Source organism: Notamacropus eugenii, chromosome 4 (genome assembly GCF_028372415.1).
Source record: "Notamacropus eugenii isolate mMacEug1 chromosome 4, mMacEug1.pri_v2, whole genome shotgun sequence".
Classification (NCBI taxonomy): domain Eukaryota; kingdom Metazoa; phylum Chordata; class Mammalia; order Diprotodontia; family Macropodidae; genus Notamacropus; species Notamacropus eugenii.
In genome coordinates this window covers 31,205,779-31,277,516 of record NC_092875.1, presented here as the reverse complement: position 1 = coordinate 31,277,516, position 71,738 = coordinate 31,205,779, and the positions used below count along the sequence as shown (strand labels likewise).

The 71,738-nt window shown below is 43.2% G+C and overlaps 1 protein-coding gene and 2 long non-coding RNA genes across 4 annotated transcripts; 1 reads left to right on the top strand and 2 right to left on the bottom strand.

The window, feature by feature from the left end:
- Window positions 1-31,314: 31,314 nt before the first annotated feature.
- On the top strand, window positions 31,315-38,996 carry LOC140499225 (uncharacterized). Of its 2 annotated transcripts, none has more exons than XR_011965313.1 (4): window positions 31,315-31,527; window positions 31,711-31,821; window positions 32,779-35,311; window positions 38,157-38,996. It is a non-coding gene; the product is annotated as an uncharacterized lncRNA (long non-coding RNA). The 2 variants fall into 2 exon arrangements; XR_011965314.1 differs by having other exon boundaries at window positions 31,316-31,527; window positions 32,779-35,291.
- A 1,490-nt stretch (window positions 38,997-40,486) lies between these two features.
- LOC140499224 (uncharacterized) lies at window positions 40,487-47,194 on the bottom strand. The gene is made up of 4 exons (XR_011965312.1): window positions 43,043-47,194; window positions 41,479-41,570; window positions 41,175-41,302; window positions 40,487-40,596 (listed from the first exon to the last, which is right to left on the bottom strand). It is a non-coding gene; the product is annotated as an uncharacterized lncRNA (long non-coding RNA).
- A 1,837-nt stretch (window positions 47,195-49,031) lies between these two features.
- On the bottom strand, window positions 49,032-62,587 carry TBX3 (T-box transcription factor 3). Its single transcript, XM_072600345.1, has 7 exons — window positions 60,931-62,587; window positions 59,019-59,286; window positions 57,674-57,820; window positions 55,896-55,972; window positions 54,563-54,723; window positions 52,398-53,080; window positions 49,032-51,118 (listed from the first exon to the last, which is right to left on the bottom strand). The coding sequence occupies exons 1-7, from the start codon at window positions 61,311-61,313 to the stop codon at window positions 50,630-50,632; spliced, it is 2,208 nt and encodes a 735-aa protein (XP_072456446.1). The 5' UTR covers window positions 61,314-62,587; the 3' UTR covers window positions 49,032-50,629.
- Window positions 62,588-71,738: the final 9,151 nt, after the last annotated feature.

Sequence of the window (71,738 nt, the reverse complement as noted above, 5' to 3'; positions counted from 1 at the left end):
GACTTTTGTTATTGGAGAATCTGGATTCAAATCCTGCCTCTCTCACTCTCTGTGACCTGGGACACAGTCATTCAACCTCTTGAGACCAAATTTCCTTGTCTATAAAATGATTGAGTTGGTGAAAATCAATTTGGAACTATGTCCCTAAAAGTCATTAAACTGGGTATAACCTATAAATCAATGATATTATTATTAGGTCTATACCATAAAGAAATTAAAAAAAAAAAAAAGAATTAGGACCCACCTGTACAAAAATGTTTTTGGTAGTTCTTTTGGGGATGCCATAGAACTGGAAATTAAGGGAGTGTCCATCAATTGGGGAATGACTGGACAAAATATGTTATGTGTATGTTATGGAATATTGTGCCACAAGCAACAATGAAAGGGGGTGGTTTCTGAGAAACCTAGGAAGATTTGTATGAATTGATACAAGGTGTAGAAAGCAGAACCAGATTAACAATTTCTATATTAACAACATGTAATGTAAAGATGGGCAACTTTCAAAGACTTAAGAATTCTGATTAATGCAATGATCTATCGTGATTCTAGACCATCTGAGTGGAAAAATTCAACTTCTAAGTAAGATAGATAGACATATAGATATATCTTGTTTAGATATGGTGAATGTGGGAATCTCTTTTGTTAGATTATACCAATTCCTCCCAAGGGTTTTGTTTGTTTTTCTTTTCTTTTCAGTTGGGGGGAAGGGAGAAAAAAAAGGTAAATGTTCACTCATTGAAAAAATAATAAAATAAAAATAAAACAAGAAGGTTAAAATGGATGACTTTGAAGTCACTACCACGTCTAAATCTAAGGATTTTTCATCTATTAAAGTGTGGGGCAAATAGCCCCAGAGAACTGCCCATAATTTGTACAGATTACAATGTCTCCAAAAAAGGGGGAAGGTTACAGTTTTAAAAAGGGAGAGTTCTATAACATCACTGAAAGTGGACTCTTTCTGGGTCCGCCCACCCAACACTCACTTCTAAGGTGAGAAGTTCTTGGAAATTGTTAACTGTTTCTTTTCTTAACTCTTTCTCCTATTTGATGCCTTTTTCATAGAAAGTAAAGCAGGCCATGCCCTAGGGGAATTTGCTAAGAGTAGAAATTGGCTTACATTTTGTCTTTCTAATTCAAGCACCTTACACAATGTCCCTACTTAACAGGTAATTAAAAATGTTTACTGAATTGAGCAAACTGGATCTCATAACTATCCTGAGGGGATAAGCAGAACCAGGGGGGCTAATGATTTTCTCAGTGAGAAATTTGCCCAAAGTCTCTCATCGGATTGGCCACCACGGGGAAAGATGCTCCTTGCTGCTGAGTAGGCATGTGTAATGTTTCTCTACTCTTTTCCCTAGAGACAAAACCAATCACTTCCATTCAAGTCAATAAGTATTTTTCAGTTATTGACCATCAAGCAAATGCATGGAATATAGTAAAGCCTTAGTAAATTCTTACTTTATGGATCGGTCCATCTATTGCTCTATCTGTCCATCTATGTCTATTCATCTGTCCAGTTCATCCATCTCTATCTCTGCTTCTTTATCTGCTGGCTATCTAATTAATCACCAAGTATTTCATAGGGTGAAAATAATAAGATGATTGATCTAGAACTGAAAGGGACCTCAGAGACCATCTAGTCCAACTCCTCTTTCCATAGATGAGTCTTCAGTTTCCTGAGATGAAGTTAAGTGGTTTGCCCAAGGTCAGACATTCAGTGATTTCTCCCCTCAAGGAGAGGCTATGGGTGGGGAGACACTGCTATCCCCAGGGCTCTTGGGTCTGAAGAGAGATGGTGGTCAAAGTGGCAGTGGCGATGGTTTGACATTCCAGGTCATGCTGCTTCCTCTTCCCCTCAGGAAGCCTTGACATTTTTGTGGAGGATGAATTGGAGAAGGGAGAGACTGAAGTTGAAGAAGGTTATTGTAATAGTCCATGCTCTTAAACCAGCGTAGTAGCTGTAAGAATGGAGAGGCACTTCATTAAGCACCTATTAAGTACACTGTGACATTAAGCACCTAATATGTGGCAGACACTGTGCTAAGTTACGGGGATAAAAAGAGGGGAAAGCCAGTCCCTACCATCAAGAAACTTACAAACTAATGTGGGAAACATTTTGCAAACAAATGTATATACAAAGCAATCTATAGGCAGGATAACTAGGAAATAATTAACAGAGGGAAGACACTGGAGTTCAGGACTGAGGGAGGCTTCCAGGAGGAAAGAAAAGAAGAGAAGAGAGGAGGAGAGAAAGGGAGGGGAGGACAGGAGAGGAGAGGGAAGAAACAATCAATCTCTCCTACCAGAGCTGAAATTGGACAGTAGGAGTTTCTGACCTAGTAGAGGCAAAGACTTTGGGCAAGTCCCTTATTCAGAACATCTTTAATCTAAATGAGAATCAATGTCTGCTTGTCCCAGTAGCTGGGAGATCCACTTTGCTCAGAAGGGAGTTAACTTTCTGTAATCATCCACTAAGTACAGGCATGGTGTTAGGTACTTGAGATATGAAGTCTAAAATGCAAACTGTGCTGGCCTTAGGGTCTGGTTTATTTTCTAAGACAGGTGGTTCAAAATGAGAGAAAGAGCTAGGAAAGGTAGCATTTAATAATCTCAAAGACCTTAAGAGGTGAGAAGTGGGCATTGGGAGTAAATTGAGGAAGGGCTTCTCATTGGAAAGTGTGAGTCCTATAGAATTTAAAGCTTCAGCACTCTCTTAAAATACAATTGCTCCTGTGGTTGGAAAGATGCCATAATCTTCCTAAATCACTGACGTTTCTCTGGTGCCTTTTGCCGCTCCCTTAACAGATGATCCAAGTCTCTCATTTTAGAGTTACAAGGATTTATTAAGCCCCTTACTATATTCCATGTGGGCAGCTAGGTGTCACAGTGCTAGACCTAGAATCCGGAAGACCTGAGTTTAAATCCAGCCTCAAATAGTTACTAGCTGTGTGACCCTGGGCAAGTCCTTTTAACTCTGTTTTCCTCAGTTTTCTCATCTATCAAATTATCTGGAGAAGGAAATGGCAAATCAGTATCTTTGTGAAGAAAACCCCCAATAGGGTCACAGCTGGAGAAGGAAATGGCAAACCACTCCAATATTTTCACCAAGAGAACCCTTCATGGGGTCACAAAGAGTGGGAGATGACTAAAGAGCAACAAAAATATTTCATGATTGATTGCCAGTAATGGATAAATGCTTATTGACCTAGATGAAGTGATTAAGGAAACCCTACCTGTGCCTACCCCAAAATAAAACAATAATCTCTCCCACCAGCCCAAGTGGTGGCCTATAAGAGCAAGGACTTTGGGCAAGTCCTTCACTCAGAAAATCATTTCCCCCTGAACCTGCTTGTCAGATCAGGATAGTTACAAGATCCAATTTGCTCAATTCAGGAAAAGTTTTTGAATTACTCACTAAGTAGGGGCTTTCCATTAGGTGCCAGAGAAAGATAGACTAAATATAAACCAGGGCGGAATTCCCCTGGGTCAGGACCTGGTATACTTACTAAGGAAGAGTTGTCAAATTGGGAGAAAGAGCTAAGAAAAAGATCAATTAATTATCTCAAAGATCTTCTCACAGTAGAAATTGAGTATTGTGTTGGGTGGACCCAGAAAGAGCCTGATTTCAATGGTGTGGGTATTGTAGAACTATCACTCTCTTAAGATGCAAACTGCCCCTGTGGTTGAAGACACCACAATCTGCTTAAACTACGGACAGTTCTCTGGTGGAATTTGCCCTTTCCTCAGTAGATGAAAAATTCTAGGATCCTAGACTTAGTTATGGATATAACTTAGTTATGGATAATGCATATGTCTGCTTTTAGACATTAGGAGATGAAAGACCAGTGAGAATAAAAGATTTGACCAAAGTCCTGGAGAGTGATAGTGACAAGATTTGAACCCAGGTCATGCAAGGAACTCAGAACAGGGAATTTCACACCTGGAATGGACTCCATTGATATTTATGAAAGTAGAATTGACAAGACTTAACAACTGATTAAATATAGAGTTTGAGGGAGAGTGAGGAAGTGAAGTTTTGAACGTTTAATAATTTAGTAAAATGTTGCTGCTGTTGAGTTCTTTCTGTAGTGACCCTATTTGGTGTTTTCTTGGCAAAGATACTGGAGTGGTTTGTCATTTTCTTCTCTAATTTGTACAGATGAGGAAACTGAGGCAAGAGGGTTACGTGACTTGCCCAGGGTCACACAACTAGTAAGTCTCTGAGGCTGGATTCGAACTCAGGAAGATGAGTCTTCTCGATTCCAAGTCCAATGCTCCATCCACTTTGTATTTTACTGGTGAGGAACACAAGACACAGAGGTGATGTGACGTGCTCCAGATCATATCCTTTGAGATCCAGTCCAGGAAATCTGCCTTTCTGACTCCCTATCTAGCTCTATGAGAGTTGCCTTTGAATATCCTAAAGACTGTCATGGGAACGGTTGGGATTGCTTTTGGTGCCAGAGGGAGAGCTCAAAAAACTCAGGGTGTAAGTTGATGAGAATTTTAGACTTAATATCAGGAAAAACTTCTCAAGAATTAAAGCTGCATTGGGAGGTAGTTTAGTTTCTCCTCCCTTGAAAAATTCAAGCAAAGGCTGGACAGTACTTTGGGGGGATCTGGTAGAAGAAGTGTTCAGCTAAAGATTGACTTGCAAAGTCCTTGAGGTCTATTCTAGGCTGACCTTCCTTATTCCAGGTTTCTCTCAGCTATGACCTGAGTTGAAATCCTGTCCTTATCACTCTCTAGGATTCAAATCTCTTCATCTCTTGGGTCTTTCATCTCCTAGGATCTAAAATGAGAGATTTGCATTAGATGACCTTAAAGTCACATCCATAACTAAATCGAGGACCCTAGACTTTTTCATCCACTAAGGGAGGGGCAAATAGCACCGGAGAACTGCCCATAATTTAGGCAGATTATGGGGTCTCCAACAATGGGAGCAGGTTGCATTTTAAGAGAGTGATAGGTCTACAATGGTCACACCCTGGAAAGTAGCTTTGTGACTACTCGTTCTTTGTGACTCTTTCCTCCCAAGAGCTACTTCTCACTTTTTGCACTAGTGAGGTCTTTGAGTTTATCAACTGTCGTCTTTTCTAGCTTTTTCTAGCCCTGTGACACCCCTTTTTTAGTAAGTAAATCAATCTCTGCCCCAGGGGAATTCCTGTGGGCTGAGACTGGTTTACATTTTAGTCTTTGTATTCCAAATACCTAACACCACGCTGCTACTTAGTAGATAATTACAAAATGCTAACTTTTTGAGACAAGTGGATCTCACCTCTGGGATAAGCAAATTTCAGTTTCCATTTGACTAAAGATTTTCTGAGATAAGAAAGGTCTTACCCAAAGTCTTTACCTCTACTGGGTCACAACTTTGAATGAAACTCCCGCTGATCAATTTCAGGGCTGATAGGAGAGGATATTTGACTTTTCCATTTTTCTATTGGAATCTCTACCCAATTCCTCTTAATTGCAGTGTCTTCTCTGTGTTAATTATGTCCTGTTTCTCCTGTATATAAATTTGTTTGACTGTTGTCCCCCTCGTAATGTTGTAAGCTTCTTGAGGGTAGTGACTATGTTTTTCCTCCTTTTGTATCCCCAGCATTTACCATTAGGTAGATGCTTAATGAATGCTGATTGATTTGGGGATAGGTACCACATAGTTTCCCTACTCTTTTTCTTTTTTTGAGACAATCAAGGTTAAGTGACTTGTCCAGGGTTACACAGCTATCGAGTTTCTGGAACCGTATTTGAACTCAGGTCCTCTTGTCTCCAGGGCTTCTGCACCCCCTAGATTCTCCCCTACTATTTAGAGACAAAACCAATCCAATTCAAGTCAACAACATCAACTATAGAAATAATTTGTATTTTAATATACTTAAAGGTTTGAAAAGGAGTGCGAATATATCATCTTATACAGACCACTAGGATGCAGGTTGGATCTGGAGTCAGGAAGGCTAGAGTTCAAATCCAGCTTCAGATATTTACTTGCTGTGTGATGCTTGAGAATGCATTTAACCTCAGTCTGTCTCAGTTTCCTCCACACTGAAATAGGGATAATAACAGCATCTACCTCCTAGAGTTGAGGAATTAATGAAATGCCTGTCATGTATTAAAAAGCTCATCTACTATGTACTGTATGTAGGTAGTGCCTATAATACAATGAAAGTACTCAAGAAATACTTTTTTTCCCTTCCTTTATTTCATCATCTCAACAATCCTATTAGGTATGTAATATTATTATCCCTATTTCACAGAAGAGGAAACAGGCTGAGAGAGGTTTAATGACTTGGCCAATCTGTCACATAGCTAGAAGTATTTGGGTCAGAATTTGAACTCATCCCTGACCCCAAATCCAATACTCTATGCACTTCCTGTATCTAGTTGTCTCACAAAGAATTTATTAAACATCTGCTTTCAATTCTATGATGGATCATATAATAAGCATTTCATAAGATCATAGTACTAGAGGTAGAACAAATGTCAGGGGCCATCTATCCAAACTGTTTCATTTTATAGATGAGTAAACTGAGAAGCAGAGAGCTTAGATAATTTACCTAAAGTAATACGGTAAATGACAGAAGCAGATCATGCTAACAGGGAAGGGGGGTTTGCAGCTGAGGAGATCAAGGCTTCATGTAGGAGATGGCTTTGGAGTAGAACTTTTAAAGAAAACTAGAGATTCTTAGGGGTAGAAGTGAGGAATGCCTTCCAAACCATGGTGAACAGTTATGCAAAAGCTAGTAGATGGGAGATTAAACATCGTAAGGAATTCCAACTAGGTCAGTTTGATCCCAGGAGTTCAAGAATGCAAGTAAGGAATAACAAGGTTTGAAATACATTCTAGAATCAGATTATGAAGTTCTTGAATACCAAAACAAGGCTTCTCTCTCTGAAGCTTTGTTCAGAAGACCAGGAAGGAAGTGATAGTCTCTTTTCTAATCTACTTCATTAGATATGTGAGCTAAGGAAGAGAGAGGAGGTCAGAATGGTCTTGGAGTTGGGAAAACTCATTTTCCTGAGTACAAATCCAGCCTCAGACACTAACTGTGTGACTTTGGGCAAGTCATTTAACCTTATTTGCTTCAGTTTCCTCATCTATAAAATGAGCAGGAGAAGGAAATAGCAAACTATTCCAGTATCTTTGTCAAGAAAACCCCAAATGGGATCATGAAGAGTTCAGACTGAACAACAAGAATGAAAACTATGCATTGGATGCTATGCTAAGTGCTGGTGGAATACAAAAATGAAATATTTCCTACTCTAGGAACTTACTCTACACTGGAGGGCAGCACAATTATACAAATGGTACATACAAAGTAATTTGAGGGATGAGAAAACAGAGTTTGGAAGTGAGAAGAGACTAGCCCAAGATAACATTAAAAAAAAAACAAAACATTATGATAGAATTTAGAGCTAGTAGGAATCTCAGAAGTCATATAATTCAAAGGTCTCATTTTACTGGTGAGGAAATTTAGACCTTCCTTATAGTCACATTGATAGAGAACAAAGGTAGATATAGGCCTCTCACTATCTACATCCAGTTGCAAGAGAGAAGTCTTTAAATGAAAGGCTTCTATGTTGAAGAAGAACTAGACTTCTCTTCCTCAATCCTTACAGGACAGAGCCAGAAGAGATGCAAGGTGGAATTTATGGATTTAGACTTGATAGGAAAACCTTTTTAAGAATGGGAACTGTCCAAAAATGGAAAAGACTTCTTCCTCTCCAATGATCACCAAACAAAGGTTGGATGATCGCTTTGCAGGGATCATTATTATAAAGAATATTCTTCTGCAGGGGCGAATTGGATTGGATGGGTTTTGAAGTTTTTTTCAAGTTGGGGGTTCCAAATTTTGTTAAGGTAACAGTAAAAGTAGTGCTGTAATGGGATCCTGGAAATGTGCATTCAGATTCTGTCTCTGTCCTTTACCCTGCAACAGTCACTTCTCTGAGAATCACTTACTTCCAACCCCTAAATGAGGGTTTGATCTACTTATCTTGAATGCCTCTCTTAACAATGGCATCCTCTGTTCCTATGTCCTCCCTAATTCTGACATTGTCTCCTTCATTCTCTTAGGTGTCAGAGTGGATAGACAGCTAGACCTAGAATCAGGAAGATCTGAGTTTAAGTCAGGCATTTGCTAGCTGTGTGACCCTGGACAAGTCACTTAACCTCAGTCTCCCTCAATTTCCTCTTGTAAAAATAGGGATAACAATAACACCTCCCCAGGTTACTGTGAGTAGTGCATGAGATAGTAATCGTAAGCATAATTTAAATTTTAAAAGGTCGTATAAAAGCTAGCTGCTGTTGGTTTTTTGTTGTTATTCTGACTTAGTACAGTGCCTGACCCATTATAGGGCCCATAACAATGTCAGCTATTGTCTTTGATGTTATTATTATCTAACAGTTTTGATGTTCTGTGGCTCCTCCCAGCTTTGTCCTTCTATATTTTAAAAGTCTCTTCTAGTTCTGACATTATGTTCTAAAGTTCCTTCCAATGTTGATGATCTACCCTCAAAGAGGCCTTCCAGCCCTGACATTCTAGAATTCCAAAGGTGATCCATACTGTTAAAGTCTATACAGAGCTTCCTAACCTCTGGCAAAAGCATCCAGCATGCTTTACTGCCTTTGCATACTCTCTTCCAACATTTCCCCTGAAATCAAGATGAGAAAACTGTCTAGATTCAAAGGAAGAGAAATCAAAACATTGAAATGCTTTCCAAACAGGATACCAACACTGCTTCTTGACCTCCCAGTGCCCTGCACATAGTGGTGTATATATATATACACACGTGTGTGTGTGTGTGTGTGTGTGTGTGTTTGTGTACTGACTTCAACCAGAGGTAATGGGTCAATGGCCTCAGCATTGATTGATGATGGTCTGTTGAGAACACTATGGAAGTATTCAGCCCATCTCTCTAGGATCAGGTCCTTATCACTAATCAATGTGGCTCCATCAGCACTGAGTAGCTGTGATGCACCATAGGTTTTTGGTCCATAAATGGCTTTCAAGGAGTCATAAAAGTGCTTTGGATTGTTACTATCAGCATAAAACTAAATTTCATCTGCCTTCTTACTGAGCCAGGAATCCTGCGTCTCTCTAAGCTTTGCTTGTGCTTTGCTTTTGATGGAATTAAATGCTGCCTTCTTAGAGATGGATGAACTATCCTGCTGGTATATCCTGTGGAGTTCTCTTTTTTCATTTAGCAGCTTCTGAATTTCCACATCATTTTCAGTAAACCAGTCTTGGTGTTTGCAACCCAGATAGTAGTGTACTTTCCAGGGATGTACACACTGACAATGAGGTTGATGCAGGCCTTTGCCAGAGTTAGCTCAGTGTTTGGGAGGATCTGAAGAAAAATTTGAGAGAGAAGAGGTATTACACTGACTACCAAACTGAAGGTCTACAGACGCATTGTGGTGACCTCACTGTTGTATGCCTGTGAAACATGAACAGTCTACCAGCACTATGCCAGGAAAATGAATTGCTTCCATTTGAACTGTCAGGAAGATTCTCATGATCACCTGGCAGGATAAGGTACCAGACACTGAAGTCATTGCTCGAGCTGAACTGCCAAGCATTCAAACTATGCTTCAGAAACCTCAACTCCAATGGGCTAGTCACATTTTTCGAATGCAAAATATATGCTTACCAAAAAGACTATATTATGGAGAACTCACATGGGGCAGGTGATCACATGGTGGTCAGAAGAAGCTATACAAGAACACTCTCAAGGTCTCTCCAAGAACTTTGGATTTGACTGTGCAACATGGGAGACACCGGCACAGGACCTCTCAGCATGGCGTGCCCACATCAGAAAAGGTGCTGTGCTCTATGAGCAAAGTAGAATTGAGACAGCACAAAGGAAATGTAAGATGCACAAATTTGGAGTATTCACTCCAAATATTTACACAGATTGTCTGTGCCCAATCTGTAGCAGAGCATTCTGAGCTCACATCGGTCTGATCAGCCACAGTTGGACACACTGAAACTTGAGTTTATCGTGGTGATGTCATTTTGGTACTCTTCAAGAACCAAGGACAACAATCAGAAAAATGTGTGTGTATGAGTGTATGTACATATGCATTGCACATATGTATGTGTATGTGCATGTATGCATGCGTATACAGTGTATATGTGTGTGCATATGTGTATGTGTATACATGTAGGTATGTGTATATACATATGTGTATATGTGTGCATGTATATACATATTTGCTGTTGGTTATTTCAGCTAGTGAGAGATTGAATAAAGCAAGAATTTCTGTTAATAACAGCCCACCTTAGTTTTTCTCTTTTGTTCTAATTCTTCTTCCACAACGTGATTAATGTGCAAATATGTTTAATATGATGGTATGTGTATAACCAGTCTTGGGGAGGGGGAAAGGAAGGGAGGCAGGGAGAAAAATTTAGAACTCAAAATCTTAGAAAAATGAATTTTGGAAACGGTCTTTACATGTAATTGGAAAAAAAAATACTATTAGGTGCAAAAAAACTTTTTAAAAAGAACAACCCACATTGATTTCTTGGCTTACTATCAAAAATTAAGATAAGCAAATGAGATCAGTGACAATCAAATATTTTAGATTTGGGTGGGGGAAGGGGAGAAAGTACTGTTGAGAGGTGATTTGATCTCTTTCCCTGCCTAGAGGCAAATTTGTAAGTAAATTATCCTAAGAAGATGAGCAATAGTTATTCTAATTTTGAAGTCTCCTAAGGCTGCCAAGCACCCCAGATTCCAGAGTTCTCACCTCAGTGGGAGAATAGATTCTTCTCTCTGATGGATACAGCCAGAGAAAAAGACAGCAAAGTTTTGGAAGAGAGAGCTAATCACTGTGTGATAAATCTTTATGTCAAAGAAAAAGTGAAAGAGATTTTAAAATACGCACGTCTTTCTTATGGTACCATAATGACATTCACATGTCATAATTGGATTACCAGCGCCCAGTTGATGGGCCTGCCTTTAGCTTCTAGTTCTTTGCCACCACATACACACACAAAATAAACCTACTATAAATAGCTTTTGTACATATGACTCCTTTCCCACTTTATTGTGGCTTCTTTTGGGGAGTATAGCCCTAGTAATGGTGTCATTGGGTGAAAGGGTATTCAGGGAATAGTAACTTTGGAGGCATAACTTCCCAGAATTATTTCCCAGAATTTATTTTGTTCAATTATGTATTTTTGTTACAAGGATTTTTTCCCCCTTTCTTTTATTCCCTCTATTGGGTTAGATGATTATTAATTGAAAACAAAGATAAAAATAAAAACGCACAAAAAGCAGTACTCAGTTTTATGAACTCTGCTTTGGCATCCACAGTGACAGAGGGTTCAGAGGAGCCAAGAATCCTATAGTTTTTAGAAGATCTATAAACTTGAATTTCGACTTTGTTGTTTATGGAGCTTTTCTTAGCAACTAAGTTCGATGTATAGTCCTACAGGAAATAAATTAGAAGCAAAAAAAAGTATTCGATGTAAAGAGGATTATCAAGTCTTTCTGGGAGAGATGAAGAAAAGAATACATGAAATTGGTTTCCTCATGACCCAAGGCCAATAAGAACTATATTTTCATGCAAATCTCCATCTTGCCTTGGAGCCCTTGTCTTATGTCAATAGACCATCATAGACAATTATAACTCTTACCCAAATCCTCAGTTGAAGAGGTAGCCTGGAATAGAGCCCTGAACTTGAAATCAGTAAAATCTGGGTTCAACTCTTACTGAATATACTTATTAGCTATGTGACCCTGGGCAAGTCGTTTACCCTTTTTCTTAATCTCAGTTTCTTCTTCTGTAAAATAAGGATTTTGAACTCAATGGCCTCTAAGGTCTCTGACAACAGTAACTCCAAGATTCTATCTTGCTGAGGGTGAAGATGCAGGACAACTGTGTGAAGAAACTGACAAGATTTTCCACATTATTTTAACATATTCCTAGAAACCTGACTGACTCAGCGGCTTCACTGTGAAGGTAGCCATAGAGGGAGGACAACATGTGTGGGATAACACAGTCTGAATCAAGAAATGAAGTAGGTCCAAGATTGTTAGAGGTAACTTTACATATGCTAGAAAATGTTCTGGACCTGGAGTCAGTTGAGACCCCTTTACTCACTCTGCAATCCATCCATATTGGCTTCCTCAGTATTCTACACACACACACACACACACACACACACACACACACACACACACACACACACACACACACACACCTTCTATTTCAAAGCTCTCCATGCATGTTCCATACTTGGAATGTACTCTTTACCTATACCTTCTTTGCTTCCTTCAAAACTCAGCTCAAGGGTCACCTTCACCATGACTTTCTTCCCTCCCTAGCTATGAATGCCATTCCTATATCCAAATTATTTTATAATGATTTGCACACATATACATATATATGTATATGTATATGTATATTGACATATACACACATTTTCTCCCCTAAAAGATTGTGAGTCCTTTGAAGGAAGGCAGTATTCCTTTTCCATCTTTTTATCCTCAGCACCTAGTATAGTGCCTGACACATGATGGACACTTGTTGATTGATTAGTTGAGATGTAGATTTGAATTCTGAACCCTAAACTTACTGTTGGTGACCATAAGCAAGTCACTTAATTTCAATGAATCTATAAAATGAGGGTAGTAGTGGTAGTAGCAGTGGTGGTAGTAGTAGCTTTTGTACATATAACTCCTTTAGTAGTAGTAGTAGTAGTAGTAGTAGTAGTAGTAGTAGTAGTAGTAGTAGTAGTGTGGTGATGGTGGTGATAGTAGTGGTAATTATAAGAATTATAATAAAGATGATAACATTTCTATAGTGTCTACTATTAAGGGAATTGAGGGGATTAAGGGAACAAGTGGTTAATTGTGGGAATTGAGTGAACCACACCCCTAACTCAATTCCCTTTCTATTCAATTATGTGTCTAGTTCAACTTCTCTCTTTTGAAAACACTTTATTCATTTGTGAGAATTAAGAGAAAGCCGTATTGTATTGTTTGAACCTAGACCTACACAGGTAAAAAGTTAGACCATCTCTTCCTGTTGCTTAGAGACCCTTAACCTAGAACTAAGGTTATGTTGACTGGAGACCTAGTCAAATTCAAGATTGATTGATACAAGGAGTTTTCTCACAATTATACATCTCAAGCATTCCATATGTCTTATCTGAAAACTGACCCTCTACTGATCAATCAGTTACTGTTTCCATGTTCTTTTGATTGTTGACAGACACTTAGGTGGAGTGGGAAACCTATTTTTTTTTTTTTATTTCAGGGGATTGCACCTGTTCACTCTGTCCCTACTAACTTGGAAAGTCTCTTTCTTCCAATTAGAAACCAGATGACCTAATGTTGTATTGTTTTCTTTTGATTAATTGGTCTTATTTGATTGTTATTAAAGTATAAAAGTCTATCTCCCCCTTTATTCAGGGTCCAGATGTAAGCTGATGAGGTCTGGTCCCAGTTTACTGGGCAATTACATGCATTGCTCAATAAATCAAAATGTTTGGAAAATCAAATTTTTGTTTTCTCAGTTATTTCATCTTTTACCCACCGCACTATGCAAAGCACTATGTTAAGGACTTTATAAATATTATTATACAAATATTGATACAACAACCCTGGGAGGGAGATGCTCTTATCTTTCCCATTTTATAGTTGAGGAAACTGAGGCAAAAAGTGAAGTGACTTGCTCAAAGTCACACAGCTAGTGTCTGAGGTATGATTTGTACTTGGTTCTTCCTGATTCCAGGCCCTGCACTTTATCCACTGCACTACCTAGTTACTTGAAGTACTGACTTTATAGGTTTTTGTGATACGTGAGATAGTAATCTAAAAACCTTTTCAAAACACTACATAAACATTCATTGTCACAGTTATCGTTTTTGTTATTTTTCCTTTATATCAAAAAATATCAATGGCATCACGTCATGATATGTTGTGTCCTGTGTGAACTGGATTTAAGTGAGGCAGAGCTGCACAAAGTCTTCAGTCTCACTCTCTTCCAGAGTCATTACAGTCTTATGGCAAGACAAAAGTCAGGTAGACTGGAGATGGTCTGGGGTTTAGTGAATGACCTTGACATCTTCAATGTCTGACCAAGCCCTAAGTGATCTAAATTCCTGCTTCAGCTACCTTAATGGTCATTAGAAAAATTGTTCTTATCCATCCATTCACATGATTGGGGTAGGCATCTCTATTCTGTGCTACCTAAGCTACTTTGGACAGGTCATTTTATATCTCTTTTCTCGTCTATAAAATAAAGAGTTTGGACTAGTGAACTAGTCTTTTTTTTTTAAGCTCTAACTCCTATGATACTATGACTACTCCTTAACAAATAGGTTGCAACTTGTTAAAAATGTAGGTATCATTTCGGAGTCAGTTGTCTGTGTGTCCTGAGCTTGTCTATTAGTTAAGATAATGGTCAAAATTAATAGTAAGTTATAAACAGGGTTAAAGATGAGAAGACATCACATGTGTTTATGACAGCTCTAATTCAAAACCATAAGCTATTAACTCTGAAAAAATGAGAACTAGTCAAACATAAAGCTATTGACTCTAATTGCATTGCTTAGACAGGTTGAAAAAATGCAAAATAATCACCACAATGAGGAGGTCAAAAGAGCCCAGAAGCCAACTCAACCTAGAAACACTTGTTCCCTCTGTCTAAAAGAGAGATGGAAAGGGTAAGGGTAAGACTGGTTTAGAGAATAAGTTCATTTGCAAGCTAATCAAAAGAGAAGAATGATGTAGTAGGACTGATTTAGAAAACTGTGGAAAATATTTAAAGGGAAGACAATCTTGCAGGTAGCTTAGTGTAAGATCCATATCACTCTGAATGTATTTGTAAGCTAAAGCCTGAAAGAGGACAGCAATTACATACAAAAACCTGTTGCTATTTCTATGACAACCAAGTCTCTTCAGTAACTGTAATAGGTTGGTATGAAAAGCTGAGTCTGGCCAAATACATAGAGAAAAAAGAGCCATGATAGAGATCACACAATTTTAAAAGCACCCTGGGATCAAGACATCTTAAAATTGGGAAGATTCTAATTTTTAAAGAATTGTTTTTTTCAGTGAGCCTTCGAACCTCTTTTACCATTTGACTCCTTCTACTTTTTAAGGCACTCTTTTCTTCATTGATTTTTTGGATCTCTCTTGCCATTTGGGTTAGTGTAATTTTAGAAGTGTTATTTTCTTCAACATTTTTTTGGGATTTCCTTTAGCAAGCTGTTGACTCATTTTTTCATGATTTTCTTGCATCACTCTCATTCCTCTTCCCAATTTTTCCTCTACTTCTCTTACTTGATTTTCAAAATCCTTTTTGAGCTTTTCCATGGCCTGAGACCAATTCATAGTTTTCTCAGAGGCTTTGGATGCAGGAGCTTTGGCTTTATTTTCTTCTTCTGGCTGTATGTTTTGATCTTCCTTGTCACCAATGATGTAAGAAAATATCTCTTCACTGAGAAAGTAAGAATTTACAGTCTGTTTCTTTTTCCCTGTTTGCTCATTTCCCTAGACAATTACTTGACTTTTTAGCTTTGTTAAGTGGAGGGCTCCAGAAGCAGCCACAGTAGCTGAAGCTGGGGTCAGGCTGAGGCTGGATCACATTCCCCTCTCAGCCAGGTGAGAGACCATTCCCATTGTCCTTTGAAGCTGTCTTTAGCGTTTGTGGGTTGAGAAGTATGGAATCCACAGCAGCTGCCAGTGATTCAGTCCCCTAAGGTCTGCTCCTGCTCAGTCCATGTTGGCATGGGACACACCAAAGTGGCCCAGGCCAAACTGTGCTCTGCTCCCAGTCTGTTCAATAGACCTTTCCCATTGACCTTCCAGATTGTCTTGAGTCAGAAATTTGTTTCAATCTATCATTTTGTGGCTTCTGCTGCTCTAGAATTTGTTTAGAGTAATTTCTTTCCAGGTTTTTTGAGGGGTTTGGGGGAAGAGCTATAGCAGGTCCCTGCTTCTACTCTATCATCTTGACTCCAACCCCTGGGAAGATTCTATAAATATAGAAATTATCACAGACCAATATTTTTTTGGTGGGGTGGAGTGATTGAGAAGACACTGGCATCTATTAACCTACTAGCTTATTTTCTCTTCTCTGTGCAATCTATATCAAGTTGGATGACTGATGAAAACATTAGAAAAGAGCAAGTAGACTTTTGATCTTCCATAACATACCACATCCTTGTACTCACACCACTGAGCAAGAGAGATTTGTGATTTAAAAAGCAAAACACATTTGATTCAGAGGAACTGAATGTCATTATCATAGGAACAAAATTACTTCAATAGAATTGGGAGGGTTTTCAGAATCCAAAAGCCTCATTTTTATATGAAGAAACTGGGTCTGGTGAAATTAAGTAATTCATACAGTGTCATACAGGTCATGAGTAGGAGAGCAAGAATTTTAAATAGGTACTGAGATTTCAAATCCAATACTTTTTCCCCTTATTGTTCAAAAAGGAAGGGGTAAAGGAAGTCTCTACACCCATATTAAAATCAAATAGAATTCTATGACAGATGAGGCAATATAGACAACTTCATTATGTCCAAAAATCTGCCAATTACCAATAGCAGTATTGGGTAAATCATGGAACAGGGAGAATGGAGCTCATCCAAGATCTTCGTCAATGTCATAGAGAATGTTCTAGAGTCCAAATAGAAGGACTCTGTTGATGCCTGTTCAAATACTCCTTTTTGAAAACAATTTGCTTGTAACAACTTTGTAGAGAAAAAAACAACTTTGAAAGACTCTGATCAATGTAATGATAAATGGTAAGTCAAAAAGGATGAAACTGAAACATACCGTTTACCTTGAGGCAGAGAAGTGATGAACTTAAAATACTGAAAGATACATAGATATTTGTTCATGACTAATGTGGGAAATTGTTTTGCCAAACTACATAGCTATGTATTGAAGGTTTATAATGAAGCCTACTATCCTACTCCAGAAAAAGAACTGAAATTGACTGAATACAGACTAAAGCATGCTATTTTTCACTTTCATCTTTTTCTTTCATTTGAGTCTTCTTGGACAAAGTGATTCATATGGAAATGTTTTACATAAATGTACATGTATAACCTATATTTGATTGTTTATTGTCTCAGGGAGGGAGACGTGACAGATGGAAGGAAAGATAGAATTTGGAACTCAAAATTTTAAATAAAAATGTTTTTAAAAATTGGAGAAAAAATTTTTTAAAATATATTCAGTGGTGGGAGGAGGAAGAGTAGGAGGACAGAGGAGTCCTTAAAAATACTCAAGAATATGAAAGAATGGCATTTTAATAAAGCTCATATTTGCAGATGACATTGCACTTTTCAGTTTAAACCTCAGAACAGTACACCTCCTCAACGCAATCCATAGTCATTGAAAAGACCTTAACCTTCCAAACTGGAAAAACAAAGTAGATCCAAAAAAATGAGTATTGTCAAGATTATGACATTCTGCTTCACAAATACCTTGTACACATTCTGTACAACAAAATTAAGTAGAAAAAGACAAATCATACAGGGGAGTTTTCATAGGTTTTACAATGATCCCAAGCTCTTTACTGGTTTAAAAATCTCTCTTCCTGATTCCATAATTCTGTTAGTAAAGTTATCTATCTTCAGTCATTGAATAATATAATTTCGTGGTGGGGGTAGGGAGGTAGGGGGGGGTGGAGGTGGAAATCACCATTACAATTAACCCAAGAGAAAAGTAAAGAGATTCATGGTGGACATAAGCAGGCTTCAGCAAGTTACCAATGATGACTTTAATAAAAGAAGTTGCATAAGTTCAGAAAAACAAAACGATAGACATCCATCAATCAACATTATTTGTTGTTGTTCAGTCATGTCCAGTTCCTCATAACCTCATTTGGGTCTTTCTTGGCAAAAACATTAGAGCAATTTGCCATTTCCTTCTTCGGTATCATATCTGAGGCAAACAGGGGTAAGTGATTTGCCCAGGGTTATATAACTAGTAAGTATCTTGAGGCTAGATTTGAACTCGGATCCTCTGTGCAGGATCTCAGCAAAGCATGGATGAAAACTGTCCAGATTTTTGTCTGGGAAGGCTTGGAAAAATCAGGAGCCTCCAAAGCAGTGAAGGGTGTGTGTGTGTGTGTGTGTGTGTGTGTGTGTGTGTGTGTGTGGGTGTGTGTGTGTGGGTGTGGGTGGGTGTGAAGGTACCCACACTCAAATGACCTCAGATCTATGGAAATGTCTTAATTCAATTCTTCTTATTTCAGTCTACCCATTTCTGAGAACTGAAGCAAACTGTCTATCTTAAACTATTCCAGTACTTACTTCCTAATCAACTTAAACCACTTCTATGGAAATAACAATTTAAAATTTAGAAGTCTAGATTTAAATTAGTTAAATTTAAACAAGGATTAGATTAGCATGGAATGAAGGGAGTTCATTCAGAAAGTGGTAGTATATAGGGTCCTGCCTCTTTGGAGTGTCAGATTATTGTCTTTGAATCCAGCAGAAGAACACTGACTTTGGTACCAGAGGACCTGGATTTAACCTCATTTAATTTCTCTGGGCCCCAGTTTACTTATTTGTAAAATGAGGCAGTTAGACTACACTCCAGTGTGTCTTCCAACTTTAAATCTTTGAGGTCTTGGATCCTTCTGGAAGTTAGTTGCTGATGAACCATTCCAGTGTTAGAGAGTAAGGGTACTGCTCCTATAGTCTAATCTAGAGTGTTAGTAAAGAGAAAAGAAACTCGAAACATATTGAGTAAACTGAAAATAGAATAGCTCTCTATACTATTAAACATATATAATTTCACACTTTAATACTGGTACCCCTTCATCAATTCAGACAGTGATAATAATAACTAATATTTATATAGCTTTTAGAATGTGTCAGACGTTGTGTTAAGCATTTTACAAATACTATGTCATTTGATCCGCATAATAACCTTGTGAAATATGTGCTGCTATTATGTCTGTTTTAGAGTTGTTGAAGAAATTGAGTCAAAAAGAAGGTGAAATGACTTGCCCAAGGTCACATAGCTAGTAAGTGTCTGAAGTCACTTCTATAAATGGATTTCATTACTGTAATAATGTCAGGGTTAGAGTCAGGAGATGAGGATGGAAACATAGGTGTTTCCACTTACTACTTGTGTGACTTTAGGCAAGTCACATGATTTCTGTAGGTCTCAGGTTCCCTGTGTGTAAAATGAGAGGGTTGGTCTAAATGGACTTTGAGATCTTTTAACCAAATTAGGTTTGACATCAAGTTTTAGCCGCAAGAACTGTCCCAAAGTGGGATGGGCTGCCTCAAGAGGTGGTGGGTTCTTTCTACTTGGAGGTCTTCAGGCAGAGACTGGGTGACAGCTTGTGGGTTCTAGTCTAGATTTTTTGGTTTACGTTTTGCAATTTTTAAATTTTGTACTTAAATACAAAATGAGAATAGAAAAAAAATGCCATGTACACAGCAGACCATAAGAGAGGATTCAATATAAAACAATAAGTTTCCATTTCAAGAAAACCTAAATAATTAATACTATATATGATTTTTAGAGTTTTCCATGTTTTCTTTGCTTCCTTGTTAGTTTTCTATTTTTTTCTCTGCTGTGCACTTTTTACTTTATTTTTTTTTCTCCCTCCCTTACCCCCCAATTTAAAAAAGGCTACAATTTAAGTGTGGATATATATACACAAATACAGACATCTATAAACATTTATATACACACATATATATTATACACACAATATAATATATATGTGTGTATATAATACACGTATACACACTCATATGTAAGACCATACTATACTATTTCCACTTGTGATCTGTTTCTCTGAAGGTGAATAATGTCTCCTTAAGTCTGTCTTTCCATGTTTTTCCAAATCAACTTGCTCATCATTCCCTATACATAGCAATATTCCTTTTTGGATTGAAAAATAGGGATTCTTTTGGTGAACAGTTTGCACAAAATGGTTGCTAAAGTCCCTTGAATTCTTAGATTCTATGATCATATGATTTCCAATAGGTTGGGAAGTATGGCATGAGGTTAGAGAAAACTTCCAAATGACTTTAGAGGTTACTATCCAAAAACAGAATTGGTTACTTTGGAAAGTCATGAGTTCCCTCACACTTGAGGTCTTCAAGCAAGGGCTACAGAATCATCTGTCAGAGATGCAGAAGGCTGGTCTAAATGGCTTCTATTATGTCTTCTAATTCTGAGATTGGGAGATTTTACAATGTATTTGTCATGTAGTATTGTGTATCATGGTGGTTCCATATTATGTATTTATGACTTGACCTCTTGCTATCCTGTTAACTCTCTGAGAGCAAGGTCTGTATCTGATCTAAACTTTCTACCTTTCCTACAGCTCTGAAAATGGTAGGTACTTAATAAATATTTGCATTATGTATGTATCTGTATTGATGTTGCTTCATGGCAAATATACTGGAGTGGTTTGCCATTTCCTTCTCCAGCTCATTTTACAGATGAGGAAACTGAGGCAAACAAGGTGAAGTGACTTGCCCAGAGGTCACACAGGTAGTGTCTGAGGCTGGATTTGAACTCAAGATACCCTGAATCTAGGGCCAGTGCTCTATCCATTGAGCCACCTAGCTGCCCTTCTCAAGGAGTATCATTCTCCTGCCCTATGAGAGGCCTGGGATTCTTTTCCTGGCCTATCTATGCTCCTTTTACCACCACTCCCCTATGCAAATCTGCTACATCAACATTTTTTTAAATATTCCATTTTTTATTGTTTTTTAATTCATTTTAAATGAAAATTTGTTAATTCATTTTTGTTTATTCATTTTTTAAAAAAATTAATTTTTTAAAAAATTAAAATTAAAATTAAAAAATTTTGAGTTCCAAAAAAATTAAAATTAAAAAATTTTGAGTTCCAAATTTTCTTCCTCTCCCTAGTCCTTCCCCTACCCATTGAGATGGCAAACAATGGGATATTCCAATGTACGTGTCTCACCAACCTTTTAAGAGGCACTACAGTACAATGGAAAGAGAATCAACCTTGGAGCCAAACCACCTGAGTCTACAAACTGGCTTTGCTGCTTATTTTCTGAGTGACCTGGTGTATGTCACTTCTACTTTTCTCTCTGGGTCTCAGTTTCTTCATCTGCAAAATAATGGGACTCAACTAGACTAAGGTCCCTTCTATATATTAATATGTGATCCTATATGTGTATGTATGTGTCAATGTACACATACCAGTACATGTGTTGCTGTGAATCCTATTCCCATCTAGTAGAAATATATGCCTCTTAAAAGCAGATATTATCTTTTTTAATTGAAAAAGGATTTATTGTTTCTGCATTCAAGACTAGATGAAAATAGCTAGTTAACACTGCATCACTCTTGTTCTATCAAAATTTTGTAGAAAATTAATTTTTAAGCAGATTTTTCTTTTTATATTTGTATCCATAGTGCCTGACCTAGTAACTATTTATATACACTTGTCAATCAACTGATGTATTTAGATCACTGTTCTCTCTCTTTTTTTGTTGATAAGCTTTTTTTTTAATAATCAATGTATTTACTTTTGGTTTTCATCATTCACTTCCATAACATTTTGGGTTTTAAATTTTCTCCCCCTCTCTCCTCCTCCTTCCCCAAGAAGGTGTGCCATCTGATATAGGCTCTACATATACATTCATGTAAAACATATTTTCACATTAGTCATGACTTAAATAAGAATTAGAAGTAAGGAGAGAAATCAGGAGAAAGAAAAAGCAAAACAAAAGAACGAAAGAAAAGGAGAGCAAATAGAATGCTTTCATCTGCATTCAGATTCCCAAGTTCTTCCACTGGACATGGATAGCATTTTCCATCATGAGTCTTTCAGAGTTGTCTTAGGTCCTTGCATTGCTGAGAAGCGCTAAATCTTAGATCACTGAGAAGCACTGTCTACTTTTCCTTAGCCCTGTTTGTCTCTGTGTAACCCTGGCTTGCATCCATGAGGCAGATTTATAAAATGGGAGCCCATAGTAATTCTATATTCCCTAGTGGCTCAGTTTTATGCTCTCAAATAGAGCAAACAAGTCCCTAACAATAGACTTGTGTTAGGAAAGATTCCTCCCTCCTGTGTGGTTCATTTTGTGTCCTCATGCTGCAAACAAAGGGATGTCCAAAGCCAAAAAGATGGGCTCAATCTTAGTGTTTGTAAGAAATAATTTTAAATCTGGCAAATATATTCTTTAACAAAATCCATTTGAGAAAACCACAAACGGAAGTAAGACAGGTAAGATCCCATCTGTTTTTTCTCAGCTGGTGTGTTTCTCTTAGAATTCCTGCTACCAGAGCAAAAACCTTCAATAAAATACTTTAGGTACAGGTCATCTCTCAGAGGAACTACCCATGTGACAGACATTAGCTGCTATCCTAGGCATACTGCTGGTGTGGGATGGCCACCATCTTTCTCTTATTTCTTCCTTGTTCTCTTAAAGTCTTCAAAACACCCACTGTCTTTGTATGTGAAAAAAAGAAGACCTCTGCATCCCCTTTCTCCCTCAGGGTGTATCTCTACTGAGTTTCTTCTTTTCCAAAATTGGGAAGAACTACATAAATCCTCAGGAGTTTTGTAGTCAACCAATCCCTTATCATGGGTTATTATATTCATAATGGTGTCCTTCCTCTGACTTGGAACATGTACAGTTGCCATTTTTTTCAACCAAGAGGCACTTTGGGGACCAATTTCATGAGTCATGCATGACTCATCATTGAGAGTACCTTGATTGGTTACTAAGCGGGAACATCTGGTGACTCAGAGGAGCCTTTTAAAAGAAGAGATTATTTCTGACTGATAGTACCAGGGAACATGACTAGGTGAGCTTATGCCTAGGTCTCTAGCATTCCCTGCCTCTTTTGTGTCTCCTTGACTGACTGACCTTGGGAGGCAATGAAAGCAGCATCTGCCAGAGCTGTTGCAGCATCAGAAGTAGGCTGGTAACAAGAGAACTATTTGCGACAGAGAAGGGATCTGCCGAAAAAAAGATCAGGCTTGAGTTTTGATGAATATTTCATGAAAAGAGCTGGAATGTGAAATACCTAATTAGAAATATTTTTTATATTCAGAGAAGGCTAGCTATAAAGTTCCCAGACATCTGCACCTGTGATTATATAAGTTATTATCGAATTCTGTTTTAATCATTCTGTTAGTGCTTGCATCCTGTGATTCTTCTAGGTTTAGCATTGCTCTCTGTTTAAAAAGTAATGTTTTCATGCTTGATTTATATCTTAAGTTCTTGATTATATTGTATGTTCTGTCTTTCTCTCTTCTCTCTCTCTGTGTCTGTCTCTGTCTGTCTGTCTGTCTGTCTCTCTAACACACACACACACACACACACACACACACCCTCTTTTAGGAAACCCTTTAGAAACTCATAATTATTGTTAAAATTTTCAACTTTACCCAAGACTTTGGAATAGAAGTCATGAATGAGCCAGTGAGTGTGAGAATGGGAAGCCTCATCGCTTAATTAGACCTCAAGCTCCCTCTGAATGAACCCAGCACAGGACACATGTTTGGGTAAAGGACAGGGGCATGGTTTATAGAGTTTTCCTCTATACTTTATATTATCTTTCCTATTATTGGGTGTTCAGCTCTTATGGTGAATAAAATTTGAGAATACCCATTGGTCCTCAAGCAGCCAATTAGTTAACAAGCATTTGCTTTTGTTGCTGCTTCTGTTGTCACTCTTGTGCAGGCAATCAGAATTAAGTGACATATCCAGAGTCACACAGCTAGTAAGTGTCTGAGGCAGAATTTGAACTCAGGTCCTCCTGACTCCAGGGTTGGTGCCAATAAGCATTTATTAAAAACTTACTATGTGCCCGTCACTGTGCTGGGTATTAGGAATACAATAAAGGCAACAATGATTCCTGCCCTCAAAAAGCTTATATTCTAATAAAAAAAACAGCATGTGAGTAATAAGGTACATACAAAATAGATACAGAATGGATTTAAGGTAATCCCAAAGAGAACGACACTAGTGGCTAGGGAGACCAGGAAAAACCCCTCCAGAAGGTGGTGCTTGATCTAAGTCTTGAAGGAAGCCAGGAAAGCTAAGAAGTAGAGGAGACAAGAAGAACTGGTATTGGAGAGAACAGCATGGAAGACATCCATTGAGGTAGAGAGGTAGAAGATGTATGGTGGAAAGAGTATCCTATCAATAGGATGACCCATTACATTATTGTAATAAAATGTCATGTTCAAGGGAAAGTATATAAACTGGAGAAGATAACATAGAGAAGGAAGTATAAGAAAGATGGAGACAGTAACTGGAACCTCTAATCTAAGCAATCTTAGATAATAAGTTAAACCTCAAAATCATGAAATGTTGCACTAGAAAGGGTTTTAGAACTCACCTAGGTCAGGCTCATTATTAAGTTAAAAAACCAGACCCCAAAGAGGGGAAGAGGATTTGCCTAAGATCAAAAAGCTAGTTATGTTAACCGATAATTCTGTAAATTTTCTAATTTAAAAATTTGCAAAGTGCTTTTTTAGATGTTATTCCTCTTAAGTCTCAGAGCTACCCTTATAAATATGTGTATGTATATGTATATGTAAACACGCATACATGATACATATCATTAAACTAATACATACTTTAATTTATTAATATATATTCGATGTTACGCATTTATTATTTATTATTTACATTACATATGCTGATATAATATGTAATTTTAAATTATTAAATTTATAGGTTAATTCAAATGAATTAATTGTGTGCATGTGTGTGTGTTTTTACAGACAGGGAAACTGGAGTTTGGAGGGGTTAAGTGACTTGCCCATGGCCACACACCTAGGCAGGGTCAGCAGAAGGATGTGAACCTGCACCTGCCAGGACAGGCACTCTTTCTGTTCTGCCAAAATGGAAAGCCAGCCTCCCTGCCTTTTCCCTGGCTGTTCCCCACAGCTGGAATGCTCTCCTCCTACTCCCCCAGTACCTGATTTGGGTCTCTTAGCTTCCCTGGCTTCCTTCAAGACACAATTGAAATCCTCCCTTCCTCGTTATGCAGGGGCCTTTCTCAGGCCCTTCTGTCTCCCCTGCCATTGCTTCTGCCTTCCCTTTAAAATTACCTTCTGTCTACTCTGCATATATCTTACATGTATGCAACTATTGGCATATGTCTCTTCCATTAGAAGATGAGTTCCCTAAGAAGAGGGACCTTGTTTTAGCCTTTCTTGTATCCCCAGCATTTAACATAATACCTGGCACATGGTACATCAATGCTTGTTGACAGACAGTTTCTTCACACCAATCAATGCCTTTTCCTGACTTCATTCTTTTAAAAAACCCTTTGCCCTCAGCCTAGGCCTCTTATCTTGACAACTATTCATTGGCTTCTTTCTTGCTATCCCCAGGCTCCAAATCTGGAGGACATGAGGAAAATGGCAGAATAGAAAGGAAACATTCCTAAAGAAAATTTACATCAACAAAAGATTAAGTGATGGGGATTTGTCCTCAGTGGAAGCCTTGTAGTACTGTTTTGAAGTCTGAGTGTGTTCAGTCCAGTCTCCACTTTCGAGTTTTCCTTAATTAATCTCCGAAGTCTATGGGGTCTAACTGAAGTGGGCGTCTAGGATGCCCTCTTCTCCCTGAAAAGGGGTCCACTTGAAGTTGGCCCCCTCTCTCTGAGGGGAGGACAATGGGGCTGAATGCTTTACTGATTTCCGATTTACCAACCTTCCTTTCTGAGTCCCAGAAAAAGAAAGAAAACACCTCCCCGCCTTCCTCCTTGGGGTAACTGTATTGTTTGCTTTTCCTCTGTGATGGCTTTTGGTGTAAGCAAGATGGGGGCTACATTCAGGCACTTTCTCCATCCCCTAATTAACTGACATTGGCTCCAGAAGGGACTGATTGTTCTCCTTGGAGTTTGACGACAGCAGGGCCCTGCAGGGTCTGAGGTGTCCTGGCAAGGGAAGGGAGGGCCATAGAGCCAGAGGAGAAAGAGAATCGGAGGCGAAGACAGGAAGCTGCCAGCCTTAAGATGAGAAGCTCATTAAATGTCCTTTGAGAGAGTCTCCAATGGGTCTCCGAAGACCCACAAAAAATGGTTCTCGATGTTCTGATAAAGGAAGAAAGCACATTTCATCCACTCTGAACTCATAAAGTTATGTCCTCATGGGAATGAGAAAAGGCTAACATGATCTTTAGAGATGAGTAGGAAAAGACAGAAATAAGGGGCAGATAGAAGAACTGATCTGGCCTTTTATGCATCAAGTGCAAAGAATCACAGTATTAAGAGAGGAAAACAGGACTGTGGTGTGGTGGCCAGACTTGGAGTCAGGAAAGCCAGGATTCAGACCTCACCTCAGGCCCTTGAAAGCCTTGTGACCTTGGAAAAGTCACAACTTCTCTGGGACTCAGTTTCCTTGTTTGTAAGATAAAAGAGTTAGACTTGATGACTTGCAAGATCCCTTTCTAGCTCTAAAACAATGATCCCAGTTCAAATTTCAGTTCTACTACAAAATATTTGTATGACCTTGAGGAAAGCACCTGAAGGCTTCACTTTTTCTAACTATAAAATGAAGGGATTGGATTAGCTGAATTTTTTCCTTTGACTTTGATTTTTTTTGCCTCTAACAGAGTCTTGGACTCATAACAAATATAGACACAGACATTATTTTCTATACGTTTACTGGAGCACTGCTCTATGGCAATGGTTTGGGGAATAACTGTTGAAGGTATTACCACAGTTGGGAAGGTGAGAAAGTAACCCTGGGAATCAAGAAGGCAGCAGCTGCTACCCAGAGACTGAGGAGGGCACCAGTCTGTCTCCCACTCTGAGGCTATCCGTCGTTGAGTCTGGTTCTTCATGATCATGTTGGGGTTTTCTTGGCAAAGATACTGGAGTGGTGTGTCATTCCTTCTCCATCTCACTTTATAGATGGGGAAATTGAGATAAAGTGAAGTGACTTGCTCAGGGTCACATAACTAGCAAGTGTCTGAGACCATATTTGAACTCAGGAAAATTAGTTTTCCTGACTCCAGACCAGGCATTCTATATACTGGATCACTTAGCTGCCTAGAAGTTGCCTGTAGTAAGTAAATAAAAGCCTTAAAAACATGGGCCTCTGGGCTGATGTTAGGGAGCTCCATTTTATTTTTGTGATAAAGCTGTGTCTTCCGAGAGGAAAGTTAGACAAGTTAGAGCTAGAGGAGGAGATGGCAAACCCCTCCAGTATCTTTGCTTAGGAAACCCCACTAAGAGTTGAATATGACTGAAACGTGACTGAACCACAACAGTAAAGTACAAGAAAGGCAATTACAACTTTATTCTGGGACAGCAGGCTTTGGAGAATCTACTTAGCTGGTTGGCTTCCTGTAGAGGTCTGTGTTTATGATTTCCTGCATTACTGGTGTCCCAGGGAAAAGTTAAATGCATGAGGCTCTGCTTTAAACTGCCTGAGGTCTTAAGCACAGAAAGATAGAGACAGAGATAGAGAGAGTCAGAGACAGATAGAGAGATAGAGACAGAGAAACAGAGAGATAAAAAGGAAGGAGAGAGAGAGAGACAGGGACAGGGACAGAGAGAGAAGAAAAACCAGATGTGAGTAATTTAGCCATGTTTCTATTATATTTCTAGGATTACAAAGAATCTTTCTCCTAATAATCCTCTGAAGAAGATATTACATGGGTAATTATACCCATTTTCCAGATGAGGGAATAGGGACTTAGGAAGGTAAAGGGCCTTGCCTAAATTCACACAGTTAGTAAATGTCTGACTCAGGATTGAAACCTTCCACTACCCTTGGAAGTCAAATCAAGACAGAGGGAGAAAATCCCTGAAAGCTCTCAGTGATCTGTCTATCCTGCTGTTCTGCACACAGAAAGCTCCAACTCTGGTTTATAGCTTCATATTTCTTTGCAGTTTGTCTCTCACTTTAGATTGTAAACCTCCTGAGGGCAGGACCTGTCTTTGGTTTCTTTTTGTATACCCAACTGTAACAGTAAGCACCCCAACATACACAGGGGGGAGTTTCCGATCACAAGTTCTTAAATCTACATTCATAAAAGGAAAGGTAACTTTTGAGGGATTAACAATCACTTTAATTAAGCATATATATCATTCCTTTAGTCAAGCACATATATAATTCACTTAGTTCAGGGGAGTCGGCACCCTGAACTTCAGCAGAAATACAGAGAAATGAAAAGTCAACAGACATGGCATCCTCTGCTTGAATTCAACAGACAGGTCCAACTGTCTGATCATTGTTACCAGAAAGGGAAGCACTGACATCTGGGTTTTCAAAGCTGGGGGAGCACTCCTTAAAGCAGCTTCCCAGAGTCCTCCTCTGGAACTCAAAATTTACAAAAACTAAGCCCCCAAAGTAAAACTTCACCCTCAGAGTATTTATACTCTTTTTGAATCAGAGGGCATAACCCAGTTCATTGATAGAAAAAACACAAGTTATTTAGGACCCTCTTATAGGGAGTTTTCCCCTAATCAAGTTTTCCACAATGAGCAGATTTATCAATGGGTGGGAAAGATTTTCTTTAATCACATTATTCAATCAGAGGCACTTTTAGTAAAACAAAAACATCAAAAGATCCTAGTTTGATTGCCATAGCACCAGCCCAGTGCTTGGCACATCTGTAGTTGTTGTCCTTTAGTCTCCCTGCATCATCACTACAGGCTCTCAAATAAAGACAATTTATTTGACAATTAAAGTGGCTTCCTCTTCAAATGGCTTCCTAGACTCCTGCCACCTCTGATAATGTTTGATTCTATGACTGTCATGGGCTGGGCCTCCAGGAGTGACAGTACTTTAGCTGAGTTGCCATAATCCAGGGAGTGGTTTTTAGCTCCACAGGTTCAGAAATTCTATACCATTATAGGATTTAGAATCAGAAAGGACACCAGTTAGTCTGGTCCAGTTCCTTATTTTCAGGAGTACTTGTTACCTGTGCCTTCAAAAAAAAAAAAAACATTTTACTGGGGAGAAAGTTGTATTTATCCTTAGTTTTCAAAGACCAGTGATGTCTTCACTTGAAAGTGAATTGGATTTAAGTGAGGCAGGGCTGTGCAAAGTCATCAACCTCACTCTCTCCTCTTCAATATGTATAAGGCTAGATGAATACAAAGGAGTTGCAAAATAAATGCAAATTAAGTGGAATGGGGTACTGGGAATACTGAGAAATTAGAAAAGACCTTTCCTAGGAGGCAGTGACTCTTTGTTGTTCAGTAGTTTCAAACTCTTCATGACCCCATTTGAGGTTTTCTTGACAAAGATACTGGAGTGGTTTGCCATTTCCTTCTCCAGTTTATTTGACAGATGGGGAAACTGAGGCAAACAGGATGAAGTGACTTGCCCAGAGCCACACGGCTAGTAAGGGTCTAAGACCATATTTGAACTCAGGAAGATGAGATGACAGTTAACCCATGGAAGGATCCTGTTTGGAAAGATTTGGCAGAGTTTATGGCAGCCTAACATAGCCTTCAAGAATTCAGCTCCATGATGTTCTCTGAAGACTTAGATGGAGAGGACTCTAGAGTAATTTCTGGTTGGATATCTCTGAATGGTGAACTGGAGTGTGAGAGCCTGCTGGAGAGAGACAATTGACTCCTGACTTTCCTTTCCCTCCATTCCAGGATTGTCACCACCCTGGTTGGGTTTGTCATCATGTCACTCATCTTCCTTTTAAGCTTTGTCGTTGCCTGTTCCATTTCTCAAATTCTCAAATTATTTTCCCTTGATCCCATTTATGAATGGACTGGCTCTTTTGTGATGCAAGGGAAGCACCTTAATCTCATCACTGAGCTGTCTCCAATTCATAAATATGAACTGGGAAGGTCTAAGGAGAAGGCCCCAGTGTAGACTCCTAGCTAATCTCATCCATTGAATGTTTTGTCTGCTTGAAAACCCATCAATTCCAAATGCCACAACTTCTGGACCTTGCCCTTAGATGTGGAGGTGGGGTAGAATTGGCTGGTGGCATGTAAGAATCTTCTTTTTTTTTTTTTAAATAATATATAATATTTTATTCCCCCCATTACATATTAAAACATTTTTTAACATACATGAGGATTTTTGTTTTAAATTCCAAATTCTATCTCTCCCCTCCCTGAGATGGCAAGCAATCAGATATAAAAAATCTTATTTCTTTATTTACCCTTTCTCTGTACATTATTCTAATTATCCACTAACCATGGGTAATGAAGAATTGGTTGTACAGGAGGTCAATCTTGGGGACTGAAAACAGTATCTGAAAGGAAATCTCTCCCCCTGCCCCCACCACCATGCTTTCCTTCTTCATTTTTCTCAAATGAGATATTGTTTGTAAGGACTTAGTACTGTGACTGGCTCATAGTAGGTGCTTGTTTTTCCATATCCAATCCATTACTAAAGCATGCCAGTTCTATCTTCACAGCCTACATCTTGTCCATCCTTTTCTCTCTATTCACAAGGTCAACACCCCTGTGTAGGACTTCATCCCCTGTTCTCAAAGGAGCAGTGGATAGAGCGCTGGTCCTAGAGTCTGAAATACCTGAGTTCCAGAACATTTCCTAGCTGTGTGACTCAGGGCAAATCATTTAATCTCGATTTGCCTCAGTTTCCTCAACTGTAAAATAGAGATCATAAGAGCATCTACCTCACAACTTATTGAGAAGATTAAATGAGATTTGTAAAGTGCTTAGCACAGAACCTAGCACATGTTGTTCAGTTGTATCCAATTCCTCATGGCTCCATTGACCATGTTATCCATGGAGATTTCTAGGTAAAAATACTGGAGTGGTTTTCCATTTCCTTCTTCAGTGGATTAAGGCAAAACAGAGGTTAAGTGACTTGCCCAGGGTCATACATCTAGTAAGTGTCAGAGTCCCATTTGAACTCAGGTCTTCCTGACTCCAAGACCAACAATCTATCCAGTGAGCCATCCAGAGCAGAGACTATGAACATTTTTCATCTTTGTATCCTCAGCACCTCAACTAGGGACTTGAATGTAGTAGACTTTTAATAAATATTTGTCAAATCCAATAGAACAGAATGGGATTCTATGATAAATAAGCATGTGTTTTAAAATTTTGTAAAGAGCTTGAGCTATTTACATAGGTTAACTCATTTGATCTCCATAACCACCCTAAGGTAGGTACTATTATTATCCCCCTTTTACAGTTGAGGAAATTGAGACACAGAAAGTGTTCAGTGATTTGGTCAGGGTCACATGACTAGTATGTGTCTGCAGTTGTATTGGAGCTCGGGTCTTCCTGACTCCAACCCCTGCCCATTACCTGCTCATTGTCACCGAGCTTGCCCATACTGGGCTTAGCCTAGTGCCTGGCACATACTAAGTATTTTATAAATATTCACTCAGGGAAAACAATAAAGCTTTGTACCTATCTCTTGTTTTCTCTGTCCTTTGTTCTAGAAGAAGACGTCAGGGAGATGATGACACGACTTGTAGCTGACTTTGATTTAAGTGAGGGAGGGCTGTGCAAAGTCGCCAGTGTCACTTTCATCTCAGGAGTCATCTGGGTCCAGGGGCAAGATATGGATCGAAATGACTGGAGATGGCCCCCACCCATCTCTTCACAGCAAAAAGGTAGAGTGAATATGCAAAATGAGGTTTGGTTTGGTTATGTATATTTGTTATAAATGTTCTGTCTTTTCTTTTTCTTTTCAGTGAGTGTGGAGGAGACAAATTAAATGCTTAATAATTGAAAATAAATTTACTTGAAAAAAAATTTTAAATGTTTATTCATTCATGTCTTCATTTATTTACTAGGCAGCTGGCAAGACCTCTGAAACCCTCTTAGCATGTCAATGGTGTTGGCTTGCCCGGAGCTTCAAATTCTGAGCCTCCCTGGACACCTGGAAGGCTCAACTCCACTAACAGGTATGGGGCCAGTCTCCGTTCGGTTTCTTTTCCTGGGGCAAATGGACATGATATTCACAAGAGAATTATAAGCCCTTCCTCTGGTGCTCAGGTTACACCAGCCCTTGGCCAATTCACTTCTCTTATAATAAAATGAACCTGAACCTGAACCTGGTATTTAAAAGTAAGTCAAAGGAAATTAACCCCCTACTCAACTTCCCCATCTCCAATTCTGTACTAATATTCAGTGAAGCAGCGTAAGGAAAAACACAGGGAGCTGAAAGAGATCTTAGAAGCTGGTCATCTAGTCCAACCTGTAGTGTGCTGGTAAATGTTTAACAGCTGGGTCTCAAAAAATGTTTGCAGGACACACTGTTGAGTTTAATCTGCACTAACATTTTTCTCTATCGCTTTTTAAAATCTGCTGTTGTTCAGTCATGTCTGACTCTTCGTGGCCCTATATGGGGTTTTCTTGGCAAAGATACTGGAGTGGTTTGCCATTTCCTTCTCCAGTGGATTAAGGCCAACAGAGGTTAAGTGATTTGCCCAGGGACACACAGCTAGCTAGTATCTGAGTTCACATTTGAACTCAGGTCTTCCTGACCCCAGGCCTAGAACTCTATCCACTGAGTCACCTTGCAGAGAAATTGAGAAATCAACAGAACAATTTATAGTTTTTGTAGTATTTGTCAATTTTTAACCTAAAATACCTAAAAAAAGGAAAAAATGTCATCAACTCTCTCAAGCAAGTGTGAGCAACCTCTATTGGATCTCAGAGACCAACTCCTCATTTTACAAATAAAGAAACTGAGACTTCAAGGTGGAAAATCACTTGCCCAGTCATTGAAAGAGTTGGGATTTAAACCCAAGCCCTCTGTCCCAGAATTCAGCCTTATTTCCGTGGCACCAGAAAGTGAGACAAACAGTTAATTTTCAGTCTTTCTGAACTGAAGAATGCTCTTACTCCCTCTTACATAGGATCATAGATTTAAAGCTGAGAAGGGCCCTTAAAGACCATGAAGCCCAAGGCCAACAAGTCTCATTTTACAAGGACGGAAATAGGGGCCAGGAAGTGAAGACACCACATGGTCAAGGTCACAGCTGGATATAAACAATTGAGCCAGGTTCAAGGTCAGGTATTCAGTTTCCAAGTCAGGCATTGTTTCCCATGGTACCCATTGTGGCTGGTAAGTGTTCTGCATGTGTTTTGCCTGTGTTTTTACCAATGCTCAACATTCTTATCTGGGTAAGGCCATGAACTTGGTGCATGACCTGAGATGAATAGCTCTGACACCTATTTCCTCAGCTGTGAACAATGGTTGACTCTGATGGACTGGGCAGAAAGAAAGAAAACCATGCACTTGGGAAGGGGTCATCATCAGAGGCCCCCATTTACATTTCCTCCATGCATGTTTCTTTTGAACTAGACCACCACTACATATAAAACTGTAATGACCATATTTCCTATTGTCTGCCTCTCTGATGTATCTTTTCCTGCTTGGTCATGGACAAGCTCATGATGTCGTAGGTGGGACATCACCTGGCCAGGAGGCCTGTGGATGACTCTACCATATATGTGTGTAGGGTTCATTTTTGCACCACTGAACTTCCAGAACCTTTGCCAGGTGCCATTGGCAGTCATCTTGACCTGCGTCTTGACACTTGACTCCTATGTCTCAAGAGAGAGTGAAACTGATGACTTGGCATGATTCTGCCTCTCTTAATTCAATTCACTTGCAAGTGGAGACTGGTCCTCTTAGAGAAAGAAGGATGTACCAGAAAAGCTTTTCCCTCTATTATGGACCTTAGGATGTCCTACCCAGCAGTGTAGCTATAGTACATGTTGTATGTCCTCTGCTAGAGTATGAATTTCATCAGGGTGGGATCTGTCTTATTCTTCACTGTATAACTATAGAGGGTCAGAACTGAGCAGATATTTGGGAGGAACCTTAGAACCTAGAATGTCATAGCTGAGAGGGACCTTAGAACATGGAATGGCAGGCATGAGAGAGACCTTAGAACATGGAATTAAAGAAGAGAAAGACCTTGGAATATGGAATGTCAGAGCTGAGAGGAACCTTAGAATATGGAATCAGAGATCAGAGGGACCTTAGAACATGGAATCTAAGAAAAGAAAGACCTTAGTACAGAGAATGGCAGAGTTGAGAAGGATCTTAGAACAAAGAATGTTAGAGCTGAAGGGGAGGGAGGCTTAGAATAGAAAATGGAAAAGATGAAAGAGACCTTATAACAGAAAATGTAAAATTTAGTAAGGACTTTAAAACAGGGAATGTCAAAGACGGAAGAGACCTTTGAACTGAGAATTTGAGTGTTGGGAAGGGGGTGCAATTAGAATGGAACATGTCAGAACTGGGAAGAAAATTAATTACCATTTGAGCAAAGTCTAAAATGAAGGCTTGGGGGGAGAGGGAAACTACTGTGGATATTTACAATATAGTCTCAAAATCAGTTGACAAAACAGAATCCACACACATAGCTCATGCACACAACACACACACGAGTACATTCACACAAGTGTGTGCACAGTAGTACACTCACATACACGAATACACACATGTACACTCATATGCACATGAACACATACCAGTATACTCACAAGTACACACACACACACACACACACACACACACACACACACACACACACACATTCTCTCCAAAGCCAACATTCAGCTCAGCTCAGCCTGACTCTCCAGTGCCTGCTGAATTGAATTTATATTTTCTTTTTGTACATGTTCCCAAACCCTCCTCCAGTCTAGGCCCGGTTGCCATTGGCCATCACCATCAGCAGGTGGGCTTTTTCTCTCCTATTCATTTCTGGGACATTTCAAACCCACATGCTGCCTGCCAAGTCTGTCTAGACAGGAGGCTAACTCTCCATTAGCAAAGAAAAGGTGGGAAGGAAGGTAATTCTCTTAATAATTCAGACAATTAAAAATAATTTTAATCCAAGTCTCACTTTCCCCACTGAGCAGTCTGGATAATTGCCTCAGCATTCAAAGTTAGCTGGACTATGGAAATGTGAACTAATGATTCATTAAGGCCAGGGAAAGAGAAGGGTCTGGGGGTCATCTAGCCTTATTGTAAGGAAAAGGGAGACACTAAACTCCAAATTAAGCCATTATGCCATAAAACTCACTGAATGGGCCCCAGGCCAATCACTTGCCCTCTGTGAGTGACCCTCAGAAATCATTCCTATTATAGAACACCTCAGCTTGTTGATGTGTGTGTGTGTGTGTGTGTGTGTGTGTGTTCATCCTTCATTGTCAAAAAAGACCATGCCATCAGAGAAATGATGACATGACTTGCCCTTGACTTTGTTTTGAGTGATGGACCGCTGTGCAGGTCACCAGCCTCACTTTCTCCTCCAGAGCCATCTGAATCCAGTGACCAGATATTCATCAGGATGAGTGGAGATGACCCAGGATGAGGCAAATGGGGTTAAATGACTTGCCCAAGGTGACACAACTAGTGAGTGTCAAGTGTCTGAGGTGAGATTTGAACTCAGGGCCTCCTGACTTTGGGGCTGGTGCTTGCTTTTTTCCAATGTACCACCTAGCTGGCTGCCCTGAACTTATCTTTAAATAATGAATTCTTTTTTATCAGTTAATCTGTCACTCCCCTCCCCCCATAAGCTTCTATGGCTCCCACTAGTTTCTAGTATTATTCCTCTCTTTGGTATTTAAAATCCTTTACAATCTGGATCCAGATTTTCTTCTTAGATGGATCACTCATCACGCCCCTTCTCACATTCCATATTCCAGCCAATAGGCCTATTTAATGCTACCTGAACAGGACCTTTTATGTCCCTGCTCCTTACCTTTGCTCAGGCTGTGCCTCCTGCCTGGAATGCACTTCCTTCCTCACTTCTGCCTTGCAGAATTCCTAGTTTCCTTCAAAGGCCAGGTCAGGTACCCTCCCACTCCGACCCAGCTGGATTATTCTGCTTTCACTTCATAGCTGTGAATGTTTCCTTTCCCCCACTGTTGTGAATCTAGAGATTAAAACTTTTTTTTTTTCCTACAATTGGTCATCTTTACTGACTGACCCTAAATTGAAACCCCACACTTGGCATAAGCCCAAAAGTTCCAAATCCCATCTGCTTACTAAGAGCACCTGAAAACTCTTGAGATCCTTTTTCTCCGCGTCGGGTTCCTCACTCACTGGGACTCCAGCCATTGGCACAATAGTAGGTGCTTAATGTATGTTTATTCACTGACTTGTTAATAATAAAGGGAACGGGCTGAAACAGAGTTGGTTTTTGAGCCAGCCCTGGGAGGACTCTCCCTTCACTTCAAACCCAGAATAAATTGTAGCTCAGACCACAGCTTTCCCTTTTGCAAAATGGGCGGTAGGATTTTGTGCTGTAAGGAGCTTAGAAATGATCAAACACAATTTCTTTTATTTTGTCTTATTTTTCCACTCCCTCATTTTACAGAGGAATCTGACATTAAGTGAGTTGCTCAAGGTCACACAGGTGATAGAGGCTTGAATAAAATCCTTAAAACTCTCCTAGATGGGGCTGGGGGGAGGAGGGGGGATCAGGTGGCTCGGGGACCATAGGGGGAATGAGGAGATGGCCAAGCTCAGAACAAAATCCACCTTTAGGACAGCAAAGTCAAAGCCTTGTGTTTATATGCAGGCAGAGTCTGATCAAAGGAGATGAATCTACAAAACCTAGATCTCTACCCTGAGGAGCAGTGATCAGTGGCTAGCAGCACTGGGGGGAGCTATGCCCAAAGGGCTACAAATAACCCCTGGCATTTAGAAGGGAAGATGAGGTCATCCACTTTCAAATCTACCTTCTTCCTGGTCCTCCATAGACTATGATGGACTTTTGGTTCAAACAGGTGGGAAATTATGAAATTACAATTTTCAGGAGTCCCCCCCTCCTCCCCTGCTTTCCACATATACACATCTCCAAGTCATTCACTTGAATAATAATAATGATAGCCTGAATTGATTTAGCAATTTAGCTTTGCGAAGTCCTTAACATGTATTATCTCATGTGGATCTTCGCAACCTGGGAGAGAGGTGCTCTAATTATTCCCATTGTACAGATGAGGAAACTGAGGCTGAAAGAGGTGAGATAACAGTTTAAGGGAGGGTCTCGGGCAGCATTCTAAACCAGGTCTTTCGGATTCCACCGATCACATTCAATTATCTTAATCTCCTGGCCTTTATTTCCTCCCACTGAATTTGGAGCCCAGCCCTGGTGGTATGATTTTGCCTTATCTAGACCTAACCCTCCCCCTCTTCCCCATACTTGCCAGCTACCTACAAGTCATTTGACTGTTATCCTCCTGCCCTTCCCTACTGCCATACATCTCTAGCTCCCTTTTAAACCTTATCTCCCCTCCTCAGAATATCAGCTTTTATTTTTCCAATAAAGACAGCCTTGCTTGGTTTTTTGTGCCCTCAATGTGCCTGGCACAGAGTAGGTACTTAGTGAATGTTTTCTTATTCATTCACACATACCCATAGCAGATCTTCGTGGTTGCACCAGGGGTCCCTCCACCCCCAGAAAGAAATGGGCTTATAGAAGCATCCTGCAGTGTTTTCTGGGTGAGGAGACAGGGCACAGAGAGCACTTGAGATTTTAGGAAGCCTGGTATCATTTGGGGATGTGCTCTGTCTGCTTGTTGGCATCAATATGCAAGTTAGAGGGAGGAATGAATGCATCTGTTTAGCTTTATCAAGGAAAAAATATAAACCCATTACCACCTAACCCTCCATCCATAAGATTCAGAAGAGAGCCAGCTGGCCCCTAAACTGCCTCAGTTTTCGCTTGAGTAAAAAACATACGAGAGAGAGAGAGAGAGAGACAGAGACAGAGAGAGAGAGAGAGAGAGAGAGAGAGAGAGAGAGAGAGAGAGAGAGAGAGAGAGAGAGAGAGAGAGATTATAGGTAGATTTGGCTTCTGATTTTTCCCCCTTCACAAAAATGGAGAGACCCTGCTGCATAATTCTCAAGAGGATTGGTTTCCAGAAAGTGTGTGTGTGTGTGTGTGTGTGCGCGGAGAGTAGGAGTCATCTGTTCTCTGGCCTGGGGTTTTCTCCTCTCTAAAATGAATGGGCTGGAATGGATGATTTCTAAGGACCCTTCAAGTTCTAACTTTCTGTTTTTGAATATCCTAGATTTGACGACCTCATATCTTTAGTGCCCTACTCAGCTCTGCCATTGTCTGTTCTAAGGCCCCTCCCAGCTCTGCCATCCCCTGTTCTCTGGCCTCTCCATATCCGACATTCACTTAGGAACCCTGAGATCTCTTTAAACCCCCAACCTAATGAATGACTCAGAGCGAGAATCCAGACTACTGTCCTTCCCCTTTCGCAGCAGCAGGTGGCGCCAAAAGAACGGTGTAGAGCCGAGCAGTCCCCGAGCTCCGGGCTCCGCAGGATTGTCTTAGGACCGGCCAGGTGAGCAGCTCTGCCTGGCCTAGGGCGCGGGTCGGAGGCTGCAGCGTGACTTCCCTTTACGAAGCGCTCGGGATTCTGGTTTGGCTTTTCTCTGTCTGTTGCCCCCACCCCACCCCCACCCCCACTCCCAGGCCAAAGGTGTTCCGAGAACACTGCACGGATTTTCAAATAAAAGCAGTTACTCCATGAGGTCCAGGAGCAGAAACAGGGGGAGGGTTTTTCTGAGCTCCTGTGATTTCCCTTAGTCGATAAAAAAAAGAAGAAACACTTAAATCCTCTCCCCTGAAGCCCAAGGCGAAAGCTCCAGCCGAGAGGCCCAACCTGGCTCTGGCTGCCACCTTTGCAAATTACCTGCGGGGACGGGATGGGAGGGGAAGGCGGAGCCTGAGCCTTGGGGAAAGGTTTGGAGCAAGCCCGAGGTTGGTGGGGGTTGGGGAGGCCTGGAGAAGGATGGGAGGGGCTGCCAAGAAAGCAGCGGGGGGAGGGGGGAAGGGCTTGTAGGTCTCTGGGAACCGACTCGTGGTTCCAAATTCCTGCCCCCAGCTCCCGAAGAAATCCCTGGAGGTGGAGGTAGATGCAGGAGTTGGTATATAAGAGGAGAGAAGGGAGGGCTATAAATGGCTAAACTCCCCCCAGGGCACCCCATAAGGTGAAGAGGGGGCTTCCTAGGTGTTTCCTTTTGGTTAACTTCTCTTTGGATATATAATATGACTCCCAGAGACTAAACATGCAGAGTATGTGTTTGGGGGAAGATGTAAAGGGATTTTTGGGGAGGGGGGGAGGGCGTGGGCGAGAGGGACAGTGTATTCCGAAATAGCTATCTTTCTGGTAACATTCTGATTCCAATTAAAATATTAAGGGTGGGTGGTATTTTTCAGAGACAAAAAACAGAAACTGAGGGAAGTAAGAGAGGAAAGAAAAGTTGAAAAAGATTATTGGCAGAGGGATGAGACAGAGATCGAGAGAGGAAAACATCAGAGGCAGAGAATTGAGAGCTGGGTAGGAAGGTGAGGGATTGTGTTTATATTTTTAAAAAATTAAAGAAAAACAGATATTCTCTGGGCCTCAATCTTTCTTGGCCTCCTTGAACCCCTGAACTTCTTTACTGTTTTCCCATTTTCGCTCCCTCATAAGCCCATGGGATGAACTTTGAAGCTCCAGCCCTGCATCTACTTCCTATCACAAGGGTTGCTAGAGCTCTGGACCCCAGAGCAGGAAGACCTGGTTTCTACTGTCCAGAAAACTTAGCCTCAGTTTTCTTTTCTCTAAAATGTATATAATGGCCCATTATCCCAAATGAGTTCATAAAAGGCATTTTGTAAATGTTAAAGCACTTTAAATCAAAGGAGGTATTTATTAATAATCTATCTCTGTGCTGAAAGCTGGAGATTCAAATACACAAGTGAAGTGCTTTTTCTATTAAGGAGGTAAGGCATACTGGGAATGGTGGCCTGGGAGGGGTATTTTGGTTTGAAAAGTAACAGCTGTTATGTTATTTGTTCCTCAGACCTGGACCCCTGGACTGTTCTCAGTGGCCTGCTCCCCAGCAGCCTCAAAAGTATTAGAAAGGATCCTTGATCTCTGAGGTCTCCCATTCATCTCTCCCCAATCCTGGAAAAGTTGAAGTCCATGAGAAACCTTTCCTGTTTTCCCCACCTTTCCAGATCCCAACATTCTTCTGGATATAGGGAACCCCTGAGTGTCACAGACCATATTTTTGACAATTTCCTTTATTAGTAGCAATTGGGGGGGGGGGGGAGGAAAATCCAGGACAGTGACCTCCCTGCTTACGATGGCTCACTGATAATTATAATTAATAGCTTATGAAGGGCCTACAGATGCGAAACTAGGACCAGGGGAGAGAAACAGCCTGCTTAAGGTCACCCAGCCCCAGAGGTGGTTCTTGAACCCAAGCCAACAGCCTTCTTATACTCCACTCAGGAGAGAGGAGTCTTCCCTCCCTCCCCCTCTCCTTTCACTGCACAAAGGAGGGGAGAGTAGGTTGCCACAGGCAACTTTGCCCCTGGTCTCATTCAAGGGTTTCTTTTCATTGCTATTCGTGCACCTAGATGGCTACCTTCCTAGAGCCTTGGCCCTGGGACTCCAGGGTTCCTCTCCAGCTGAATCCTCAGAATCGAGTTCCGGGCTGTCAGAATCGTTTCTGGGAAGACGTCAGCTCTCTGGATGGGAGTAGTGATGGATGAAGTTGTATGTGTGTGTGTGTGTGTGTCTGTGCCTGTGTGTGTCTGTGTCTTTCAAGCAAAGAGAGGAAGAAAAAGTAACCCCGAAAACGTTGAAAACGATTTGATTCTCCCCCATCGCAACTGCGTCCAGGTACCAGCCACAAGGCACCTAAGCTGGAGAGAAGCAGATCTCTTAGCTCCATTCCACGGATGAAGACACCGAAACCGACATAAGGGGGATGAGCGATTTAAGTGCCCCGAAGCTCACAGTGACTTGTCCAAATCACACCGAGTTAGTGGCAGACTTTTATAAGTCACTTCCTTCTGCAACCTAGGCTTCTCATTTGTTTCTGATCATTCTTGGAGCATTCATTCCCCTACTCATTAACTAATTTTCTTTCTCCATCACTAGATTGTATCACGACTTGGTATCTTTCTCTAGGTATCTCTGCTTCTTTATTTGTGCCTGTCTGTTTTTCTTTCTATCTGTCTATATCTCTATTTCCCCCGATGTCTCTATGTCTGTATCTGTGCCTGTCTGTCTCTCTCTGTCTCTGTCTCTGTCTCTCTCTCTCTGTCCCCTCTCTCTCGCACACACATTAATTTCATAATTCATTGTGTGAAGGCAGTTCCCCATCTCTCATTTTACTCTTCCGCACCTCAAATATTTGTTGAATTAAATCGAATTGAATTGGATCTCATTGGTGGTGAATGGTGGAGGTCGGGGCACAAGGGCCACTTTTTTCTTTTACCATTGAACTCCATTGTCTTCACTCCTTTGGAACCGGGTTTTCAGGTTCTCCTGATCGAAAGGCGACAAAAGGTGAAATCCTCCTCTGGCATTCTCCCTTTTTTCTCTGGACGGCGATGTGAACCTGCACTTAAGGGGAAAAGAGGCGGTGCGGCTAGTTTGGGTGGGCAGAGTAAGTGCCATGCCAGCCTGGCATCCAGGAGAAGCGATCAGAGAAAACGTCCCCAAGCCTTCTGTCCCGTCCCCCTTCCACACCCCATCCCACCAACCCTCTTCTACCCCATTTAAAAGACAATTCTGCTCACATACTGGTCTCCGGTTGGGATGAGAAGTAGCAAGCAAGAAAATTTTCAGAAACCTGCCATGAGTGATGGGGTCGTCCACAGGAGGCTTTGCTCTGGAGTTTTCGTTAAAAACAAAACAAACAAACAAACAAAACCTATCAAATAAGTGGGGAAGCTGGTTGGCAGGATTAAGGAAGTCGCGTTATAGAGTTTATAGAGCTTTGGTAGCGTGGCTTAGTGCCAGGCATTGAGGGCTAGGGTGACCTTTGCGGCCCCCATTCCCCACCCCACGGAGGTGCGAGGGGTGGGGGCGGGAAGCGTGCGTGGCACGTTAAAAACCAGTCATTCCACAACAAGAAACCAGATCCCCGGGTGTCATTAGGGGGAAATTGAAGTGGTCTGGAAAGGTCATATTTCCAAAGATGAAATAGAACGTGTGAGTTTCGAGGAGGGGGAGAGGGCGCCCGGGGGCTGCGAAGGGACTATAGGGAAAATGGGAGAAGGGTGACGAGGGCGGACCAGGCCTGCAAAGCTTGGAAAAGTTTTCCCCCTCTTACGTTAACATCCGCCAAGAGATGTCACACACACACACACACACACACACACACACACACACACACACACACACACACACACACACACACACACACACACACACACACACACACACACACCCTTTCGACCTGTGAAAGTCAGGACTAAAATTCCAAGTACGATTCTTAAAAAAAAAAAAAAAAAAGCGCATTGAAGGTGTCCCTTTTGGCCACTCGCAAGCTTCACCTTAGTTCCAGAATTTCTGACTCAGCTCTCTTCCCAAGCCCTGAAGGGAAGTAACTAGACTCGATTCTCTACTTTCTCTTCAAGTTTTCTAAGGTTCCTTTCTCCTCTGAATCCTCCAACCCTACCGGCGCGGTGAGTTGGGAAGGACCGCACTGCAGTTGGGGGTCACCAAACACCTGAGTGGTGATCCCACTTCTAACATTTCCTAGCTGGATGACTGTGAGAAGGCCACTTCGTCTCTGATCCTCCGTTTCCTCATCTGTAAAACGAGTATAATGCTAGCTGCAGAGATAAAAAGTGGCATAGGGAGATAATTCAGTTCCTAGAGTCAGGAGGCCGCGAGTTCAAATCCTGACACCTGCGCAATCCTGCGCTAGTCTCTAAGCCATTCTGAACTTCATTTTCCTCATATCTGAAGATATCGTCTCTTTCCGTTGAGTCATTCTGAGGACCCAAACGAGTTAATTTATGCTAAATGTATTGGAAACCTTAAATAATTTAAATAAATGTGGTCTTTAAAAAAACAAACAAACCTTCCCCCGTACTTTATGCTGAGGGTAAAATATGCTAATCTATGTCAAACATCCCACGTCCCTCCCTAACCCAAGGCCCAACATGACTACTGGAAATAACAGGGCCCTGGTCTTTAGGAAGTCTGCTTCGGACTTCAGGAAAGTCTACTCTGAGCCCCCAAGGTTCACTGATAAATTGGGGGTGTGGGGAGTATAGGAGGGGGAGACTTCTTCCTAGGGAGCTAGGTTACAATAGAACTCTAATTCTCCTCTCCGCCCAAGTCCATCCATACCTGGCCGTCCTGGCCAGGCTTAGCACATCCGGCCTCCGGGTGCAGATTCAGGAGTCTGATGCCAGACAAATGAGGCTAGTTCTTCATGAAGGAGTGCTCTCTCTCACCAGAAGTGCTGGAAAAGTTCGGGAAACCTCCCCAAAACAATATTCCCCCTGGGACTACATTCTGCTCCGGGATTTAGTCGTTCTCTCGAATTGGAGGATTCTAATGCCCCGGGCACCTGACCTGGTGACTAAATCGGGATGCCAACCATCCTAATCCAGCCCCATGAGCACAGCACCTTGGCATTGCCGGAGGAGAGATTCACGAGCTATGAAGAAGAAAGGTGGGCTGAAGGAAGGGAGAGGGGCGGTGCGGGAGGAGGAGTGGGGGTTCTTTGGTTCTCCTGGACCAATTCTAGCTGCCTGGTTGGCTAGCTCTAGAGTGGGTGAGGGGTAGTGAGTGAGAGATGATGAGACTGACAGATTCCTTGCCGTTGGAGAGACCCGGATTGGGGACCAAAGGACTAAGGAGATGGTCGGACTGTTTTCCAACAGAAGGACAAAAGCTGCTAGCATCGCAAATTTCTCTGTTCAGTTTCTCAGCCGCACAGGATGAGGAGTAAGCCTAAAATCTCGTGTGTTCTCCTCACTTCTGACCTCTTGGAAGAATTCAAGGGCCGCAGTCCCCACCTTGTCCCCTTTCTTTGTCGTTCAGAGGACTTCAGAACACGACTAGGCCAGGTTCAAGATATGGGTGTGATTTCCCAACTCGGATTCCAGATACAAAACATTAAAAAAGTTGCTAACCCTCTCCCAGTCTACACTTTGAACCTTTTTTGGGAGCCACCCTGGCACAAAAATAAATAAACAAATGAACCAATGAATGAATTGCTGAATAAATAGAAAGATAAATCTAATGATAAACAGAAAACTGAACAAGTGAATGGTAACAGCAAAACCATTCCACATCCAAATATTGTCTTTGCAGGCTAGCACCCAAAGCTGGCAGGTGGTGGAGAAGTAGTGAGACCACAGGATCTCCTGGAAGAAAGAAGGATGCTTTAAAGGAAAGCTGACTCGATCATAAAGGCAAAATATTGCAAAGTCCCAAAATTTGGGGAAAAAACCCCTCAATTTATATTCCTCACATCACGTTATTTGATTGGTTCTCTAGCCAATATGGTCAATTGCATCTTCTTTTATCTTCTCTCTTCGCTTTCTTGTCTTCCCTTTCTCTTTTTCTTCCATTATCCTTCTCCCTTTTCCTTGTCTTTCTCTTCATTGTCATCCACACTCCCTATTGACTGACGATATGAAGAATACACATACAGGTCTTTGGAAGTTAGGCATTCATCTACTCCCTGTCCAAGACATGGCCTTCAAAATACCTCAAATCACCTCCACACAACAATGAAGTACCACAGAAAGACTTGTGGGAAATAAAGGATGTCCCACTGACACCTAATTCTTGTTGTATCTGATGGACACCTAGTCCACAGGCATGTTGAAATACCGGAAGTTCTAACATGGAATAGTCGAAGAATGATTTGTCATTGTAACAGGGAGCATTTCTTTTTCTCTACCCTTACCCCAGATATGAACATTATTTCCTGCTCTGTAAACTATTATGGTTTTCCTTCTTGAAAATTTCACTGAGGATGGCACTGAATTTTCTACCATACTTTCCCCAAGGGGAATTTTCTGCAAAAATTACTTGGGAAAACTCTAAACATCAGACACAAGGCTAAACAAGGAATGGGCACCTATGCTCAGTCTTCATATGGTCTGTAACTCAGAGGTTTAGGATTTAAGACTTAGAAATGGAAAACACCATAGTGTAAGGACCTTATTTTACAAAGGAGAAAACTAAGATCCAGAGAGAGAAAGTGATTTTTCCAAGGTCACACTGGTGGAAATTGAGAAGCAGCACAGAGAGCTTTTGTCTCTGACTAGGTAGGCCATTTATTTTCACCCCTGTATAGTGACCCCAGATATCCAAACCTTTCCTTCTCACTTGGTCTTGGAGAGGAGAGAAAGAGCAAAGGTTTCCATTGTGATCCCTGAATCCTCCGAGTCTTCCAAAGTTCATCCCTGTTAAAAGGCCTGCACTGAAGGGATCCCAAGACACTTCCAAAAATTAGGAAACTTACAGGGTGGCTTGATGCCTGATGGCTCTGCCCTTTTCTACCCAGTAAAGCTTGAATCATGGTACTGGCCCTTCAAACCCAAGTGGCTAAGAGATGCAGGGCTGTTTTTATTAGGCACTGGAGGCAGAATCTTGATTTTCCAGGTCTTAAAGAAATTCTGTTTAGTGGTTTCAGTGTTAGTCTGGCTGGGACAATATGACAAGGCAAAGAAGAGAGTGAGAGTGGGCTTAATTTTTTTCCATCCCATAGTGTTTAAGGCCTGTTCACTTCAGGCCAGGAGAGAGAAGTAACTACTGAACCACAGAAAAAAAAAAGACTGAAGTGTTCCCACTATGGGTGGTGGAGATGGGGAATGGAGGGATGGGGTGAGAAGAGTCCAAAAAATGATTATGTGTGGAAGTTGATCCAGGTAAAGCCTAGAGCATCTGGAGCCAGCCTCCTGGCTACGGACTGGGGTGAAAATATGGAAGGTGGAGAATTCATCCTACTGGGAATTGAGTGATGCTTTCAGCAGGAACTGCCAGGATCCTGAATTTTTTTTTTTTTCCAAATAGGGTGTCAGGAACTCTACAACCACACACATGCACACCAACAGATTCATCTAGGCCCTGAGGGAAAAGAGAAGAAACAGACATCCCTGAACTAGACTTGATTGTCCCCAGATGCCAGAAGCCTTCATTCCTTTACTTTTGAGCACATTCAGGCCATCGAGTCCCAGGAGGCCTATGGAAAGGAATGTGGAAATTGAGGGGAGGAGAAGAACGGGAAGCGGAAAAGATTGGGGGGATGGGGGTGGCAAAGTTCCAGAGCTGAGGGAAGCAGAGCTGCAAAGGTGACCAAGGCTCTGACTCGAAGTGTTCGCTGGACGGACAGATAGGTGGCACTCCAAGCCTGGGGAAAGGGGCCTTTAGCGGGCACCCGGCCGCCAGGGCCATAAACCTACCCTATAGATTTGAGAGAGGCGCCAGGTGAGTAATCGGCAGGCTAATCCAGAGAGATTGCTAGCTGTTTACCCCCGGCCGCCAGCGCCACGATGGTTACTCATTAACGTTACTATATACAAATAAGATATACAAGCGATAAGGGAGACAGAGACAGACAGAGAGACAGTGACAGACAGCGCCAGCCTACCGGCAGAAGCTCTCAGATCTGACCACTGGTCTGGGGAGAATTGGAGATTAGTTTCACTGCAGGAAGGGAAGAAATCCCGAAAATATGGAATAGAAAGAAAATCAGTATCTTTCATCCTTGCTTCCCCTTCTCCCCTCCTGACAACAGAGATTACAATTCTTAAAATTGAGGTTTGCAGATTCCACCAAAAGGGTCTCCTCCTCAACACGTCCATCCATCCATCCACCCATCTATCCTTCCCTTCGATTTTTTATTCAGTTACTTCATATGTATATTATAGGCCTATTCTGCTAGACTTTGGGCTCATCTCTGGATTAGGACCCAGGAGCCTAGAGGCTTTCTCTCTCACTCATCCTGTACCAATGGAATACAAAGTCCCGGGTGGACAGTCTCTCTCTCTCTCTCTCTCTCTCTCTCTCTCTCTCTCTCTCTCTCTCTCTCTCTCTCTCTCTCTCACACACACACACACACACACACACACACACACACACACACACACACACACACACACACACACACTAGGCATTTAAGAAATTCTGGTTGAATTGCATTTGTCAGATAAAGGCAGCTTGAGACATGGGCAAAGAATATATTCTTCAGCCTCTCCCTATATCCAGTTCTAAGGAGCAATAGAACAGTGGCTGTGAAAACAAAACAGCCGTTTGGCCCCTGGTTCTCCGTCTGCTCAAATGGCCCATTTTGCAAAGGTTTACCAGCAGGAAAAAGGGACAAGTAGAAGGTGGGGACCAGGCCCCATCCCCACCCAGACCCTATGGATTCTGGGGCCGAAGAGAAGTCTCTACTCGATTATCCACCCCACCCCTAGTGGGGACAGAGGAGAGTGCAAGGGGTAGACAGCCTGCCTCCCTCCCCCCCATTGTAGGCCGTTTCAGCTACACCGAGGTGTAAGAGCTATGGACCTGGGCCAGCACATTTCTCTCCCCCCCACTCCTCCTCCCCCCACCCCAGCTGAGAGAGCCGGGGCAGCCGCCTAACCGGCTCCTACAGAGATCTCCCAGTTCATGTCCCCGGGGCATGGAGGTAGAAGGCTTTCACTAAGAGTCTCAGGCAGTCCCCACCCTCCACTCCCCTCCACCCCGAGGTAAGGGTAAGAATGAATATGCAGAATGGAAGGTTGGACTGGCGCTCCGCATTTTATTGACTGTTTAAAAGATAAAATTCAACTTCAAAAGGAAACCTACTGGACTGCCTCGGGGCTGGGGGGAATCCTCCAGAATGGAGTAGGCAGGAGCTGGGGGAAAATGGGGGAAGGGGCCAGTCGGGCCTCTACCGCCTTCCAGAGCTGAGAAGTGTCCCTTCCAGTCCGGAGGAATTTCCCCGGCTTTTTGAATTAAAGTCTAAGAGGCTCAGTACACCCCTGGATCTCAGGCTTACAGGGGAGATGGGGAGATGGAATCCGGCGTTTGGAGACAGCGGTGCGTGCTCAGCCAGGGCCTCTTCTTGCTTCCAGGTGTCATCCCCAGACCACTGAGGCAGCGGACCAATTCTTGGGTTTAGAAAGATTGCAGGTGCGAGTCCTTGGTGGGCTCCAGAGGGAAAGACCCCCGATTTACTTATTATAGGAAGCCCTTGGTGGGAGACCTAGCCACCACGGTTTTTGACAGGTGACTGTGGGCAAAACCATCGCTCTCTGAGCGTCTAGTTCCTAAGAAGTCTTGCTTCCCTAACTAGGTTGTTGGAGGTGAGTGAGGGGAAGACTAGAGTGAAAGTGTTTTGTAAGCCCCCTACAGTGTCAGAGCAATGGAACCTCCTTCCCTCCTTCCCAAGGTTTTAGAAGCCGACACTACCTGGGGGCCGCAACTTCCTGACCCAGGCCAAGGGCGAAGCGGCTTAGGTCAGGGCCCAGTGTCAGACGGGGGGAGACTGCCTCCTCGCCGCCGGGTGATCTGCCAACCCCACGTTCTGAAAGAAATGGAAACTCGCCTGGCAGTATGCTTAAGAGATAGGCCCCGATGGCTAGACGTGAAAAAACTCTGGGAACCGACCGTCCGTCCTTTTCCTTCCTCTGTCCTGGGAAGTCTCTCAAAATCGGGAAAGAAGGATACCTTTTCAATCGCAGAGTTGAAACTGGAGACTAGCGAGCGTAGTAGCCTCACCTGGAAAAGGCCAGGGCGACACACACACACACATACACAAACACACACACACGAGCGCGCATTTTAATTCACATCCCCCGGTCACTTTCAACTGGGAAGTGGGAGCAGGGGTGAGTAGTGCTAGGAAATTTGGGGCCGAGAGAATACACCACAGGAAAGGGCAAAAGAGTCTGTGTCTAAAGTTTGGCTCTGGAGGCTCCTACCTTCTTCCCCTTGGCTCCATAATTTAGGACAGATGTAGGTCTGAGTGAGCCATGCGCACGCCGGCGGACCTTTGCCGCGTCTTTTGCCATTGAAAGCAAGATCTAAAGAGCTAGGCAACCCAAACCCTTCTCCCTCCCTCCTCGTCTGACCCGTCCCTCTCTCATCAAGGAAAATGCATGATCAAATTCTTTTTGGACCGCCCCCCCCCTTTATTTTTCTGGAGCAAAAAAGTATTTGGGCGCCTCTGTGACACTTGATTGACAGTTCTCCAGAACTACCCAGTTCCATGAGAGGGTGGGTTGGGGACTTAATTATTTAAGGATTGGGAGAGGGAGTCGGATTCTTTGTTCCTGTTTGTCTACTCCAGTGAAAGTTCCAACAAGAAAGGCATTCGACAAGTCTAGGAGACATTTCAATAAAAATTTATTGAAATTTCAGTGACGTTTTCAAAGAAAAAAAGTACAGAGAACCAAGAACTCATTAACGATTCTATAACACAAAATATACCTTCATGGGCTTTCCTTTTTTTTTTTTTTTTTAAAGTTTGGTGTTTTGTTTTCCTTGAAAACACCTGACTTTCAAACTTGGATTAGCTATTATCTCTAGGCACCAACTGAGAAATAAATGGATCACATAGTGACACCAGTAGTCAAACCCATTTCATTTGGACACAAGAAGGAATGGGCAAATTCAGAGAATACAGACCACAAAATTCTGCTTTGCCCCCTTTCCCCTCCCCATCTCAATCTCCACCTCTTTCATTTGACTCAGGAAAGAGCCCAATAATAGCACCCTTCCATTAATTTATTTTTATCTTCCGCATTAGGACTTTTTTTTTTTTACTAACTTAGTTATTAGCAGGGAGGTACTTTGCAAAAAAAAAAAAAAAAAGTAGATAGGGGGAAAAAAAAAACCCAGAACCATTCCAGAGCTGTATGTTTCCTTGTTTTCCAAGTCTGACCTTGAAATGAAATGGAGAACGAAACACGGGACAGCTGCTGCCTTATTTACAGAGATCTGTACAGTGTCAATAAATTAAAGTTTAATTTTGAGTATTCATATTCCACTTATTTACAAGTTACCAAATAATTACATAAATACTTTGTCTAATAGTGTCCACTTCTCTTTTTTTAACTATTTTTTAATAACCTTGTTATTGCATATACAGTAAAGAGAGAAGGAAACCAAGGGAGACAACTACCAACCCAACAAAGTCTGATAAAATCAATTCAATTCCCCTTACTTTTTAAATTATTAATATTATTAGGGGGTCCTGTTGCAATAATGGGGAAGGGGGGAAAAGGGTCATTTTCATTTCTCCCTGGGAATTAAACATTCAGAAAAATAAAACAGAAAAATAGACTACTGTGGAGCATGCAAGTGCCCTATGGGGGCTCTTAAGACATCACAATAATATTAAAAAGACACGGATTTCATTAATACAGGTTAACAAGGGCTACAGGTATATCTTCATCCCACCCCAGAGTTCTGCATTCAATTTCATTTTGAGGAACTGATATGCAAGTCACTTTATAGTCTTAAAAAAAATCACTTTTCTAAACCTTATTCATTCATTTCCATTCATTTTTATTTCATTCAGTCTATTTTACACACCGAGTAGGGAAAAAAAACGCCTCTGGAGATGAACTTGGCCATCTCTGCTTTCTGTGGGGCAAACATGACCTTTCAAAGAGAGCATGGTTCTGAAACATAGCAGCTTTTCGGTCTTTTTTCCTCCATTAAATCCTTCTCCCCCCACCCCACCCCCTTCAAGCCTCAGCTGGGCCGCAGCCCAGCCCTTTCCAGAGGGGTTGCTGTGACCACAGGGTCATCTGAGGGACTTCACCATAGTTTACAAAGTGCACTGCGAGAATGGTTTGGAATGAGACACAAGAACTCAAGATGGGGACGTCCTCCCCCCCCACCCATGCACTTCTGCGCCCATCCTCCCCCCCACCCCAATGGGCCCCCTTTCTTGGAACTCTGGGATTGAGGTGCAGGCCATTAGGGGGATCCACTGCGGCATCTGTCTTGCTTGGACTCCAAGCCGCTCACGAGACGCTGGATGCTCTGTAGTTCGCTGGTAGAGGACTCCTTCTCAGGGCAGAGTTTTGGGGACAAAGACACAGAGCCAGAGGAGATAGTAGAAGATCGGCTATTGAGTTCCGAGCCCGAGTCCAAAGCCACGGAGGCGGGGCTGGCGGCTAAGTTGGCGGCTTTGCCTTCCAGCACACCGCCCGACGTTGCTGCCGCTGCCGCCGCCGCCGCTGCCGCTGCCATCGAAGGGAGCCCCGGGGTGAGCAGGCTGCTGCTATCAGGAAGGGGCATAGGGATGGAGTAAGGGCTGTAGCGAAGTCTGGGCCTCACTGCGTTCAGGAAAGGATGCCGGTGAACGGAGCTGGAAGCAGCCGCTGCAGTGGAGGCGGCCGCAGCCGCTGCCATGTACGTGTACGGATAGGGGAAGAGGCTGCCAAAGGGCGACATGGCCAGTCCCTGGAGAACGAAAGTGGGGAGGGAGGAGTCAGTGATTCTGGGGACAGAGAGCTAGTGGGCCCCTTCCTGGTACAAATCCACAAGCCACAACTCCTAGTCCTAGTCCCAGAAAAGCCAGTCAAGGGCCCAGATCCCAAGGGAAAACATTGTAGGCCAAGAACAAAACCATAGAAAGTCAGGGCTGGGCGGGACCTTGGGTAGTAAAATGTTAGAACTGGGAGGGCCCTGGGAACACAAATGTCAGAGCTGGAAGGGAAGTGGAACATGGAATGGTAAAGCTGAGTAAGACCTCAGAACATGGAATGTCTGAAGTGGGTGAGGCCTTAATTCTAAGGTCCCTTTTCTGTTCAGTAAAGGCCAGAGCTGGCGAGGACCCTAGAAGAAAGAGAGGAGGCCCTAATATGTTTTAGTGTAACCTAATTTTTGGAGGGCTGTGGGGGGGGGGGAGGGGAAAGGGGGTTCAGATCAGCAGCTCCTAACATCATACACAGTTACTGAGTGACAGCCAGGACTAACAACCATCACCAAACTCCTAGTCTGCTGTTTTCCATCACAACTTCCACAATTTCTACTGGAAAAAGGTTGACCAGTTGTTTTACAGAAGGAACAGAAATTAACTTTTGCTCAATCCCTAGCCCAACCTCTATATTTCTAAGGTCCTTACAAATATCAGACACAGGAAGCAGTGAGAGAAGGGAACAGAAATGGGTACCACCAGTCAAAAGAGAAACCTGAAGATTCTCCCTCCCAAATAAAGCTTCCCCTGAACCTTAGCAGCCTTGCCCGATTTATTGGCTCTCCCTTTCTCTCTCTTGCCCAAGGCCTAGTCCTCCCCACACACAGGCAGCTCCCTTTCTTGTCCTGGTCACACTCCAAATGCAAGCTGTTGTTGTTAACCCAGGATGGCCTTCTCCAAAATTAATGCTTGGGAGGACAGGAGAGTGCCCTCTTACCGTAATCCCAATGCTGCCTGGCACCCAGGGAGGCAATTTGAGCCAGGGGTGGTGATAATATTAATGATGATAACAGCTAGAATTTATATAGCCCTTTAAGGTTTGCAAAGCACTTTTAGTTCTCATGACAATCCTGTAGGGTTGGTGCTATGATAACCCTTATTTGACAGATAAGAAAATTGAGGAAAGAGGTTAAAATGAGTTGCTCAGGATCATAAGTATCTTGTGGGTTTGGACTTGCCTTCCTGACTCCAAGTCTAGTGTTCTATCTACTATACCCCCTAGCTGCGTCTATGAGAGAGAGAGAGAGAGAGAGAATGAATTACCTGAGAGGCCAGGACGTGCTGCTGGAGATGAAAGGGCAAGGCTGCTGCAGAGGCCCCCGATAGTCCCTGGGCCGCCGCAGTGGCCATGGCCGTGGTGTCCAAGCCGGTGACCCCCGTGGAAGCTCCAGACACAGTAGCCAGCAGGGGACCCATACCCGCTGCCATGCTGGAGAAAGCTCCCCCCATAGCAAATTGGCTGGGGTGCAGGAGGAGAGGGTGGCCATTGCCCAGAGGACTAAAGAACTGTTGACTTGCCAAGCCAGGGGGGAAGGCCAGGTTGGGGAGGTGAGCTGGGCTTAGGTGTGAGGAGTTGTCCGTCTGCACTGTGAGAGGGGTGAAGGTCTCCTTCCCTGGGAGCAGCGGGCGCCCCTCCTCTGGGGCTTTGGGCACCCCTTCACGGCCAGGGCTCTTTCGATCTTCACAGCCTGAGCCTCGGGTGCTAGAGGAGATGGCAGCTGGGCTATGACGGGAATCCGGGGAGTTCTTTTCCAGCCGTACCCCTTCCCTGGCCCGGTCCCGGTCTCGATCTTTCTCCGAGGAAAAGAGGTGGGCCTTGGAGGGTGAGGTGCCTTCGTCTTTAGAAGGTTCTTCCGAGGTGGTGGTAGAGATTTTTCCCATGTCACTGGCCTCAGGGGGGTCTTCCTTGCTTTCAGCATCGCTCTCACCCTCGCTAGGGCACAGATCTGCAGAGAGGAGAAAGGGCACAAGGCAAGGTGAGACTCATGCAGTGATGAGTCTACAACCAGGCTGCAAACTGTACCTCCTTCCCCTGCCACCACCACCAGTTCAGCCCAGAAATTCCACAAAACCTTAACCATAGAAATGTGTCAAAAGACTTTTATTAAGTAGGCAGAATTTGGCACCAAGATGCTTAGGTACTTGGAATAAAAGGATTAAAATGAACCGGCCTTGCCCTCAAGGTGCTTACTTAGCCCTCCAGGTTACACTGCACCAATAGATGCATAAATACAAAAACAAAGAACCGTCTTCGGGGCAAAGTGAAGGTATCACAAGGGAAAGGAGTAATCGTTTAAAGCACTGAAGGCTACTTTAGAAGCAGGGATGGGAAACCTTCAGCATAGAGGCCACATGTGGCTCTCTAGGTCCTCAAGTGCGACCTTCTGACTGAATCCAAACTTCACAGAACAAATTTCCCTACTAAAAGATGTTCTATAAAACTTGCACTCAGTCAAAAGGCTGCACCTGAGGACCTAGAAGACCACAGGTTCTCCATCCCTGGTCTAGAGAATTTATCTAGCTTAACAGCCTCATTTTACAGAAGAAACTGAGGCCTAGAGAGGGAAAAGGATCTGTGGAATAGGTATATTCCTCTCCCAGTTCAGATGAATACAATTTTATTTCCCTATCAGCACAACCATTGCAAACCATTTTATACTGGAAAATTTTAATGGATGAAAGATATAAAGTTCTTTCATTTCATTTCCATTGAAAACAGGTTTCTTCCATAGTCTCTCTCTGTGTGTTTCTTTCCAAATAAATATTGCCTGCTCATTAAACACAGGAAACCGGTTCAGGTCCTGAACCATCTCATCTCCCTCCCCTCCCCCAGCACACCTCCTCCCACAAGTCCACTGACTTTTCAGCTGGGTTCTATCTCCTGCCTCCTCTGATTCAGGTGGCAAAGATTCCCACCCCCCACCTGTAACATCTTCCCCACCCCCTCACCCCATTTCCAACATGCTCAAATGTCTTTAAAATCTAGATCTACATGCACAAAGGAAATTTTCAATGGCTTTGGTGTGGGGGAGCATATTGAAAAGGGGAAGAAGGGGTGGAGGGAGCAGCACAGATGAAGAAATTCCCAATCCACTAGGATGGGATCAGGAGGGTAGGGGCGGGGCACAACTTCTTACATCTGCTGGGGAAAGAGAACAAGGCTTCCAGGCCCTTTTCAAAGAACGAGGCATGATTATGAATCAGTGAAGGACAACTCTGAACTTTCTGTCTCTGCCCTAGTGACAGGGCAGAGAGAGAGAGAGAGAGAGAGAGAGAGAGAGAGAGATGACAAAGGAGGGGGAAAGGATTGAGGGAAGGCCCTAAGGAAGGGCCCCTACCAGAGGCAGAGAAGACCCCATCTTTGACAAACAAGTCCCATGACCAAGGAGAGATGCTCTCAGGGGTTGGAGTGGCCCTTTGATATCTACCTTTGAGATTAGACGTCCCAACGGTGGAGACAGCTGCTGGGGAAGAGGATTGGGCAAAACATTTGAAAGCTGTCTGCTCACTAGAGGATTCATCAGAGGTCCCAGCTTCCTTCTTATGTCTCTCCTCAAACACTCTCATGGACTGCAAAGTCAGTTGCTTTCTGTAGACAGAAGAGCAAAAGAGTACTTTTAGGGGAAAGGGAGTATTTTTTTGTCTCCTTTTACCCCTCACTAAGTCCCAAGGATGTATAAATATATACTCCTAACACCTAGCCCAGTTGCTTCTGGGATCTACAGCTTGGTCTGAACATCTATCAACACAGTTGCCACTTAGGAGGAGAGGAAGATGCTGTACAGAGTTGTTGATTTTTAAGAAAGGGGTGGTTGTCTTCCATTTATTTATTAAGGCTTGAGATTTCATTAACAGACATGCACAGGGGCACCTTGGTTAATGGGTGAGGCAGACCAACAGGGGAACTCAGTATTAAGTCCAGAGACGTGGAAAGGACAGATTGTCAGGCCATTAAAGTCTGGTCTACCAAGCCCCTTAATGATTGCTGAGATTGTAAGGAACTCAAGTGATTTCTCCCAGTACTCTGTGCAGTCTCTCCACCAGCAAGAAGTCTAGATAAAAACAAAGAGTGTTTCCAGAAAAATTAGAAATCATTTTCTTTGGGTATCTGCAAGAAGAGCTTTCTTCTTGCCATCCTTTCCCTTATGCCCCAAAGAAAGAGATAATTCTGGGTTCTCCTGATTTAGAAAAGCTTTGAATTTGTTGCAAAGGGAAACTCCTGGACAGTAAAATCCCTGCTCAGCTCAGCAAGAGAATACATTGCAGCCTAGGCATGTCACCTCCCACCCCCCTGGCTATTTTATCCTTTGAAGAGAGTGGGATTTTGTTTTTTGACTCAAGGATCCAAACCTACTTAGAACTGCCAGCCCAACCCCACCAGGACTGGACTGGGAAGTCTATACCAATACTCTCTGATGGGTCCATCAGGAACTTCTGATTTGATCCACATCCTTCTAGGATGGGCCTTTTAATGTTCCTAGAGTTGGCTTTTTAATAGGACCTTGACAAATTTCCAGTGACCTAGGACAAAGGACTTATAAACAGACCCTAGCCAGCTTCCAAATGGACTTTAACAGACTTTGAAATTTGGGTGGGGCTGTTCACCCCTATCAGCAAAGACAGAAGATCCTAGAACCTCCTGGGACTGCATTCTTTATCCCTCTAAAGGCACAACTGCCTGCTTACAAACACACTTAGGATCTCCAAATTGGAATTCAAGATCTCCCAAAGCTTTCCGTATGAAGCAATTTTTTTCCTCACCTCTTCTCCCGCCTGCCATTCCCGGTATCTCGGAACCCTTTGGCAAAAGGGTTGTTGTCAATTTTTAACTGTGTTATCTGGAAAGAGGACAGAGAAGTAAGAAAACTTTTGCCTCATCTCTGAAAGTCTTCTGAAGTGCCGAACAGCTTCCCTTCCCCCCCCCCCCCCCCCATAGGCTCCTCAGTTTGGGGTTGGGAGTTCAGCTGAGATAGGCAACGAGTCAAGGAAGGCAGAGTCAAAACTGTCTTTGACCTCCTGTCCCCCCACCCCCCACCCCATATTCCCTGTGTAAGTCTCCAGGCATTAGATGGCCTAGAAATGGTTCCCTCTTTTCATGGAAATGGATGTAAAGTCCATTTGAAGGCTGAAAAAAAATGTAAAATAGAAAGCTTTCTAGCTATTAAAAATTATGTTTCCATTTAGCACATTGTTTTTTAAAGAGACCCGCAATTCGTTGTAAAGTGAATTATGCCCCCACCCAATCTCATAAAGTGTTTTATAGAAACTTGGTGGGGAGAGGTCATGCTTGTAAACAAAAATTTCCATTTCTCTTATGTTGCCAAGGAATATTGCTATTGCAATGCACTTTATAGAAGCATTATTATTATTATTAACTATCCAACATAAATCCAGAGTCCAAGAAGCAAATAAGAAGCTGATTTTGCCAAACTAGGTTTATAATTCCCCCTCCCTCCAAATAAAAAGTTATCTGACAAAGTTTCCTTTTCAAATTGTTTTCTCAGTAAAAAAGGACAACTTTCTCATCATGATAAGAGAGAAAATCAGTTAGATCTTGGTTTCTGGAGAAATTGAACTGAACTAAAACCCTGCCTTTCGGCTCTAATAAACACCCACCATCAGGACACCCAGTCAATGGCCTTGCATTCCTCCCTCCTAACTCTCAGCTCCAGCCCACAGGGTCCAGGGAACATATTCAATGAAACCAGTAAACATTTATTAAGCACCTAATAAGTGCAAGGCTCGATTGACCATCGATCATTGAAAAAGATTAGTGGGTTGGTCCATGAAAACATTAGTTTTTGAATGACTCCTTGTGAATCAGAGAGGAATGAGGCTTATCTGGGAGATCCTCAATCAGCACCCAATTATATTTCCAACCCCTCTGATACATCCAACACTGAGTTCACCCTCCCCAACTGTCTGCAAAGTGGGCCTGGGATATTTCTCGATGACTAGGGCCAAGGTAGTAAAAAACTCAGGCTACAATCCCCACTTGACTGACCACACCTCAGAGTACCTCCAATATGAAAATGCTTTTTAGAAAAGTCCAATCCCTGGGTATTTCCATCTTTCTCCTACCACACACAGAGAAAATAATAATAATAAAAACATGGCAGGATAAAACATAATAAGAACCAGACCAGACAGCTACTCGGAGCTGTGGGACAGCGAGGGAAAGGAAACCTACTCTGTGCTTGTTTTAGGCTAGACACTCAAGAAGACCATTTTCATTTTATATTTTTGCAGAAAACCTCTCTTTCTTCCCACCCCCTCCCTGGAAGGTTAGCCAGTCAACACTGGGTTGGGGAAGGAACAACCTAAAGACAGAATGAGAGTCATTTAAAGATTTCTTTAGATCGTCCTACCCTTTAACACAAGCAAATTTTGACAATTGGCTACGCAGAGCAGTGCTCACTGTTTTCACTAAGATTGGCCTCCACACGAAGTCAAATGACATCAAAAGAAAATTGGAATAGCACGTCCCTACATCCTCCCTTTTTAATTCTATAACTTCTTACCCCCAAATTCTTTGTTACCTTATCATTCTGGTATGCGGTCACAGCGATGAATTCTGTCTCAGGGAACACATAAGTCCGAAATGTACTGTAGGGAAGTTTCAGGATATCATTGGCCCTAACTATGTGGAACCTAGGCTGGTATTTGTGCATGGAGTTTAAAATGGTCTGCACAGAGGAAAGGGGAGAAAGAGAAGGAACGGTTAGTGTGGAGAAGAATCCTAGGGACCTTGGAGCCCCGGTAACACTGCCCATGACCCTCCTATGTACACAGCTCAGATAGACTGACTTTAATTTCTAGATTCATGAGGGCACCGACTTTCTAACCACCGCCACCACCCAGATATCCCTATCAGTACTCTATAGGAAACTCCTTTGTCCTGTGCTCTACATGCGTATAGGTGCCCAAATTCCGTATATCCAGCAAAACCGCTTTAGTGGTCCAAAGGAAAAAAAAAACATAAAAAAGAGAAAAAATGTATTTAATTTATCAAAGGATTATTGACTTCAGCTCTCACTAACTGACTGTTCCAATTGGCTTAAAGCCTCTAAAAGGCTGAAATCCAGGAAGGAATATTTTGTCTGCTAATCAAAGAAGGGGTATACAAACTCTCCCCAAAGATTTCTGGGCCAGACAGAAGCTCTCCCTAGAGCTCTAAAGGCCAGGGAAATCTTCACCGTATTTTGCACTTATCGGCCTATTAGTTGAATGGAAGTGGGGGTCTTGAGAAAACAGGGACCACTGGCATTTCACATTCTCTAAGAATCATTTTTAATTCCCCTCTTCATTCAATTTTAAGAGATCTCTTTCTGCCTTTCCTGGCAACTCAGAAAACTGACTTTCATCAAATCCCATTCTTTACTTAAAACAAAACAAAACACAACAAACTGCAGCTAACCAGACACACAAATTAAACTTTTTCATCTATCAAGCCTTTAAAAATCTGGAAGAAAAGAGAATTGATTTCGGTAAAATGATAATGGGGAAAATTAAATTCGAAAACGAAACTGTGGGTAAAGAGGGGTTTTGGTTTTGGATTTTAAATAACAATAGATTTAAAAACCAAATCAACTGGCTGAGTCGAGCCTTTAACTTTTAAATATTACAGGTCAGGAATTTACTGGGCCGTCTGGATAAGGGCTCCCTTTCCTAGTTCAGCCAGATCTTTTCTGTGCCCCCCTCCAGTCTCTTCTGGCAATGCCGAGAGGTTCTTGTTGAAGGGGCCCCTCAAGTTTAAGATCTGCAAAGGCAGCTTCCATTATCCAGGGAGAGAAGGCCGGGGAGGAAAAGGGAGGCCTTCTGGCAGAGGTAGGGAAAGAGAATTAAAAACAAAACCAAATCCCCATAACTCAGGGGGAAACTTACAAATCCATGTTTGTCAGAAATGTTGTTGGTCAGTTTCAGTTTGTGAAAAGTGACCACTTTGGACATCCACTGTTCGCCTGTCGCTGGACTGTCGGGATGAATGTACATTCGTTTGGGCATTTCAGGGTCAGCCTTGCCCGCAACCATCCACCGGGAATTGTGGAATTTATATCTACAATCGTCTGCCGCTACAATGTCCATCAACAAAATATACTTGGCCTTTTTATCCAACCCAGTACATCTCACTTTAAATGGAGGGAACATTCTCCTAGAAGAGATAGACCAAAACAAATCTGTGAGTTTCCAGGAAGAGTTACCCCCTCAATATTTCAAAGAAAAACTTTTCATGATTGGGAGATTTCTTCAAGGCAGGAAAAGGGATGTGGGAAGAGGGGTCTGCTTCATTTTTGTCCGACAATCAGAGAAAAGGAATTTTTAAATTTATTATTATAAATGTATATATGAAATTAGCCTTGCTTAAGAAAAACAAAAAACAAAAAAAACTTTCCAAACAGTGGAGTGGGAGAAAATGAAGAAATGTGGTGGCCTCTTCTACTACCAGACAAGTGGCCAAATCGAGTGTATGTATGTGTGTGTGGAGAAATCACTCTTTTTCAGGAAGTTAGTGGGCCTGGGGGGGAAATATCTCCACGAAGAAAATGTACTTTGGAACTTGTTGATATAGGGAAAGGTAACTGCTTCTGGAGTCTCCCACAACGAATTCAGAAAATGCCATTTTCTAGCACTTGGCCATCTGTACAGCGCTGGGCTGACCACATTCCCCTGTTGCTATGTCCAGTTTTAAACTGCGACAGGATACCACAAATTTACTGTTTATTATGCCGAAGAGTTTGGCATTCCGCGATCCTGGCTTAAAAGAAAACACATGACCCGGTAACAAATAAGAAGGCACCTTCTCTCTTGACCACGATTTTCCATGTATAACTTCTGATCACAATTAGCCAGGAGACAGAAGATTGTGAGAATTATGGATCAAGGTTTCTTTTTTTTTTTCTTCCAGCTTTAATGCCGTTCTTTTATTTTCTTTTAAGTAGCAGAAAGGTACAGCATAAAAATTACAGGGCCCCCCAGCCTTTGTCAGAGTTTGTTCAGGTGATCTCTGCAAAAGCTACAAAGCTCTGTGGGAAGGTTAGTTTTCCCATATGTTATAGGACATATGCCTGATTGTATAATTCTAATTCCCCCCCCCCTTGCCTGCTGAACTCTTTCTTTCTCTGATTACAAACATGTGAGTGTGCAAACTAAAATATCTTTGATCAGTTTCTCTCATTGATGTGGTAATACATTATTATTGCTAAAGTATATGCAGTTAGGCCTCTTTGGAACCTAGGGGGCAAGATTCGGGACACAGAGGGAGATGGACAGACTTTAGACTATAAAAACACTCCAAGAGCTCCCATAAGAGACAATAAGCCTAAAGTTATTCTCTCTAAATGCAAAAATGAGAAAATAACAATGAGTACATTTCAGACAAGAGACTGCGGAGTATTCCTACACAAGTTTAAAAAAAAAACTATCTTCTTTAAAGGTATCTGTAAAATAGTGCCCATAGTAGTACCTCGAACTGTCTACAGACAGGCACACACATACACAGACACACAAAGACAGGGAACATTTTTTCTTAATAAGAATTCATGCACGTGTGTGTTTGAGGCAGGTAGTATTAGGATTTCCTGCAGTTCAGTCTGCAAAGTAAGCAAGCAGTAGTCTATAGCAGCGCATAATTCCAGATGAGGCAAGTTTTTCCGGAGGCAGCTGCAAGCATACAAGCTCACAAAGCAGCTTTTTTGGGGGGAGGGGGGGGGGCGAGGGAGATCAATAATAACCCAAAACAAAACAAAACAAAAAACCGAAAGACCCGACTTCAAAAGTCAGAACTTGAGTCGCTTACCTTCCAGATTTGGTGATCACCATCTCGGTCCCTCTTTTATGGAACTGTTCCCAAAGCTCCTTGGCTTCTAGATGCACCTTGGGGTCGTCCTCCACCTCTTCCTCGGGCTCCAGGGTTTTCAGAGGCCTCAGATGAGCCGCCGCCTGGTGACCCAGGGAGGAGAAGGGGATGCCGGTCTCGGCGGCCCCGACTAATTGATCCATAATGGGCTTGGCCAGAGCCCCAGGCAGCGAGAGCGCCGCAGCCCCATTGGGAGGCAGGGTGAGAGCCGGAAAGAAGGGAGGCTGGTGTCCCAGCACGGCGCTCATGCCGAAGTCCGGAGCCCGGTGAGGTAAGAAAGGGTGGTAAGCCATGCTTGTCCCAGGGATGACCGGCTCTCTCATGGGGAGGCTCAGCCGCCGCACTGCTGACTGGGATCGGGGCTCCGGCTGCTGCACTCGAGTCCTCACTCAGGTGCCCCCCTTTTAATAGTACATCGTCAAAAGAAGGGGAACCCCACAGGAACACAGAACACCTCCTTTGGTTGTGGGGTCGAGCGAGATGTGATAGATTAAGTCTCTATTTTGGAAAGGAGTGGAGGGACTGATTCCTAAAAACTTCCAAGAGCAGGATTCGGAGGCATAATCACTAAGGGCGGTGGGCACCCCTGGGTCCTGTTTTTCCACCGGTCCTGGCACGTCCCTCCCGGCCGCCTTCACTGGGAGGCAAGAGTAGATAGTCCCTGGGATTTCTGGCTTTCTCCCCGGTCAGCCCGAGTACTGCTTTCTCGGCTCTCGGATCTAGAATCGCTGCGTTTAGAGTTCCGGGAATCTTGGGTTCCCGGGCCCAGGCTTCCTTGGTTGAAGATGGGGTTGGACCTCCGTGGGCAAATGCTGCAATTTTGCTTTTCCTCCTTTTTTTCTTCCCGTCTTCTGTCTCCCTGTTCTTCAATTCGACTGAAGTCTCTGCTCTGAGACAGAGAAAGCGAGCGAGGAAGGGAGGGGAAAATTGCACACACAGAGACACAGACACACTCAAAAACAGATCCTCCCTACCTACCCCGAAAAAAGATTATTCTAACGACAGTTAGGACCCAACTCGAGCTGCGAATGGGCTTCCGTTCTTCTCCCTGTCTTTCCCCGCTAAGCTTCGGATGGGGGCTCAGTTTCAATGAGCCTTGTTGCGTTTCCCTCCCCCAGTCTCTGCTTTTCCTTGCAATAATGTGGATTTCAGTCCTGGCTAGAAAAGGTGAAGGAGGAGGGGAGGGGGGGAAAAAGAGGGGAGGGGAGGAGAAAAAGGGATAGGGAAGAAGAGAGAAAAAGGGGTGGGGGAGAGGTGAGGGAGGGAGAGAAAGAGAAAGAGCCGGAGACAGAAAGAGAGAGCAGTGCGAGAGACACCCTCAGCCTCAAGAAATCCCTGTGAGTCTGCTCTCCTTGCGCCAGATCGTGCGGATGTGTTGTGAGCTGCGAGGGAGCTCAAGCTTTCTTGATTGGCTCTTTGACGCTTTCGGACCAATTGTGTAGCTCCATAGGCGTGGTTTTGACAGGTCGAGTGGAGGGGGATCGAGCCGAGTTATAAAAAGGTGTCGGAAACTGTAATGTTGTAGCGAAGCATCTCTACTACTCTCTGCCGTGTGAATATTGTCAACAGGATCAGAGAGGGAGGGCGGAGGGCGCAGAGCCACTGGGGAGACAAAACCAGAGTCGCCTCTAGGTGGCTTATCCGAGGAGAAATCACCCGCAACCCCCTGAGCTCTTGCTTCCTCGCTGGCTTGCCCCCTTTCTTTTTCTCTCTTTCCCTTTTTTTTCTTTTTGCTGCCTGAAACGTCTCAGTCGTACGCCCCAGGACAGAGGGAGGAGGAAGGGCTGGGAAAGGAAGGAGAGGAGGAAAGCTTGGGAGCCCGGGGAAGGCAGGCAGGCAGACAGGCAGGGAAGGACTTTGACCGCCCGCGCCTTCCTTCCTCTCTCCTCGGCGGCTGCCGCTTACTCCGCCGGCTCCCGGGCCAGCCAGAGGCGCCTTGCGTCTTACCTCCTCTCCCCTCGCTCCAGGCGGCCGGACGGGGAAGATCTGGCCCGCTCTGGGCTGCGAAACTGGGCGGAGGTTGCAGCGTTCGCCGCCGCCTCTCCCTACAATAGCAGGAAGGATGAGAAGGGCGAGGGAGAGCTGTGCCCGACCGGGAGGGAGAGAGGGAGGGACGGACCTAGCGCGGCGCGGCGCGGCACAGGGGCCGGGCTGAAGCGAGGAGAGGCTCCGGCGCCGGCTAAGGCTCCGGCTCCACTCTTCCCCCCCACCCCCGCTTGCTCCTAGCTTCTCTCCACGTGCACGGCTCCGTTGGGGCTGCCGCACCCTCCCGAGCGCAGCGTGGGCGCCTCGCCTGCGGGGCCCCGGAAGGTTGGGAGTTTCTAGGACGGAGAAAGGCACCCACAGCTGCCGGCTCCGGCTCCCGGGCTACTCCCTTTACAGAAACCCGAGTTATTGAGGTACTCAGACGCGCGCGCATACACAAATACCCTTAAACTCAACATACTTTGCATCGACCACAGGATATACAATACTGACAGTCGAAATTATTGAAGGAACACATGGATGGACTCCGGAATGTATAACCCAAAGACCCGATGTCATTTAAATATATTCACAGATTCCAAAATAGAAAAGAGACACACAGTTCTCAGATGCGGTTGTCTAAACACTCGCATGGACTCCAGCATATGCAACAAATTTGTTTAAACCCATGTATGGACCCACGAATACACAAAGACTAGGCTGTCTAAGTACATGAATTGTTCCTCCCCCACCCACTTCTCAGAATATACCACAAAATATAAAATCATTTAAATCCATCAATGGATCCCCTACACCAATACGGAGGCACGAAAAAATAGATTCATGCACTAGACGTACAGACCACAGTGTATATACCAGGCAGACACATTGCACATTTTAAGTATTCTCTTTACTGGATATTTTTATAAACCCCAGACTGAAACACGTGCCCACAATTATATCAAAACACACCGGCACACTGCGACACCCCCGGCATACAGGTAATTATTCACACTGCATATACCCTTCTGGCGGGGGTAGAAAGAGACTGATTCTGATTTTTTTCTCAAAGCACGTAGATGTAGAGTTAGTGGGTACTATCTGTGGGTTTATACGTACATTCCTACCCTCGGTCTCTTCTCCGCTGCCAAAGCAAGTATAGGCAGGAGTCAAGACAGATTCGAGGTGAGGAAAAACATCCCCAGATCGGTGAAAGTGGCCAGGGTCTGGGGACCTCGTCTCTCCGACCTGTCATCCTTATCCCTGGCATCTCCACTGGGTCCCCTTGGTTCTCATTGGCAAGGGCCTGGGCCTGCAAGCTTGGGTGGGGTGTGTGGAGGAGGTGGAGGGAGAGGAGAAGGCAGTGGATATCTAGTCCAAGAATCATTCTCGTTATCTACTTTGGCCCCATGCTCTTTCTTCACCTGGGATTTATCGGGCCAGAAAATCAGGGGCGAATTTGTAAAGCAAACAGTGAAACGCCCCTGCCCCAGAGTCAGAGGTGACCGGTTCCCGGGAATCCGGCTTTACTCCAGGTAAGGTGGGGGCCTTGGGCCCTAGGGGTATGGGAGTACGAGTTAAGGGAATGTGATGGAATTATCTAGCCTGGCGCCGAATGGGTTACTGTTTACTACCCTCTCCCGCCTCTTGGAGAGCCCCCTGACCAGCACAGGGTCACCGAACTCTCCTCGGCCCTCGGGCTCTGGTCCGGGAGGGGAGGGAAAGTAGAGTCCCGAGCGCAAAAGCTGGGGGGTGGGGTTGTGAAACTAATAGGTCAGAAGGTTGGGGAGGGGGTGGGGGTGGTTGGGGGAGGAAGACAAGAGGCCTAGAATTAAAGTACTCAGGGAAAAGAAAGACCCTCATTTTAAGTACATTTTCACACTCCCGCTTCCTAACAGGCTTTAAATGAACTTTTGTGGAATTAAGTACTTTTTGTCTGTTCAAGGCAAAGGGAAGGACGACCAGAGTGAGATGCACTGATTTATAGGGGGAGGCCTAATTGAAGGACTCAGTCTGGCCCCGACTAGAAGGCAAGAAAGCTGAAGGGATCCGAGGCGGAAACCAGCGATCCAGTCTTAGATTTTCTGTGCGGTAGATACCCCCTTCCCTTAACGAGGGGGAAGGGAAGACACTATTTCTCCAGCAGCGGAAGAAAATGCAATTCCATTGTGGGCTAAATGCGCGGAGATAGGAGCGGAACATCTGAGGCGATTTTTTTTTAACCAGTGTCTTTTTGACGCACATGGCTAAGAGAGCTTGGCGCCAGCGCTGAGAATTCCCTATGGTCGTCAATGTCTATTGACTTCACCAAACTGAGGCCCATCTCTCTCTCTCTCTCTTTCTCTCTCTCTCTCTCTCTCTCTCTCTCTCTCTCTCTCTCTCTCTCTCTCTCTCTCTCTCTCTCTCTCTCTCTCTCTCTCTCTCTCTCCCCTTTTTCTGGCTTTGCCCCAAGGTATGTGGGGTTTAGGGAAGCAAGAGGGAAAAAAAACCTGGAGACTTGGGAGTATTTTCTACAAGCTCTGACCTTTCTGTTGCGTCTCAAGCCGGCGATTAAAACAGTGCGTTTGGGAGATCCTAAAGCGGTATCTGGGTTATGTGTGACTAGGGGTTCTAAGGTCCCCGTGTTTCCCCATCTGTTACCAGCCCTTGTAATAAGAATTACTATTCGAGGCCTGTTTCAGGATGCTTTCAGGTGGGCCACGACTGTCGTGACCTTTTCTCCAGAGGACCTGGCTTTTCCTGATTCTCTCCTGGTCTACTTCAAAGGCCGGCTTTTCTCGGTTGTCCCTGCCCTCTTTCAAGTGCATCCCCCATGTACACGCGATCCTTCTCTCCCCCACCCCCAGTCCCGTTCCAGCCGCAGAGATCTGGAAACGGACTGGAGGACCGCAAGCCGACTCTTTCTCTCACTCTCTTGCTCCCCACTCACTCTGCCTTCCTGTTTCCCAACTGAAGGAGAGACTCGTTCCAACCAGATCTCTGGGCCTTCCATTCGTCGCCACGGATTGAGGGGCATGGGGAACTCGGGGGCTCGGATTGAAACATTTCTCTCAGAGTAGCTGAGGACTGCGCACTGCCCGATGCATAGATAGCTCAGGGCCCTCTCCCTAAAAGGAATAATGACCAGATCTACTTCTAACCTCTGTCTCCTCTCTCTGAGGCCCAGAATCTGGACTTGCTCCAGTCCCCAGGGTCCTTCCCTCCCCCACCCTTGCAGCCCCTCCTGGTACTAAAGGGAGGGGGGGAGTTTGCAGATTATGATTTTTAAAATGTCACCGTCTTGCTAATGGCTTACAAACTTCCGCCAATTACGACTGACCTCCCAGACTGGGCCCCTGGAGACTCGTATTATTCTGGGAGGCCGCACTAATCGGAGATCAAAAGCTGGAAGGTGCGAACTCCCTTTGTCTCTCCCCGGCCGCCTAGCCCCCCTCCCCGAGTGTGATAAATCCAGCCTGGCGCCGACTGCGCAAGGGATGATTAATTTGCGAGCAAACAAAGAGGAACCGGTGGCCACCACGCCGGGGCCCCGAGTTAAACATTGGCCAGCAGCTCCCAGCTGCTCCTAGTCCGCCCGGCCGCCGCACTGGAAGGAGCTAGGACCCTAGCGCCACTCCCCTCCCGCCCTCTGCTAGGGCTGACTGCCGGCTTCGGGGGAGAATTCGGGCCCGCTCCCTCTTCGCTGCAGGCTCTCCCATCCTTGCCCCTCGTCCTCTTCGTCCTGTACTCTTTCTCTTTCTCCCAGCCTTTTTCCAGTCTCCCGCCCCCACCCCCACTCTTTCCTTTAAAGGAAAACAGGACCTTCAAAGTGAGAGGTTTTGCTCTCACGATGACTGAGCAAGTGGGCGCTGTCACCAGGGAGAAGAGATTTGATTCCCCAGAGGAAATTGGAACAGATAACGTGAATCCCCCTGAACCTTGGCGTCACCAGGCCCGAAACTTGGCTCTGACTGACGCCTTTTAAAGCACCTGAAACCATCTCCTACTTGGAGGGGTGGGGGGTAGAAGAAAGTTTCCTGCAACGTTAAGTCCCGGACTAGGCCCTGGTTCCCGTTTCTCCCGAATAAGCCTCGAGGATTTAGAGTTGAGGGCAATGGCGTATTATGCGCTCAGGGGTTACGGGAAGCTGTGCAAGGAGCAAAGTAAGACCGCTGTCCCTGAAGCTAAGTGGACAGATGTGGACAGATGTGTGGGCCTCATCTTCTAGGAGGTTGCCTTTTCTGGGAGCCTGATTGCGGCTCAAAATCTCTTTTTCGGCAGCTATGCCCGCCTCTAGCTTTAAAAGAGACAGGCCGAGTCTTTTGTGGTCTAACCGTGTTTATCTGAAGAAAAAAAATTAAGGGGAGGTGGTGGTGGGGTGGGCGGGCTCGTTTACTTTGGCAAGTTTGTTGTAAATATTCTCTTTAGCACGTGTGAGGTCTGGCTGTGGACTATTGCGTTCTTATTCCTACTTAAACTTTCACCCTCATTTGCCTGAGCGGTTCAATTGAGCCCAAGGTGTCACTACAAGAGAACTGTGTTGACACAAGGCATCCTGGTTTCTTCGGGAGGGTCTTGGACTCTAAGTAGGTTTCTCAGGACTTAGTCAATACTTTCGGACTATATAAACTTTTACCGGGGAGGGGGCCTCCAGCCTCCAGCTTGGATTATTTAGAAATTGTCTGTTGTTTGAGCCAACTCCCGACCTCTCCACCAACTCTCCACTCCCGCCTTTTCCTCACCTTCTGGTCTAGCTACTTCTGAAATTGACAAGCGTCTGAAATCATCTAGGAAAAAGACCCCAGCCTCCCCCCTACTCTTGTTCCATTCCTGGGTGAGCATCGGGTCTTTAGCGATGGGCATTTTGGTTTTATTAAATGTCGAGGGAAGCAACCTGTAGGATGGAGGGCTGCAGGGACAGGGGCAAGGCGTGTGTTGGGGGTGGGGGGGGAAGTTGACTTCCATCTTCTCAAGTCCCTCCCTGGGGACCTGCTTGCCTTCCCACTTTTTGCCAGGGGTGGGGGTGGGGTGGAGAGGGGGGTTGGAGTTGTCCCTTACACAATCTCAGGCTGAGTCCCCAGAATGTCCACCGCTCAGATCGACAAGGTGAGCGGAACCCCGAGATCCAAGCAGTCCATTTGCTCTCATCTTTTACCTCCTCATAACTGCCTTTACACCCACTTACTCTCTGAAGCTCCTCTTTGGGGCAAAAAAAAGAAAGAAAGAAAGAAAGAAAGAAAGAAAGAAAGAAAGAAAGAAAGAAAGAAAGAAAGAAAGAAAGAAAGAAAGAAAGAAAAGGGACAGTCTTGCTTTGATCAAATATCTCTCTTCTTCTTGGTTGAAGTGCCAGTAACAAGAAGGATACGATGTGGTCGTGTTCGTTGGTCTTTTCTTTTCTCATCTTTTTTTTTCCTTTTCCCTTCCCTTCTTGTACGCCCCCTTTTCCTTCTTTTTCATAAACAGAACAGAATGCCTTGTTTCACCCTCTTTTGAGGCTAGTAGCACTCGAGGATGTAGACAAGACTCGCATCCCCACACATTCATTTCCTTGGGGACATGGCATTTATGCCTCTATTTTCTGGTTACCCGTGGGGGCCTGTGTTTCATCCACATTTTTACCTCATACTTCTTAGGTTGAGGCAATCCACGAAGACCAGATTTCTCAATTTCTCGAAAGTTTCCTGGCCAAAAGTGCTAAAGTAGAGTTTAAATCTTCAGATCTGGGATGGGGAGTCAAAACGGACCTGACCAAGGACATCAGAACCTCCAGAATCACTTCTGGCCCTTGGGTCCTAAATCAGAAAGCTCTGGGTACTAGATTCCCTTCATGCCTTGAGGAACCATTCAGGCTGCTGCTTTTCCTATAACTTTCATTCACATGTCCTTTGACAGGTCTCTGAATTATTCATCAGGAAAATTAAGTGCAATAATTTGAATCCATGTGTGTATGTGTGTATGCAGATTGTCAAAGTTGTCTAGCTGGGAGTTCCAATATTTCTGGCCTTAAAGACTGGTTCTCTGTTCCCAAAGCATGATAACCCATACACATAATCCCGGTTTATCATGCCTTCTTTTAATGTAAATAATTTTTTGGCAATAGTGAAATGAAAAAAAAAAGGTCACCCTTACTATTCTAATTTTATCATTTTTCTTTTGTCTAAAGTCACTACCTCAGAGTGGCAAATGTGTAAAAAGATTTAGATAAGTTGAAGGAGGGTGTGTGGGGCGGGGGGGGGGGGAGGTTGGGGGTGCTGTAGTTATAAACATCTGTGAGAAATTTTTCTTTTTCTATCCCTCTCAGGAAGAAGGACTAAAGAGTAGTTCCCTACCTGCATGGGGGTGTTTATTTTTAGTTTTCCCTTCCTGCTGATATTTTAAACACCTAAAAAAAAAAGATAATATAGTCTAAGGAATAAACTGGAATATGTACGTATATGATACATATATAAATATTATTGTACTGTAATATGTAATTTGTTACATGGTGACTCATGAAATAAATATGCATTGTAACATGTTTATTTTTAACATCTATTTACACACATGTATGCCTTTCTTCTTAGACTGAGTTGAGTAAGAGTGGGTAGCAAAAGGGTGAATTTCTCACTTATCGGATTTGACCAGAAAACACTTCTTTTCAAAACAAATAAAAACAGCCTCTCCTCTTTTCACCACCAATTTTGCCCAGAGTGAAGGTTGAAGCCCACTATGGGGAGATTCCATCCAGAATTTGGGCTCTAATCTAGGGTAGGAAGATAGGATGAAACTGGGGGGGGGGGGGAGGGCGGGAACTAGGGGCAGGGGTTAAGGAGTAGCAGCTGGGGTGACATTGAGGTAATCCTGGGAACTCATCAGAAAGGAAGTTATCCAGCATAGGTGTTCTAATCAGGAGACATCCATCAGACAGTTTATTTCAATGTTTGAATGGGGCGCCAAGTTTGTTGGACCCCTGCGAGGTGGGGCATCCATCTGACCCCACATGTCGGGTTGCCTGTGATTTCCAAACCCCACAGAGACAAGGTGAAAGAGAGGTAAAGGCAGAAATGGAAAAAAGGACAGACCCACATGGTCCATTTAACAACTGTGCTAGAGAACAGAGTTGTGGTATGTTCACAATTTCTCTTTTTAAATTATAGTTATCAGTATGAGAAGAGAAAAGGAAAAGACAGAGACGAAGAGGAGAGAGCAACATAGGCAGACATTCAGGAGAGCATGGCTATCTTTTCTCTGGGAGGGACTGACAAAAATGTGTAAGAGGAGAAGGGATGGTGAATTGGATGGGGGCTGCTGTCACTAGTGACAGGCAAGAGACAGACTTCCTCGATTCTGGTGAACTAACCATCCTCATGGAGCTCTGGACACGTTTTCTCAATTTGAACATACTATCTATTTCTGTTTTTCTTACTGGGTTTCAATTAAAAAGACTGGCTGCATTGTACTGAGAAGCAGGAGAAAAATGAGGAAGGACAGTGAGGGCAGAAGTTGGGGGTTCCCTTCTCCTTTTTGCTTCCTGTCTCAGTCTTTCCAAGTCTGTCAACGTTTAGATTTGTCAGTGTCATTTCTTGATGTTTCATTAGAGTGGACTAAATCATGAAAAGAGTAACAGCTCACATTTTTATAGCATTTTCAGTTTTCATGGTAACAGATCTGTGACGTAGGGAGTGTATTACTCCCAATTAATACTTTGAGAAACTGTGGCTCAGAAATGGTGACTCTCCCAAGGTCACACTAATTCTGAGTAGGAGAACCTGGACTCAAACTCAGAATTCTTGATTAGAACATTTCTACGGTGGGGATGGGAGGGAAGGAGGTGAGAAAGAGAGGAAGATGACAAAAATAAAGGGTGCACTGTAGGTTTCTACCCTGTACTAAATGAGAGAGAGAGAGGCACATCAGTTGCTTGAAGTGGAGTGGGTAATTGTTTTAAGGCAGATCAATCAATCAATCTGTCTATCAAAATCCATCTATTAATTGCCCAACAATGTTTAGGCACAGGCCATACAAGAAGAAAAATGAGACACGCAGAATAATAACGTGCTCATATATAGGTGTATACAGAATGAAAACAACATAAATTCAAGATGATGAAGGTAGGGTTAGTGAGGCATCAGGAAATGTTTCACCTACGAAGTGGTGCTTGAGCTGAATCTAGAAGGAAGCTAGGAATTCTAAAAGATCTAGAATTTTGTCACTATTTTCAAAACGGAAACTTTCTCACCTCAGGGAAACACAACCTTTCCTTTTGATCTATATTCAGTTTTTTCTTAGGCATCGATGCTGTCTTCTTCCTTCTTTGTCTCTCTGTCTGTCTTGAAATCCGTCCCTGGTTTCTCTTTGACTTCTCAGTTCTGTCTCTGTCTCTCCTACCACTGCCCACCCCACTCTACTTTCCCCAGCCCCCCCCCCCCCCCCCCCCCCCCCGCATTCCCTTCTCCCCGCTTCCCGCCACTGTCTGAGTCTGAATGATTGGATCCATAAGAGTCTGTCGCTTAGTTCCAGCTTCAACTTCTAAGTGTTCCTATGTCTTTCTGAGCCATCGATTTAGATTGCCACCCTTCCTTACACACACACACACACACACACACACACACACACACACACACACACACAATTTCCCTGCTCCTTTCCCATCCTCTACCTGAAGCCACGAAAATTCATTTTAACCCACCCTCCAACTCAATCGATGATACACAGTATGCAGGGCCAAAATTCCACACACAGCGACCATTATCTGGTATTAATGGGGAGGGCAAGGTAGGGAAAATTTTCATTGCTTTGAATTTCTCGGTTATCTTGCCTGTGTA

Coding starts and splice junctions, on each gene's coding strand:
- TBX3 (XM_072600345.1), bottom strand. CDS start 61,313: ATGAGAGAGCCGGTCATCCCTGGGACAAGCATGGCTTACCACCCTTTC. Junction 55,973..57,673: donor CCGCATACCAGAATGATAAG/GTAACAAAGAAT, acceptor TCCTCTTTCCAG/ATAACACAGTTAAAAATTGA. Junction 51,119..52,397: donor AGCACGTCCTGGCCTCTCAG/GTAATTCATTCT, acceptor TTCGTTCTCCAG/GGACTGGCCATGTCGCCCTT.